Raw genomic sequence first — 72,089 nt, 5'->3', positions numbered from 1 at the left:
CTTCAAACTTATCTAATGGTAATGTCTAATGTTACTTAGCTGGATCACTGATGGCTGTAATGGTTGGGTCTTGAGCTATCACCTAGCAATTTAGACAAGTTAAAAAAAAAATTCCAAGCCTGAAGATGGCACATCAGGTTGGGAGAATTGTATTTGTTTGCTTTTCATGACTTTGTCTTTTATGATTATTGGTGAGTTCTAAAATAATGCCTGAGGGAGAACAGCATGTGGAAACAATGGAAATCATTTTGATAGCACTGAAAGATGTGCTGCAGAGGCAGAGGTTCAACAGAACTTACAGGAGGGGTATAAAACTCCTAATAGTATATTGCATACATGCCCTAGGCCCTCTCGCTAGCCATCTCTCGCCCACTGTAAGAAACCTCGGAGTGTTCCTGGATGGCTCTTTTAAACTTGAGAAACAGGTCTCCACTGTGGTAAAAAACACCTTTTACCAGTTCCGTCAGATTTCCAAAGCAAAGCCGTTCCTTCCTTTAAAGGACCTTGAAAAGCTTATCCACGCATTTATTACATCCAGATTGGTCTACTGTAACTGCCTCTACTCGGGCCTCCAACACTCCTCTCTTTGCCAGCTCCAGTTAATTCAAAATGCAGCTGCGCGTCTTTTAACAGGTACGAGAATCCATGAACGCATAACTCCAATTTTAGCCAAACTACATTGGCTCCCTGTTAAATATCGTATAGATTTTAAAATTCTTTTGTTCACTTTTAATATTCTGAATAATTTAGCGCCCAGCTATCTTTCTGAACTACTCCACTCATACAATCACAACAGAGCACTTAGATCGTCCAATCACAGGCTCCTAGCACAACCTAGGACTCGAATGAAGTCGAGAGGTGACCGGGCCTTTGCATCCGTGGCACCCAGACTCTGGAATAACCTCCCTGTTCATATTCGTACTGCCGAGTCGATCCAGTCTTTTAAATCACGTCTTAAAACTTATTTTTTTACTTTGGCTTTTGATTTTGTCTAGTTGGCTGGTCTAGCTTGTTGTGTTGTTACCTATTGTTTGTTGTCCTCTTTTATTGTTTGTTTTAACTGTCTCATGCTTTTACTGACTGTGAAGCACTATGGTCAACACTGTTGTTTTAATATGTGCTATATAAATAAATTTTGATTTGATTTATGGTTTTAGAAACACAAAGAAAGAAAGATGGTTGAATAAGTAAGAGTGTCCAAACGTTCCACTCGTAGTATGTGTCACAGTCATCCTCAAAACATCCCAAGAGGTCACTGCAGCTTATAATTAGAAACGCTGAGTAGTCAGTGCTTTCCAGTGCAGTTATCTTGCCTTTTCTTCAGGCTCATCCTGTGTCTCCACACAGCATATTAGCTCCTTGTCAATCAGCCCAGCCAGCATCAGTTATTTAATTATCATCCTCAGCCTGACATCACTGGTCAGGCCAGCTGTGTTTTTCTGGGCGGAGGATGACACCAACAGATGCCTCTGACCTCATGTTGAACTACACTCTCAGCCAATCAGGCAGCAGCAGGGATCCACTCTCGCAGTTAGCCATCATTGGAACAAATTCATGACCTAAATACAGATGGAGCATCTTTTTCAGAAGAATTGGAACATTTGACGACACAGCCTGTTAGAGCTTATAGGATACAAGAGACACAAGAGTGCTCACCTGCTCCATGTCAAGGTCACTGTCTGAACCTGCCTACTAGTCCTGAGTAATATTTTGTATCAGTGTCAGACTGCCTGAGTCTGCGCAAAAGCTACTCCTGCTTACGGTCAGTCTGAAAGCCTTAACATAAATATGAACTTTCCCTTCTTGAGGAGGCCTCAAGCTGTCTAAACAATGACAGAAGGGGGACAGCAACAAGCAACATGAGGCAGCCATGGGAAAGCAGAATGCACATCTCAGGAAGCAGGAGGAAGAAATAGCCTTTATTTTTTTTATTCTGAGAAATATGTACTTAGATCCCACATGTGTTTGTTTGAACTTTTAGAGCCACCAGGTGCAGAGCTTCACTGATTCCAGACGTGATGTTATTTACATATACACAGTCATAAACCACATGAGAATTTAGACACTGAGATGCTGACAGCTGCCAGGGTAAAAGCAAGAATCTGTGCATTTGAAGTGTCATGATTCTGTCAGCACTGCAGGTAAGTCAGCAGCTAACATTAATTAAAACCTTATGAGAGTTATTGTTTTTAAAAAGCACGAGTGTTGGTTGCCCGAGTGCCACATTTATATGTCACCTTAAATTATAAGATAAATGTGACCTTCTCTTTTTAAAATACACAACTTCATGACCAGGCAAGAACTTGGAAACAATTCTGCAAAACCCCATATCATGTTCATTGTTCAATTTTCTTAGGTGCAATACCAATGTTTGTGAGAAGATTCTGGGTACAACAAATAAACTATGGTTAACTTCTTAACCATGACCAGGTCACCAGCAACACATTCATGGTTAGGGATTAGTTGTTTTTTTAAAATTCCAAATGGAAACGTAAGTCATAAAAATAGTAATTCCACAGTGAATATATGAGTCTTCATTTGAAAAGTAACATATTTTAGTTTCTTGGTGTAACATACATCTAAAACAAAACCCAACCCTAATACTAACCCTAGAGAGGGTACCGGTGACCTGCTTCATCTGGTCAGCTACAACAGATCCATCTGCTGCAGCAACACAGTGTGATTAAGGGAGCAATGGAAACACGCCTCCAGCTACCCCCAACTGCTTAGCCCTGAGCCTGGTTCCACCAAAGGTTTCTTCCTGTTAAAAGGAATTTTTTCTTTTCTACTTTCACCAGATGCTTGCTCAAAGGGAGTTGTTTCCCATCACATCTGGTTTGCTTTCGTAGTAGTTTTGGGTCACAGTCCAATCAGTGTTGTTATATTTGGCAGTTTTTTCTTAACCACTAAAAAGATCATGTGATCATTCACCGCTGCTGTCTTCTCCAGATGTCTTTTTTTAATGTTACCAAGGTAACCAATGTGTTCTTTGTTCCCCGAGACTGTATCAAACTGTTGATTTGGCTTCTCCTTGTGTTCCTGTCATCACTCTTATAGATTTGTTTTGATTTTGCTGCCTACTGCTTTGAGCTCAGAGAACATAATTTTAAGTGATGCCTGTTGGTCCTGATTTTGACAGAGGCTAAACTGAGTGCATGATGCCTAAAGAAAAATAATTAGGTTTTTACCTCAGAATAAAAATATACACCTGGAACTTTAAGCCATCTCTGTCAAAGCTAAGTAGCTGCAAACACATTTGAGCTGCACTGATCTGTCATCTAACACTGCTAAAATAACAGAAGGATATTTTTGGAATAATCAGAATATCTGCCCTAGAGTTGAAACCCCCCCCCCAGAATATTTCCTATAAATTTTGGATCAAATGTGCATGAATGTCAAATATGACCAACCTCACGTTCCCACAGTGGTACTCATTATGTTCTTGCACTGACACTTCAGCTTTCTGTCAAGTGCAGAATAAAAATTCACCCCTTAAAGAAACCTTCCTGTTGGGCTGAATAGGGAGAGTGCCTCAGGTTCCTACTCTTCTTAAAAGATTTATGTAATTGCTCTTTAAACAATAACTCGCTGTGGACCCATCCCACCAGTGCGGCAGGTGCCAAGGACACAGGCCTGTAGAAACTATGACGGAATCTCTTTCAACTTGGAAAAAAAGTGTATAGAGAGTATAATTGCATTATAGATCTTCAGATGTTTTTGATCTCTGTCTCCCTTTTTATCTGTGCCAGCTTTGTCTGAACATCAGAGGTTGCAGCGAGATGAAAGGTCACCGAACTCACAGGTACAGTAATGTTGCAGATATTGTTTTCTCCACAGTATCATTACCCTGACAGCTGACATTTAATCTGGCTTTTTATATGTTACCCAGATGCACAATGAAACTGCATAATGTGCACAGACAACTAGTAGTCAAGACTGTCTTGGCTTCCCAAACATGACGTTTGGCTCAAACGAGAGCCGAGGGTTTTTTTTCCCTTTGTAGAACCCATGTCTTGTCACTTGTTGAAACTTGTTGTTTTAAAGCAACACAGTCGAGAGCTCAATGATCCAATCCAGGGCTAATGTTGCCAGCACAAATGACTAAGCTTTGCAGTCATCATTATTATACTAATCTCCTAGTTTCCACAGCCTATACGCCTGTGCCATCATAATGACCTTACTGTGAACCTGACAACTGACAAATCAAAAGACTTTTTTAATGGAGTTTCTGTTCTGCATGTGAAAAAGATTCCTGTGATTAAGAACTGTATCTCTGAGGCAGCTGAAGCATGAAGGTTTGGTGCAAACCCCAGAGTCTTGCACATTTACAATATGAGCATGTCTTATCTCAGTAATTCCTCATGAAGCTCATAAAGATATGTGCTTGATGAATGTGAGCAGAATAGTTTCCTAACTGAAGCAATGCACAGACGAAAACAGACAGGTGATTGGACATAAAGATAACATGTGGCGAGGTCCTGCACAGGTAGTGTAAGCACACTCAGCACTCAGAGGAAAACAAAGCTCAGATTTCTTAACTGTTCCTGATTTTTGAGAGGCCTTCTAGGTCTGAAGAATTTGATCTGTCATAGCGGAGTCCGGTCTAGTGTTTGTGCTCGGAAAGTGTTAGTAGCGAATCTTACGGATGATATGGATGACTGTCAGTAAAGCGTGATTTAGCTGTAGTCTGTCTAAAAAAATGAGTTGGTTTTTTTTTTTTTTTTTTTTTAGAACAATTGCATATTTCAAGGCTTCAAGGCAGCGGAAGAGGAAGAGGGAATGACTAAAAGAATTATTATGACTAAAAGTAAATTTAGTTTTAGTTAAAAGACTGACTAAAGTTAATTCAACATTTGCTGTCAAAATAAACAAAAGACCTAGTTATGCATAATTCAGCTTTTGTGGATATGAATGAGATGTTGTTCTCATGACATTAAATTAAAATGACAGGATGCTTTTTTTTAAGGTGTAATAGAGTGCAAAAAGGCTGCAAAATATAAAGGCTAAAAAACTGTTGCCAAGCAACCTGATGGTGCCATATCACATGTAACTAACGTCTTGGAGATGTTAATGCGGAAAAATTAAGTGTGACAATGGATCATTTTAGCCTATTGCTAGATGGTTGCTAGGCAATATAATGATGTCTGATACAGGAGCCTAAGATGCACCTGTGTGTCAGGTACAGCTGCTCATCTCCTGATAATGTGAGAGGTGGTGACCACAGACAGCTGTCTACTATGGTGAGATGAGTACGCCTTTTTACTTCACAGTTGTTATTATATATATATATATATATATATATATATATATATATATATATATATATATATATATATACATACATTAGATACATACATAAATTCTACTTCTGGGCAGATATTTGGAGTTTAAATGTGAGTGTAAATGGGTACAAACAGCTGCTTCTTTAAAAATCTATTACACTCTGATTTGCTTTCTCATTAATGGTGCTAAATGCAAAAGTTCCAATTGATATGGAACAAAACAAGCGTTTTATGTGTCTGTCGACACAATAAGTCTGGTATTTTATCGTTAAAGCACTGTTTTGGTCTCCACCAGCTCGTGACAAAAAACACATACTGTTATACTCTATTTACAATACATTGCAGTTTAGATCTAAAAATGTACATAGATGTATCAAAGCTATATAGAATAAAAAGCTATGAGGTGTAAATCATAACAGGTTTTAGATTAAATGTCAACTCAAACTGCTCACATAACTTAAAATACTGAAGGTGAAACTGATAACTGCCAAGTTTATTGAAGTCACTGACCTCAGAATAGGGTAAGATTAATCCTACTAGAATATGTAACTACTAGAGTGCTTAAACATCAACAAACTTACAAGTATGATCAAATCTACCAGTCAGCGGTCAAGAACAGTAACTTGGACGTGTACAGAGAACACACCACTGGTTTTAGCTTCACTACCAGCTCTGTTATTGTGGTATAAATGTTTCCAGAAATCCCTCTCATTCATCTCTCAAGTCATTTAACGAGGACTCAGTTGTTTTGCGTATACTGATACAGTGTTAGTCTGTCATCAGGTTGTTCATTACTCAAACTTATTTTAGCATGACTGTCACAACTGTTTTCAGCTTTCCCCAGCCGCCCTCTCAGTGCAGGATCACCACCACATTCCTTAGTCCAAATCACCTGTGAATTGCACGAGGTGATGAAACCATCGCAAACGAGCAGATTCTACACAGGAATTTATGTGCCACCTAAAGCATACCCACTGCCTCTGCAAAGAATGATTTTCCTTTGCTTAATCAGAAGTGCTTTTGGAGTAAACTAAAGCTGCAGCATTTGCCTTAGTTCTCAGTTCAACCTCCACCTCCTTCAGGCTTTAAACATCAGAGTTGTCTCATAATTTCATGCCTCAGTATGCTCTGAGAAGTTTTTACATCCTCTTATTTGGGAAAAATTATAGCCCGATGGGTGTGAAGCAGGAAGTCGTTTGTGTAGCTGAGGCTTGCTTATTTGGTTTTCATGTAAGCATGGCCACAGGGACATACAGTACCTCCCGTGTACTGTCAGTGCATAAGGTGCTCACCATGTATTATTACTACATTCCTCGCACATTTTTACAGTCAAAGGAGCCCAGGGTGCAGCGTCTGATGTAAACCTTTGTATGGACAACTCATAATTTAGTCCCCCCCACCCCTTCATGCTGAAAGCTCTAATAACAGCACGATACTCTTCTATACACTGCACAAATTGGTATGAACTGCAAGCTAACACAAGCATGACAATCATTTATAATCCTCTTCATACATGGAGTGTAATTTTAGGTATACGCCACACATGGGGTAGAAAGGCCTGCAGGAGAGAGAAAAATGCAATTAACTGCATCTTGATGTTATTTCCTTTGGCTGTGGGATAAAGCTGCCTGTCAATAACTGAAGGAGACAAAGGGAGGCCTGGGACCTCCAGCATGGCTTCATGTGCAAAACCATAGTATAATAGCATGAGGTCTCAGTGCTAATGGCAGGAGATCTTTACCTCTGCCACACTCTGATTTCTGTTTGGACTGGAAAAAGCTGAAAATGTTGGCATAACTTTGTTCCAAGTATGTACACACACACACACACACACACACACACACACACACACACACACACACACACACACACACACACACACACACACACAATCCAAGATGGTGGCAGTCAATATAAACACAAGTAAACCTGTCAAACTTTTAATCTGTACTGCCACTGTTGTTTGCCAGGCTCCATCCATTAATATGCTGCAGTTGGTGTTTTTAGACACAGAACAAGTTATTGTGCTGTATATGTACGGTATATCTGAGAGGCACTAGAAAGACGTTCTCTTCTCTCAGTTCTCTTCTTTGTCTCTCTATCAAACCCTGGATCAAAGTTGAAAATGCTTTCAACACATACAAGGTCTTGAATAATCTTCTCTTACAGGCCTCATAGTACCACATCACCCCAATACAGCACGTTGCTCTCAGACTGTGGCTTATTCTAAATTCCAGTGGTATTTAAAAGTAGAATGGGAGGCAGAGCCTTCAGCTTTTAGGCCCCTCTTCTCTGGAACCAGTTCCCAATTTGGATTGAGAAGACAGACACCTTCTAGTTTCAAAATCAGGCTTAACCCTTTCCCTTTTGATAAAACATATAGTTAGGGCTGGATCAGGTGACCCTGAATTCTCCCTTAGTTACACTGCAACAGGGCCTAGGCTACTTGGAGCGTCCACTATGTGTGTTTATACACCTCTCTGCATTTCATCATTCATTATTATGAATCTCTGGCTCTCTCCCACAGCGTGGGACCTCAACCGGTCACAGCAGATGGCCCCGCCCCTCCCTGAGGCTGGTTCTCTTGGAGGTTTCTTTCTGTTAAAAGGGAAGTTTTTCCTTCCCACTGTCGCCAAGATTCTAAATCTTTATAAAGTGCCTTCAGTGATTTGGTGCTACATAAGTGAAAAACTGAACTGAAGTATTAATAGTAGAATCCCCACAGTTCTATTATTGAATCTTGCTAAGGAGCAAAACCAATCCTGTTTTTCCAACTTTGGTATTGAAACATGCTCAACTCAGCAGTGACACTCACTCCCAGTTCCAACTTTTGACATAAATCAAAATCATGCTTTTTGGATTTCCTCCCTTATCTTTGCTCTTTGTGGCGCATTTTTTGCAACATTGTTCTCCATGTTTCCTTGTCCCTCTTGGCGTTTCACTGTGAGTTCTCGCCTCTCTGTTTACAAGCGTCTTTCGGTTATTTTCAACTTTACTTTGAAGCCTTGTTTCCTGTAATTTCACTTGTGTGCCTCAGTTTTACCCTGATTGAGCTCACCTGTGTAATCCCTTTCACTTAATCCTCATCACCCCCTTGTGTGTAATTCCCTGATTACCTTCTGTCAGCCTCTGTCCTTTGTCACGTCATACGCCGGCCCGTCTCTGCTTTGTTGTTGTTCCTGGTTAAACTCCACAGTTTTTATCACTTTTGTGTTTCGATGGTGTGTGTTCTGTCTCTTTGTTGGAGTTTGATTTGTGGACTTTAAAACTGCTCACTTTTTATTAGTTGAAGTCTGCCTCTGCATGACTGCATTTGGGATCTCACCTACACACTCCAACATGACAGTCGTGGTCTTATCACAGCCTGCATCAGATAAAAATAGACAAAGTTGAGTTTGATTTTATATTCAAATGACCAAGAATGAAACGTGATATGTTTTCGAAGCCGTTTTGTTGAGTTTTCTTGAACGATGAACACATTTTAACAATAAAAACATTTTACAGCCACACCATAAAGTTTTAGCTCAGGGCTATACAGTTATCATTAAACGGCATGATTCAACTGTGGACCGCTTTAACCAACAAATAACACATCATTCATTATTTGATCTCTTCTAAGGCAGGTTCTGATTTATTATAGATGCAGCGTTTAAAGTGAAATGTTTGATTTATGCATCCTAAAATTAAAAATTTCCTAACACCCTTTGATTTTCCAAAGTATGTGCACCTTGTTTCTTCATTCCTCAACGTCAACGTCATTGTTGGCAGAAGAGCTTGCTGTTTGGACCCTGATTGGCCCTCGCTCTCAAGGCATTGCTGTAATGATAGTTATTAAGCAGCCCCTGTCTTAAATAATCAACATTCTGACAAAGACTCCTGCACAAGTCAGGCATAACCACCTGCTATTAAGTGCGAGCTTGTCATGCTGAAAGACCTTTATTGAAAATATAAATATAAATTCTGGGTTACAGCTCTGAGAATCTCTGAGGAACCTAAGACGAGGAGCTCCAGGAACAGCTACCGAATGGAGGCAGGGGCAGAATGACAACCAGTTTAGAAAGGCAGTCATAAATCTCGGACGATCATAGTGCAGGTGTTCACAGGTGCACTGCACACAGCAAGACTGGCACCGGCAGACACAGACCCCTTTAACAAGCACAGGCATTAAATACCTGGAACCGTGGCAGTGACGTAACACTGTTTATAGGAACAACACCATGAAACAGTTCGTTAATGCTCCAGTGATCTGTGAGCTGCTCTTGGCTTGTAAAGGTTGAAACGGGCCGTCGTGCATTTTCTCTTTGAATATGCATCGTTTGATTTAAGGTTAGTTTCGAGATTATGTCACGTAAAGTGAAAACTGAAGCCAATAAACAGCATGAAATCATTTTTTATTGTGCATTTTGCTAATACACGCCATCTGCTATAGGTAAAAATCCCAAAATCCCATTATCCTGGCTGCAAAAAAGTTTGAAGCAAAAATAATAGAAAGGCAACACCTAACAGTTTGTAAATACTGCCATATGTAAGTATGGGCATATTTACAAGAGACAGTAGCATGCTATGCTATCAGCTGAGGCTAACAAGCTCAGTTAAAAAGTACATCCATAAACAGTAAGGCTACAGTGCACAGAGTTAATTAGAGCTAGCTGATAGAATGGACTAATAGAAAACTAGGAGAGATGACGGCTGCTAGACAGCTGCCAGTGTCAGCATCGTTGTCAATCAACACACTGCTAACTTTCAGCCTGCAGATGAAATTAATATGAGACTGTAGTCGGAACTGACTCACTCTTCAGGTGGGCACTTGAGGAACTTGGCTTCATGTTTGAACCCCAGAGATGCTACTTGGTTAAAATGTTTCCCAAAAATGTGAAAAACGGAGCTCAATGATGTGGACGTATTCTGCTTTTGTTTGATCATTTTTCACAAGCAAATCAGTTTAGAAAGGATGTTAGTAATGACTAATAAGCAGTGTTTGTCAATAAACTTGAAAATAGTAATTAATTACTAATTACTGATTACTTCCTTAAGACAGTAATCATGTTACTTTACTGATTACATATTTTCAAAGGTAATTAGTTACTTAGTTACTTAGTTACTTTCTAAAAACTTGATACACAAACTGAATAAGTAATAAAGCAGCAGATCTTTCAGCCCAATTCTATTTTTTCTGCATAATCCATCATATAAAACTGAATCAAATGAAAAAGTCTGTTTTTAAAACTTGTTTTATTAGTTTTAATCTTTTAACTTCATGCACATTGCATCAAGCAAAAATTAAATTATATGCAGCAGTCTCTGACTGGAAGAAATGTGTTTAACATTTAAACCTATTTCCTGCAGATTCCAGCTTATAAAATAAAATAAAGTTCTGTGTTTACACTCTTTCAAATAGATGCAAGTAAAACAGCAAAAAATAAATAAAAGATTCAGCAGCACTGAGTCCTGTCGCTCTTAAATCTGTTGTCACCTGTTTAGCAGGAGTGGGGCGGGTGGAGGTTTGCCCGGTGCCACAGTGGTCATGTCAGTGGGAGGATCCGGGGGTTTCTCAGTGAATGTCACATTCCCGTGGCAGCGTGCTCGGTGCTCGCTCAGATTTGAAGTTTAAGTTTTCACGGTAGAAAGATATTTTCTTCCCACACAGAGTGAACAGCAGACGCTAATGTTTTTGTAATTTTTTACAAAATCAAACTCAAAGTAATGTGAGTACTTCCAAGCTTTAAACGCTGCACGGTCGTACTCTCTCCCGCTCTCCATATTATTCATCGTTAATCTGCACACGTCTGTTGCTGCCACGGACGTCACACGCTCGTACGTCATTGTCATGAGACACTCTTGCAAACAAAATCACGGTTTAGTAACGTAGCGTGCTTATGGGAAAGTAACAGTAATCGAATTACTTTTTTGCAATAGACATTACTCGTTGCTTGAAAAAAGTAATGTGATCACAGCCCATCTCTGCTAATGAGTAATAACAAGTAGCTTTCAATAGTCTGTTGAGGAGGTGATTGTAAAATGCTTTGTGGGAATCTTCAATTCAAGCACGATACGGCTCAAAACTTCCAGTAGTAGCTCTTTATCTTCCATTTAGAGCTGAATTTGTTCATTTGCCACATAGTAAAGAGTAAAATCATCTCAACACCCAAAAGCTGTGCTGTGCTAGAAAAGCTGGCATTGCAACAGCTGACCTTAAAAACAAGTTCATGTTTTTGAAGTTGTAGATTTTTCTGTGATTTTTTTTCACAGAAAACTTACCTAACATACCATACAGCCACACGCAAACAATGCAGTCTGCTGAGCCTTTAAGCAAATTTTCTAGTTATAGAAGTTAATAAGTCCTCATATTTAACATTTTTCTCATTAGTTGACACCTCAAACCAGTAAAAATTTTATGCAGCACATTCAGCATGGGCATCTAGATGAGAGAAATGATGAGAAATTGTCATGTTGACGTGGATATTACAGAATGTGTGGTATTGGAAACTCTAAATGGTCCATATTCCCTGTGATTTGAAGATCAAACCTTTTATAGTTTGCCCGTTTTGGCTTGGTGCTATTTATAGTAGAGTGACAATAAAAGTGTAGTTACTGGCTTCTTGCTAGTTGGTCAGGATACTACACGTTACCACAATAGTTAGCACAGTTCCTCATTTAAGACGTACCATGTCCTGAGACAAAGTATAAGTGGCATTAACAGAAGTGGAAACAAATATTTAAGGGATACACATAAAATCTGAAGGAAAGGGAGGAATAGTCAAACTCCTTCACAGATGAAGGATGTTTGACTATTGTTTTTTGTCTTCCAAAAAGACAAAAAACAAACTAAAAACCAGCAACAAACAACTTAAACATAAACAATTACAAAGAAAGAACAATACAGTATCCACATCTGAACCAAAGAGTAAAACAGTGAAATGTGGATTATTAAATATTAGGTCTCTCTCCTCCAAGTCTCTGTTAGTACATGACTTAATAATTGATCAACAAATTGATTTACTCTGCCTTACAGAAACCTGGTTGCAGCAGGATGATTATGTTAGTTTAAATGAATCAACACCCCCGAGCCATTCTAACTACCAGAAATCTCGAAGCACAGGCCGAGGGGGAGGTGTGGCAGCAATTTTTCACACCAGCCTATTAATTAATGAAAGACCAAGACAGACTTTTAATTCATTTGAAAGCCTGATGCTTAACATTGTCCACCCCAGCTGTGAAACTCAGAAACCAGTCTTACTTGTTATCATCTATCGTCCACCTGGGCCTTACACAGAGTTTCTGTCTGATTTCTCAGACTTTATATCTAATTTAGTTCTGAGCTCAGATAAAATAATTATTGTGGGTGATTTTAACATCCATGTAGATGCTAAAAATGACAGCCTCAACATGGCATTTAATCTGTTATTAGACTCAATTGGTTTCTCTCAAAATGTAAAAGAACCCACCCACCACTTTAATCACACTCTAGATCTTGTTTTAACATATGGCATCGAACCTGAACATTTAACAGTGTTTCCTGAAAACCCTCTCCTGTCTGATCATTTCCTGATAACATTTACATTTACAATAATTGATTACACAGCGGTGAAGAGTAGACTTTATCAAAGTAGATGTCTTTCTGAAAGCACTGTAACTAAGTTTAAGAATATAATCCACCCACTGTTATCATCTTCAATGCCCTGTACCAACACAGAGCAGAGCAGCTATCTGAACGCTACCCCAACAGAGGTCGATTATCTTGTTAATAATTTCACCTCCTCACTACGTACGACTCTGGATACTGTAGCTCCTGTGAAAACTAAGGCCTCAAATCAGAAGTACCTGACTCCGTGGTATAATTCTGAAACACGTACCCTAAAGCAGATGACTCATAATCTGGAGAGGAAATGGCGTGTCACAAATCTAGAGGATCATCATTTAGCCTGGAGAAATAGTTTGCTGCTTTATAAGAAAGCCCTCCGCAAAGCCAGAACATCTTACTATTCATCACTGATTGAAGAAAATAAGAACAACCCTAGGTTTCTCTTCAGCTCTGTAGCCAGGCTGACAAAAAGTCAGAGCTCTTTTGAGCCAACCATCCCTTTAACGTTAACTAGTAATGACTTCATGAACTTCTTCACAAATAAAATTTTTATTATTAGAGAAAAAATTACCAATAATCATCCCACAGATGTAATATTATCTACAGTTACTCTTAGTACCATTGATATTAAGTTAGACTCTTTTTCTCCAATTGATCTTTCTGAGTTAACTTCAATAATTACTTCCTCCAAACCATCAACGTGTCTTTTAGACCCCATTCCTACAAAACTGCTCAAAGAAGTCCTGCCATTAATTAATTCTTCGATCTTAAATATGATCAACCTATCTCTAATAATCGGCTATGTACCACAGGCCTTCAAGCTGGCTGTAGTTAAACCTTTACTCAAAAAGCCATCTCTAGACCCAGCAGTCTTAGCTAATTATAGGCCAATCTCCAACCTTCCTTTCATATCAAACTTCCTTGAAAGAGTAGTTGTCAAACAGCTAACAGATCATCTGCAGAGGAATGGTTTATTTGAAGAGTTTCAGTCAGGTTTCAGAGCTCAGCACAGCACAGAAACAGCTTTAGTGAAGGTTACAAATGATCTTCTTATGGCCTCTGACAGTGGACTCATCTCTGTGCTTGTCCTGCTAGACCTCAGTGCAGCGTTCGATACTGTTGATCATAATATCCTATTAGAGCGATTAGAACATGCTGTAGGTATTACAAGTACTGCGCTGCAGTGGTTTGTATCATATCTATCTAATAGACTCCAATTCGTGCATGTAAATGGAGAGTCCTCTTCACACACTGAGGTTAATTATGGAGTTCCACAGGGTTCAGTGCTAGGACCAATTCTGTTTACATTATACATGCTTCCCTTAGGCAGTATCATTAGAAGACATAGCATACATTTTCACTGCTATGCAGATGACACCCAGCTCTATCTGTCCATGAAGCCAGATAACACACACCAATTAGTTAAACTGCAGGAATGTCTTAAAGACATAAAGACCTGGATGGCCGCTAACTTTCTGCTTCTTAATTCAGATAAAACTGAGGTTATTGTACTCGGCCCTGAAAATCTTAGAAATATGGTATCTAATCAGATTCTTACTCTGGATGGCATTACCTTGGCCTCCAGTAACGCGGTGAGGAACCTTGGAGTCATTTTTGACCAGGACATGTCCTTCAACGCACATATTAAACAAATATGTAAGACTGCTTTCTTCCATTTGCGCAACATCTCTAAAATTAGAAATATCCTGTCTCAGAGTGACGCTGAAAAACTAGTTCATGCATTTATTACTTCCAGGCTGGACTACTGTAACTCATTATTATCAGGATGTCCAAAAACCTCACTGAAAAGCCTTCAGCTAATCCAAAATGCTGCAGCAAGAGTCCTGACAGGGACTAGAAAGAGAGAGCATATTTCTCCTGTTTTGGCTTCCCTTCATTGGCTTCCTGTTAAATCCAGAATTGAATTCAAAATCCTGCTCCTCACATACAAGGTCTTAAATAATCAGGCCCCATCTTATCTTAATGACCTTGTAGTACCATATCACCCTATTAGAGCGCTCCGCTCTCGCTCTGCAGGCCTACTTGTTGTTCCTAGAGTATTTAAAAGTAGAATGGGAGGGAGAGCCTTCAGTTTTCAGGCCCCTCTTCTGTGGAACCAGCTTCCAGTTTGGATTCGGGAGACAGACACTATCTCTACTTTTAAGATTAGGCTTAAAACTTTCCTTTTTTCTAAAGCATATAGTTAGGGCTGGACCAGGTGACCCTGAATCCTCCCTTTGTTATGCTGCAATAGATGTAGGCTGCCGGGGGATTCCCATGATGCATTGAGTTTTTCCTTTCCAGTCACCTTTCTCACTCACTATGTATTAATAGACCTCTCTGCATTGAATCATATCTGTTATTAACCTCTGTCTCTCTTCCACAGCATGTCTTTATCCTGTCTTCCTTCTCTCACCCCAACCGGTCGCAGCAGATGGCCCCGCCCCTCCCTGAGCCTGGTTCTGCCGGAGGTTTCTTCCTGTTAAAAGGGAGTTTTTTCTTCCCACTGTCGCCAAAGTGCTTGCTCATAGGGGGTCATATGATTGTTGGGTTTTTCTCTGTATCTATGAAGCGCCTTGAGGTGACTTTTGTTGTGATTTGGCGCTATATAAATAAAATTGAATTGAATTGAATAGATGCAAACACAATAACTATACTTAGGTTTCAGTTCCTCAACTCCTCTTTTGTGTCTGCTGTATGTTCACAGAATTAGATGGAAGTCATATTATTATCAAAACTGAAATTTGAACAAGGCTGTGCTGTGTGAGACACTTGGACAGTGTTGTTGAGCTCTTAGTGACAGAGCCTCTGTGTTACTCTAACCAAGGCTGTTTGGCCAGCTGCCTTTTGAAAGCGTCACACTATTGAGGCAATGTTTAGCTGAGGAATGTTTTGTGCCAATTATTCACGGAGTTAAGATCTTTTCTGTTGCTCAGATTGAAATCCTTCTTGACATCATCCTCTTGCCAATTGTAAAGCCCCCTCCCCACTTTCTTCCCCTTTTGCCATTTCCAGAAAATAAACAGCATGCAGATTTTATCTGGGATTTTCATGGTTACCATTTTGTTAATGGCAGCCTGGCCTCTCGATGAGAGGAGGAACATTTTTGTGGGGCACGGTTTGGTTGTTGTAGCAACGTTGTTGAGGGCTGAATGAAGCAGATGTCAGAGTGATCTATCAGCCAGCAGCTCCACACTCCCACTGCTCACTGAGGAACAACGCTGCTGTGACACCCTCTGCACGGCACCACGGCTGTCAGTAACACCCACTTTGCTCCAAACTATCCTCACAGTAACCGCAAAGCTTGAAATATGTGCATTAAACATAAAATGAATTCCTGCTGATAATTCTGAGACATTAATTTACCCAAATAAACCATGACAAGAGCTGAGAAGCACGGTTTTACATGAAGTCACCCATGAACTCTGATACAGATCATTTTAATAACATGCGATTTTTGTAACTGAATCAAATCTCATGTGATGAAACTTGAACAAATCTAATTACACAATTTCCAGAAGCCAAATTTTATTTTAAATTGTTTTGCAAGTGAAATGTAGTTTCTCATAAAAAGATGGGAGTATGACATATTGAGCTCAAGAGTGATTTTCCTCAAGTAAAAATTGATTATGGTTGCGTGTTGTAATTATGTTGTTACCATCCAAAGTAAACTTAATACAAGCTGTGACATTGTGAAACAATCGTATACGCAGAAGCCTTGTTTTAACAAAGACTTGTTTTATTGGCGATGCTTTGGAAAAGAACCATTTTATCTATAATCGTATATTCTAAACTCAATGTCTCTGATTGGTGGAGTTACTATTACCATAGATGTTTAAACTTGTCGCAATCTGGTTCAGAAACCGTGTACAGCCATGAGTGTAGCACTGCACTATACCAGTACATAGACTGCACTTCACTCTACACACATCACAAACTATAAATATTTAAAACTTATTAGTATAAAATATTGTTCTGCAACACTATAGTAGCTAAAAAAATTAAATTCAAGAAGGCTGATTTAGGAAGGCTGGAAGCTGTGGAATTTGGGACTGGCAGTAGTTGTAATTTCTTTACTTTGAAAAGGTTTTTTACCTTTGACCTTTTTGTTTTTCTTTTTCTTTTTGATGCAGATCAAAATTCTTTTTATGGTCATGATTCACCTGATAGTTGGCTGGATACGTTCAAAACGGATTTTACACGGAGTTTCTGAAACTTCAATGGAGAAAATGAATAGGAATTTATAATATAACTTATAATGAAGCTGAACGATAACACAAAACTAGAATCTGTGCCACAGGCATTTCATAGTTGATTGATGTTGCATGCTAACAAAATCTGTGTTTGATTTATTTAGCTAAAGGGTTAGCTAAACAAGCTACCTAGCTAGGTAACTAAGGCATCAGTCACACAGGTCTTGGGGCCAGTAACCCCCTGACAACTTCTAGCTGCAAGTGGAAAAAGTCTAAGTAACCAACTGAGTGGTGAATGGTTGCCCGAGGTTGCTTGATATCACCATGTGAAATTGGTTGCAAAGAAAGTGCTGCACCAAAAACTTCCTTGTGATTGCTTTGGTCACTAGTAGACTGCCATGGTCTCCCATAGTTTGCATGATTTGTCTGCAAGCACTTACAAAACTTTAAACAATTGAGAAGGTATAGCTAAAACTAGAAGTGGAAAAGGTTATGCTAATACAAAAACGTCGAGAGCTTTTACTTTTAAGGTGAATAGTCTCCATTGGAGGTCTGTGTCACACTTTTTCTAGAGTAAATGATGAGTGTTTGAAGACAACTTAGTCTTCCATGTGACTACTAGTGACCATAGCAACCTGCTAGCGACCAAAGCAATGGTGAGGAGGCTTTCAGTGCAACACTGTATACGTCTTTTTGATCACGTTCGCCTTAGTGACTGCCAGCAACCTCTAGCATCCATTCACAACTGGTTGCAGTGTACGCATTTTCCCCTAACGACCAGCCAGGGAATCAGCGACCCTTATCTAGGCCTGCTTAATCAAGGAATAAAGAAGCTTGTAAAGTTCAGATAAGATGAAACTGTAATGGTATTTTTTTTAATAATACAGACAAAAGAAACATTCATGGAACACCTATCCTGAAGGTAATATTAGCATTTTCCTGAACACACATTTCAGTGTAAAAGAATTATATTGTGCTAACAAGGATAAAGGCACATCTTTAAAACAGTGTTTCAGTGAATGATTTCATAGTTCAAAAAACCTCTGTACATTTGAATGGTTAACAGGTGCATCGAGGGAAAATTGCCACAACAATTTAAAGATAACTCATTCAACAACGATTAGCCATTGTACCATTTCCATCTGTGCGGATGTTTCTGTAGAGGAGAGTAGTTGTATATGTGTTATGATTAGCTTTGAAACATGTCAGACTAATGGTTTTTTATCTGAATAATGGCATATACACATGGGAAGTGTCATCCATTAAGTGATTATTATATGCAGTGGGGTGAAAAAAGTATTTGCCTCTTTCTTGACTTCTTAGTTTTCTGCATATTTGTCACATTTAAATGTTTCATACATTAAACAATATTAGACAAACAATTTTTAAGTTGTGTTTTAATTTATTGAGGGAAAGAAAAGGTTATCTAAACCTACCTTGCCTTGTGTGACAAGGTAATTGCCCCCTAAACCTAATAACTGGTTGTGCCACCCTTGGCTGTAAGAACTGCAATCAAGCATTTGCGATAACTGCCAATGAGTCTTTCGCATTACTGGGGAGGAATTTTGGCCCACTCTTTGTCATTGTCCTGCTTCATAACTCAAATGTGCTTGCAGTTCAGGGCATGAACTGATGGCCGGACATTATCCTTCAGGATTTTCTGGTAGAGAGCAGAATTCACACTGTTCCAGACCATCACACTACCACCACCCTGTCTGTCTGCTGGTATGATGCTACATTTATTTTTACACAAAAAGTAACAGAGCTCAAACAGAGTAATATTCCACAGGATATTTTCCCTACCCTAACCCAAGTCTTGGAGATCATCAGGGCATTTTTGGCAAATCTGAGACGTGCCTTGCCCAGTCTCTTTCTTATTGTTAAATCATTAACACTGACTTTTCACACAGAGTCAGATTTTTTTTTACCTATAATAAATCAAATCATAATTTTTCTTTGTCTAAGATTACAATTTGTTAGCTGACCCGAAACAAAATCTGAAAGTGGACAAATACTTTTTCACAGCAGTGTGTGTGTGTACCTGTTTAGATGTCTTTGTGGGGACCAAAAGTCGGAAGTTTACTTTACTTGTATACTTGGGGACCAAAATGCCCATCCCCAGAGGATTGAAGACTCAAAATGTGGTTTTAGTGTCAGGGTTACAGTATGGTTAGGTTTAGGGTAAAGGTTAGGGTTAGGCATTCATTTTTCATGGTTAGGGTAAGTGGTCAGGGAAAGCATTACGTCAATGAGATGTCCCCGCAAGGATATGAATACACACACACGTGTGTGTGTGTGTGTGTGTGTGTGTGTGTGTGTGTGTGTGTGTGTGTGTGTGTGTGTGTGTGTGCGCGCGCGTGTGTGTGTGTGAATATACAGACATACAATGTACCTCCTGAAGGTCAGTCAGACCAAAATGTTGTGACTAAATAAACGTGTTAGCAAGTGTGCAGGACTTATATTTAAATTGTAGTGGGTCATTTCCTGAAATCAGTAACACACACAGTTACTAACATAAAGGGAAAACACATCTTAAACAAAGATGGGAAATAAATAAAGAAATATTTATATAAAAATAAACTCTTACAAAATATTTTCTATTAACCAGCAACATGGGGATTTAGATCTGGAAGCTTGCATTTGCTCCTGGGGTTAACTACAAATGTGGCTGCTCGACCACACCTTTCCAGACAACTAGCAGCAAAGTGAAGAGGAAATGGGACAGAGAACAAGTAGAAAACAATACTATCATACTTGACCCATAATCAGTAGTTTAATGTTCTGCTGTAGTTTCCCAAATATTCACTATTGGTTAGTTCAGACTGTTTGAGTTTTTATATCCAGTGTTTAAGTCTTCAAAAAAAAGTAACAAAGAAAAACCTTAAGTGCCCGTTTCTTTTTTCTTTTCTAAAAACCGGAATCTACACCACCAAACCTTTACTAGATTTAGTTGCAGTGAATCTTCGAAATGATCAGTAGTTTTCTCATCAAATAAATTATTAGTCGATTAACAAAAGAAAAATAAAATAAAATAAAAACCTGTTAGGCCTACTGTTTAAGGTGAGTCATGCCAGTAGACCAGTACGGCCTGTGAAAACGTTAAGCATGCAGCACAAAATGTCAATCAATTTAAAACACAAAAAGAACATTTGTGAAGCTGATAGCTCAAGTCCAGTGTCGTGGCAGATGTCCATTGGCATCATTATAATCGACAAAGTTGAATGAAAAAGCTGTGATTGCTGTAACACAAGGGCAGCAAGGCAGTCTCTCCACAGATACTGAAACCCACAAACAACACAAAGGAATGTCCAGTAAACATATCTATTTACAGGTATACACTTCTGTCCTCTCACTGCACGTGTTGCACTTGACATAGCAGCACCACAGGAACTTGCAGTTGCACTGCCAAACACGCGAGTACTGATGTGTGTTGTATCCCCGACCACAGCACATCAGGTCACAGCTGTTGGGCTGCTGAGCTGTTTTGTTACACAGACGGCCCTGCGTCCCCATGCTTCCGGTCAGAGGGTCAGCCTCGCAGTAGTTGGGAGACCTCTCGATGTAGACTAGCTCCATGTCCTTGGGCTTGCGGTAGGAGTGTGGTTTCTTGATCTTCAGGAAGGCGGGGCGCTTGTTCCGCCTGGCGCGCACAGGCTCCACGTGAACAGCGTGGTTGTACTTGTCTTTGAGCATGTATCCCAGCTGACGGAATTTGGGGAGTGTCGTCCAACATGTCTTCGTGGTGCAGGATCCAGAAACCCCATGACACTTGCACTCTAGGTGCATGCTCTTCTCCAGGACCTATAGAGGAAAAGCTCAGATGAAGCAATCTTTTCAAACTTAAGCCATTGAAAAATTGTTATTTTATAACTAATGCATGCCTCCTGATAAAAGAAGTGTGCATAATTTTTGTCATCTTATACAATTTCGGTAGACTGTTTGTTGCTGTATTTCCATAATGAGTCGGTGGGGCGGGGGAGTCTAACGCTTCAACAGGTTGAGACAAACATTTTCTAGCATTCCAAATGAATACAAGCATTCCAGGGATCTCAGAGCTGCTACAGTATGTCAGTCTATAGCTACCAGCAATACATGTGCCATTTTTACGAGTCAGGATGAGCTTCAAAAGACAATCTTGAGTATCCGTAGTCGTTGAAATGAATTGAATTACAGTTTAGGAGTGGAACCTTTCAGTGTATTTGTTACTACAGCCAGGGGACTCTGTCTGTGCTTCTGGCTGAATGACATCAACTTACCCTTCTTCCTCCTCACTGAGTGGGAACCCTTGCATGCATTAGAGAAGCCTCACCCTGCTTTTTAATTATTCTACTCTGATGTGGCCTCAGACTTTCTGGAGTCTCGTGGGGTAATTGTCAAAAGCCTTGGATGCATACAGCTTAGTGTGGTCATGCCCCCGAGACCCGGCAAACATTTAATTCATGGAGTTCAGTGAAGTGAAATCCCAGTGAAGATGCCATTGTTTGTCTAACAGAAGCCCCGTAAGCCTCCTGTGGCACCTTTTACACTCTTGTTTATTCTTCTCAAGAAATTGGAAGGTTGGCACTCAAGTCACACAGACTGACATTATCTCCAATTAAACATGAAAGCTTTCCTACAATAATTACAGAGGTATCAGTTTAGTAAGTGTATATTAAGAGATCCACGCACTGTATCACATTGTGACTGATGTCAGGCCTAAAATATGAAGCCTCATCCCGAGAGACTTCGCACAGCCTTCTGCAAACAACATTTTAGATGCATTCCTCTAAAGTAAAGCTGTGCACACAGAGAAATTTTGACAAAGATTTGCTTAGATTTTTCATTTGATGCATGTAAGGTAAGGGTCTGCAGGAACTGCTATTTCTGTCTTTAATACATAGAAATTAGGTTTTCATCAACTCTATACACATCCTAAAATAATCTCATCTCATGGTCAGTTACATGATCTGATGCATGTCATTGAACAGAAACGAATATTTGATTCAGTTGAACTGCATAAAAGACTGAGCAGGATTTCCTTTTTATTTTTGTTTGACTACAATTAACTTTCTTCATATCTCTTCATCTATTAGCTTTTAATACTATTCTAGTACCAAAATGCCATTAAACTGCAAGAAAAAAAAAAGTTTGAAGCTAAATAGGTCCTGATACATTTTTAATTTGCCTGTGTGTCCAACCACAGGTCTAAAATCAACTACACTAGAGAAATCTCAAGAGCATCCTCCATAATGATGCATTTGCACAATGTTGTGGTCATTATAAAACCTTAGCTTGTTGAAAATGCAAATATTTCCTAAACATCTTGGAGTTCGTATTACCGGTTTCAGAAAAGTTAGAGATTAAATAAAGGAGCATATATTTTATCTTGACAAAATTTCAATGACCATCCATGTGTGGACATAGTCAGGGCATAACAAAATTCAGTAGGATTTATTCTGGCTGAACCATCAGCATTTATATAAAAAATTAATGCAGGCTATTCAACAGTTGAGATACCAGAGCAAGCAGCAACCTCTCAGGCTGAATAGTAAGGCCAGCGTTGAACTAATGTTCCTTGAAATTCTTCAAAGGTCAATCAGTCTCCAAAGACTTGAAATGCCCAAATTTTCAACAGAATAATTACATCCGCCAAACCATCAACCTGTCTATTAGATCCCATTACTACTGTTCAAAGAAGCTCTACCATTTATTAATGCTTCAGTCTTTATCTGTCTTAATGGACTATGTAGTGCAGGCTTTAATTAAACCACTACGTAAAAAGTCATCACTTTAAACAGCTGTCTTAGTTAATAGTATACTAATATCCACTCATTTCTATGGTTGACGTGTCAGCCTTCAATAACACTGACCACAATATTGTATTAGAGAGATTAGAGCATAAACATAGGTATCAAAAGTACTGTGATGCAGTGGTTTGAATAATGTCTAATAGACTACAATTTCTTCATATAAATGTGGAGTCTTCTTCATACATTAACTTAATTATGGAGTTCCACAGGGTTCTGTGCTAGGACTCATTCAGTTTACATTATACATGCTTCCCTTAGGCAGTGTTATTAGAACAGCATAGCTACTTTTTCATTGTTATGCAGATGATGCCCAGCTTTATCTACCCATCTAGTTAAACTACAGACATGTCTTAAAAACATAAAGACCTGGATGACCTCTGATTTCTTGCATCTAAATATAAACGGAAGTTATTGTGCTTTGCATTAAAAATCTCAGAAACATATTGTCTAAACAGAGACATATTCTGATGGCATTACCCTGGGCTCCAGTAACACTGTGAGGAATCTCTGAGTCATTTTTGACCAGACTATGTCCTCCATTGTGCAACAAACAAATATTTAGGACTGCTTACAGCATGCTGTAGTGAGAATACTGACACTGATATTTCTCCAAGGATCTGTTCACTAGCAAAACTGAATTTAAAATCGCCTTCCTCAAAAGAAAGGTCTTGAATAATCTGGCACTACCTATTCTATCAATAGAGCTCCTTGCTTCAGATCGCTGGTTTAATTGTGGTTTCTAGAGTTTTCCTAAATAGAGTGGGAGGCAGAGCCTCCAGCTTTCAGGCCCTTCTGTGAAACCAGCTCCCAATTTGCATTTTGGAGACAGGCACCCCCTCTACTTTTAAGATTAGGCTAAAACGTTCCTTTTGAATAAAGCTTATAGTTAGGGCTAGACCCTGAATCACCCCTTAGTTGCTGTTGCTTAGCTGTATAAACACTCTCAATGTGCTTCTACGCAACTATTGTGTTTAATCATTAGTTATCTGGCTCTCTTCCACAGTGTGTCTTTTGTCCTATCTTCTCCCCCAACACACCAGAAGGCTCGCCTCCCTTAGCCTGGTTCTACAGGAGGTTTCTTTGTGTTGAAAGGAGTTTTTCTTTCCCGCTGTCTCCAAGTGCAGTGTCATAGGAGGTCATCTGAATGTGTAATCAATACAGTAAAATTGAATTAAATTGAAATAAGCATGCTCACAGCCTTAAACAAAAACATTTATCTTACTCTATAACTATTATTTACTAATTTACTTCATAAGCGCTGTACTGGAGACAATTTTAAGTATAAGTTTAATTTAAACAGGCACTCAGCAGGCACTGCCCTAATTTGTTCATCATTTATGGTGCTATAGAACAGTGCTTTTGATGCAGATGAACACAATTCATGGTATAGCGTCTAGCAAGTGCTACTGAATAGGTGTGAGCATAAAAGGAGAAACATTAACATCAAATACAATGTTTCCATCACCTCAACGAACACACAAAATGTTGTGTGCAGGTTGTCCCACAGTGCATCTGCTAGCTAAAAGTATGGCTGCTTTATTTCCAAGGAAAAGAATACAGTGCAAGATAACTTCACTCAGAGATGGAGGAAGAAACTAAGCTTATGTTTAAAGGTAAGGATTCTTCAGTGGCATTTGATAAAAATGGAAATATTAAGCTTACAAGTTCTCTTTTTTAAAATCAGATTTCAGGTCTGACATGATGTAATGGTTTTCTATATTTGTCTGGCCCAACAAGAAATAATCAAAGACCCTGATCTATAAAGTGTTCAACAAAGCCCAGCAGGATTCTCCCATTTCAGTGCAGCTAGCCAACAGTGAAGAAGCTTACTTACTTACTTTCCAATTAATAATTGTTTCTGTCACTAGTTAGCTAACATAAACTGGTGTAGCAGTATTAGTAGTAACCAACCAACCTACTGACAGCAATACTTGTTGTTAAACTCTGTCTCTCTTCCACAGCATGTCTTTTATCCTGTCTTCCTTCTCTCTCCCTAACCGGTCGCAGCAGATGACCCCGCCCCTCCCTGAGCCTGGTTCTGCTGGAGGTTTCTTCCTGTTAAAGGGGGTTTTTCCTTCCCACTGTCGCCAAAGTGCTTGCTCATAGGGGGTCATATGATTGTTGGGTTTTCTCTGTATGGATTATTGTAGGGTCTACCTTACAATATAAAGCACCTTGAAGTGACTGTCGTTGTTATTTGCACTGTATAAATATTGAAAATTGAATTGAATTGTCCGTACTTGACAAGATGGCACTACACATGCTCTAAACACCATAAAAATTTTTAAATCTAGCTTCATGGACAGTGTTAAATCTGTGACATTGTTTTTAGAGTTGGACTCCGTGGTGTAAATTAAGGTTAAAGCATGCAGACTTTCATGTCCACTTTAATAGTAGGAGCAGGATGTGCCTTTGATGCCTTCCAGTGCTTTTTCAATGGACTGTTTTCTTGTGGTTCAGTTTTGAGGACAGTCTTTTCTATTGATCAGTCGGTCGTCTGGCTCCTTACTGCTGTCTGCTGCTAATGATATCAGCATCGGGGTAATGCTCTTCCATATCAAAAAAGCAGTTCGAATCATCCACAGAGCAGGTTATAGGAACATACAAACTCACAATTTTGCAGTCTGAAATATTGAAAATTGCCGAACTAGTGAAATTCCAAACAGCACAAATTCTATTCAAAGCAAAAACTAAAGAACTGCCAGGTAATATTCAGAGTATGTTTTTTTTGAAAGAAGGAAGTTACAATTTAAGGGGTTTTTGTAACTTCAAAACAGGGAAGGTACGTACTACAAGAAAAAGCTTTTGTGTTTCTGTGCATGGAGTGAAACTGTGGAACAGTTTGAATACGGAATTAAAGCAACGTCCAAACATAAAACAGTTCAAAAAGAGTTAAAAAATATGATCTTCTCGAACTATAAAGAAAGGGAAAATATTGAAGTTAAGTGAATGTCTCTATTTAAAAAATTTCATGATGTGATTTTATATCAGAAATCTGTTCACTGTTTTATTACAGATTATATCAGTAAGAAAGATGACAAAATATTAACTGCTAACTTCTGGCAAAGGGGTGGGATTAAATAAGTGTATAATTCTTCCCACTCCCTTTCAACATGTAAATGAATCAGGACGGTAGCTATGTTGAAATGTATTGACTTTTGTATAGTATTTTTCTCTCTCTCTCTTATTTTCTTTACTAAATGTACCTGTATATTGTTTACATGTTTGAAATAAATTAACAATAATAATAATAATAATAATAATATGGTCGTCTTGGGTTTACCCTAATTTGTTTCTTTGAAAACACTATTACTTCATGAGTTCGTGTTCTCAAAATGATATTTGCACTAGTTTTGCAATGACCACACGATGCCCTCAGTGGCTCCTGATAATGAAATTTCTATGTAAAAAAAACAACCGTTTTTTACCTTCATGTTGATATGAGCCATTAAGATTTTAACAAAGACTAAACAGTAGGAACCAGTACTATATTTTACAGTGGGGCAGGTTGTCCATTCATTGAAATGTTGTGTTGTTATCCTCCACTTTGCATGTTAAAGTGTCCAAGATAGAAATAACCCTCGATGCAGATGTGTGTGACAGATAAATTTGTGTATGCATGGAAGGAAAGTACTGTATGGGTAAATAAGGGGATGAGGTTCACCATTTTTAATGCCAAACCGTTAATTCTATTTCTAAGATGAATGTGTTTGTAGAGCTCACTGAAGCTTACGACAGAAAACCAATAAAGATTAAAGAAATAATCATTAAAACCCTTGTTTCCATGAGAACATTCTGGTGTTTTGGACACAGTGTTAAAAACACAATAGATAACAACAGATTTCAGTTTTAAGCAGATGTCAAACTGCTTTCACAGTTTTGGGAGACCTCTGTGCGCCGCTTGCAGGTAACACAAATGAAGGTAATAGAACTCAAAATGTGGGCAAAACAGCATTTTCTCCATAGACATTATATTGGAAAAGACACATGAAGAATGTAGAACATGCAAAAAGAAGACAGGTATGTGCCTTGTTGAGCAATCATTATTAAACTGAGTGGGTGCTATCTTTGACTCAAGTATACTCAAACAACTAAAACTTGCTGCTCTCGCTGCTGTGGGTATAACAAATTCTAACATTTACCTCATCCACCACTCTGTGTGCAACTGTTGTTTGAGTTTCATAACTTTCAGATACTTTCTCTGATTTTTTTTCTCCAGTTTAATCAGAGAAAAAAGTCAAAAAAGTCTCATTTACAGTTTCCCTAATAAAGCCCACATTGTTGTTTCTTCTTGCTATTCTTCTTGTTTAATTGGCAAAGTTACATTTTCTCTGTACACACTACAACACCATGTTAGCATTTTCAGATTTTTGTCTTTTTAACAAAGAACTACAAACTCTGAACTGCCTGTAGGTGCGGATATGGAAGCGTTTGCCTAATTACATGTGTTGGTTGTAAAGAGTGCTGGATCTGATATCAGTTATAGTGTGAGCAATCCACATTACAACTGTTAGTAGTTACATTACAATCAAGCCATGCTGCTGAATCAGGTTTCAGTGCTGCTGTCAACACTGATCTCAGGTTGCTTCGCTTAAAAGCTGAACCCCATGAGATCCATGCAGGGAGTGACACAAACTTTAAACTTAACATCAGTTGGCCTGAGGTATTAGGGGAGCAAATGTGGGCTGTTTGAAATCGGATTGCCTGCAGACTGCTGTCATGTCCAGGCTGTACCCCATTAACAGCATGTGAGACGGTGTGTATGTCATTTCTGATTTGCCTACATTGTCTTGCACATTGTGATATACCGTTTGCATGGCTTTATTACAACCGTGCATGAAGCTCTGTCAGAACGCTTGCCGTCAGGTGGTGACGATGTATAAACCTACCTTGCGTCCCACTTCATTGTTGTGTAAATTCATGAGTGTCCTGGCGCTCTGCTTGATCTCCCGCGCATCCACAAACACCTTGGAGAAACTCAGTCCATAGTGGATGTCCGCAGAACAGCCACCCCACTTCCAGCCCTCCTGCTGGTTGTAGAAACCCTGTTTCTCCTTGTCACAACCGCAGCCACTCAGGCTCCCCTGGGTGCAGGCCGCTGTGACTGCATGGGCGACCCCTGCGGCTATGATAGCGTAGGTGAAAGCAGCCTCCTTACTGCCTGCGATAAAGAGGAAAGACATTTCTAATCACTATCACAGACAACAGGATTCACTATTTCAGGCACTGTCAAACCTCCTTACATACCTTTCATAGTTGCCTCAAACCAAATCATGAAATACACAAGCCGAGCCAAGTCCCCTTCATTAATCAAGCTCTCTTTAAGCAGATAAACTTCAGCAGGAAGCGTACCTCTAACAGCTCTAATAGTGAACACCTTTAATAAAGGAAGGTATTTTCAAGCAACTTGTATTGAATGTGTAATGAAGTATGGTTAGGTGGGATACTACTGTAAGTGCAGGAGTAATTACACTAATTCACTGATCAGATGAGCATAATGAAACAGTAGAGGCAGATCAGAGATTAAAAGCTCGGGCATCGGCTTTGGCCCTTGTCCCAGCCGCCATCTCTCCAGGATCCACCCTGCGGAGGGGAATCTGAGAGGCATGCACAACCTCCCTACGTGGATGGATTTCCACTCCATAAATCCAAGTTCTTCAGCTGTAGTTTTTTAATTAAAGGCGGAGATCATTTCTGAGCACATGGGAAAGCATCCAGAAATGGCCAATAAAGTCATCATATTCAACTACTAACTTCTTAACCTCTGCCAGGTGACCCGTCCCAGGTTAGGGGTATTATTTAGAGGCATTTTGACCTATATGGGACAAGCAGATGAGATACCTTTAAAAGAAAATCACTATATGTAGTGATGTAATGTATGAGACTTTATTTGAAAGGTAACATTTTGTCCCAGAACAACCCAACAACCCAACTCTCATCAGGAGCTGGGTTTTGCTTCTGTCATATTGTAACACTTGTCTAACTGTAACCACTTCTCCTTCTGCGATACCTTTCTGCAGTTCTAATGCTTAATTCTAGCTCTAACAAGTCAGTTTCAGTGCCTCACCCTAACATGTAGTTTAACTTAAAGCTGATCCTCGTCGCCCTAACCCTAGTCACTTGTTTTATGTAAATAAAACTGTGTAGTAGATCTTGTCTGCCTCGTTCTGATGTTCATTTCAGGGTTCCTGTTTTGTTTTCTTTCCACTGAAGCCCTGAGTGACATTTGCCAGCACATTCGTTGTCATTGACTCTACTCCAGGTTTAACTTGGTTGATTTTCCTAACCACATACTTGTCCCCCTGGACCTGTCCCAAATGAGCTAGTGGATGTTAAGAGATTGAACTGCCACAGAGACTTTTCCGACATTGCACAGCTTGTCTTTATATGCACACACACACACACACACTTCTGTGCAGCTGTTGAAGCTTGCTGGAGCACATGCACAATGAGTCCTGATTCTCACTATCAGTCTAGGACCATCTCAAAGTAGATGGGACATCACAGAAAGCAACATCCTGGCTTTACATTTGTGATCTAGAGATATTTTCTTCTGTCCAATCGCTTGCCCGTGCAGCCAAGAAAGGAGAAGCCCGTACTCACTCTCTACATCAAGCAGCCAACTTGGTGGGTGGGGAGGATGCTTGAATCTAATGCCAAACTACTGTACCCTCCTGCATTGCTGCCAACAATGATCCCAAATTGGTGTATTCTGTCAGTTATCAGCATTCCAGCTCACTGAAACAAAACAATAGATTCACATAGACAAGGTGTTGGGGAGCCGGACCCAAGCAGCATTTTGCAGTTGTGCTTTTCTGAAAAGATCTGCACTCATCTGATGATAAAGAGTGCTGCTCTGCCCTGAAGCACTGAACTAAAAATCATTCTACATACAGCGTCTTTTGCCAAAGCTGCAGAACCGGGAGGTAAATTTGTAAACCTAGGAGTAAGTACTTGTCTGAACTTGAAGCTTTGGGAGGTGTGGGTGGGGGAGAGGGGTGTATTTTATGAACATACATGAAGGCAGTCGCACTGACAGTGGATAAAAAAAGAAGAAGAGAGCATGTAGGTATGTGTATCTTGCAGCCGTCAAATGCATCACATTAAATAAGTGGTCAAAGAAAATGGGTTGGTGCACTCATTCAAACCAGTATGTCATGCACAACGCAGCAACCACAGCTCAGCGTGAGCTATAATTCACACAACATGAAAAACGACACCCTCAGCTCTCCGTCTGAGATGACAGGCTGAACTTAAAGGACAGGACAGCAGAATACCGGCCTTTAAAAACTCATTTATCCACAGTGCTGTCTCTGGAGCGAGCATCGCCTCCAGCTTTGTTCCACACACAGGATCAAATCAGGGGCTTATTTTCCCACTGAGAGCAGACGCAGTGCGCCTGGGCTTCAAACTTACAGACATCTGTCCAAGTGTCAGAGTTCGAGTACCTCGGAGAAATGTCTCCTCCAAATGTTTTTGGAGAATTAAAAGCAATTTTGAACAATCAGTATCCAGCTTACTTCCCCTGTATCTGCTAGAATGATACTGGAAATGTACTAAAGATAACACACAAGCTAAAGAAAATATTGTGTAATAATTATTTTATTAGTTGACATTTATTCACATATCTGTTTTAAAGGGTTCTCACTATGTAAATGGACTGGTTCTTATATTGTGCCTTTCTACTTGAGCACTCTATAAATGACATTCGCACTCAGATGGAGACATCAGGAGCAACTTGTGGATACTTTAACACACAGACAGGAGGAGCCAGGGATCGAACCACCAACCTTCCAAACAGCAGATGACCTGCTCTACCTCCGGCGCTAAAGCCGACCACAAAAGAACAAAGCTTACAGACATGTAAACTTGCTGTTTAATTATCATGCTAAAATCTCTGGTGCAAGTTCACAACAGCAACAGCCTCCAGGCACTTTAAATGTTCAGGTAAGTCTCTACAATAATAGAGAGAGAACCTCAACATTCAAGCAATTCCCTGTGAGGAAGAACTCCAGTAGAACCAGGCTCACAATAGAACCAGACTCACAGAGGGGGAGTCATCTGCCACCAGCATTTTTTTTTTGGGGGGGGGGGGGGGGGGGGGGGGGGATGAATAGAAAGAGAGAAAACCCCAACTTGATCGCCCTGTGAGAAGCACTTGGTGACAGGTGGGAGGAAGAACTCCCTTTTGACAGAAAGACACTTCTGGGCGAGAGGCAGCCACCTGTCTTGATCGACAGAGGGGAAAGAGAAGACAAAAGTGGGGCTCAGAGACACAAACATTTATTTCAATATCTGCAGAAAATCTTAACATTAATGTGATGTTAATAATAATAATAGTGACAAACTATTTCTACTAAAAGTCCACCTGAACCAGGTGACAAGAGAGATGGAACCCTTTAAAGCAGGCAAAGATCAATTATTTTTACAGAAGTGCTTTAGGAAATTAGAATATGAGTATTACTCAGATATAGATACAACATTCAGTAGTGTTATGATGGCATTATAATTATATTTAGTATTATTCTATTTATATGCCACTGAAAGACAAAAGCCAACCGCCCCCCTGAATCAGCCTCTACTCCTAAACTGAGCGCGTCACTGAGGTACAGCGTGTACAACTACATACCCACTCTGAGTTCTTTCCCGAACACGGTCCTCTCCCCCAGGGCTGAGCAGTTCCAGCGGCCGTGCCTGAACTGAAACTGACACTCATTGATTCCCATCTGAACTCCTTCCCCGATCACTATGATCGCGTCGGGTCGACTCTGACAGATAGTCCTCTGACGCGGGGCCAAGCCGGGGATCTTGTTACAGATGATGCTCGCTCCCAGCGCCACCACCGACGACAGCCCCCTGCGATGAAGGTGACAGGTTAGAAATGTGGCGTTTCCCTTCTGCGGCTCTTTCTGAGAACACCACGTGTGAGTGGATGCAGGGGGGGCAGGTGCGTGGGATTCTGTAACAACACATGTACAAACTGAAACCATAAAAGACCCCAGCACCCAGCAGACCCCGGTGTGTGTGTGTGTGTGTCTGGAGAATCTCCCTTTTGATCTGAGACACGAACAACAGAACAAATACACCTGAGCACTCACCCGATTTTCAGATACACTATCCCGAGGCACAGGAAAAAATGGAAAATCCAGCGCCGCGTATTCCTGTTCATGGTACTCAGCCCTGCCGGTGGATGAACGCTCCGCTGTTGCAACAACACCCAGCTTTACTCCTCCTGCTGAGTCCCGCAGGCTCTCCAGGTGTTCAGAGCCCCGCGCGTAAATATACGATAAGTCCAGAGTGTGTGGAAGTAAACGCGCCCTGCTCTCATCTGGTGACAGTGCGCTGGAGGTGGCAGCCTGCAGGGGAGCATTGGGGCTGTTGTGTACAGGTAAGGCAGCTCGGCTCCTCGGTGATCAGGCTCAGTGTGAGTGTGTTTGTGTGCGTCTCTCTCTCGCCGTGGGTGTGTGTGTCTACCTTTTCTACTAGGGCGTGTTCTGTGGAAGATCTGCCTCCGAGCCGCTCACACACGCTCTCACACAGCCTGCAGGTACACGCTGCGGCTCCCGCAGACCCGTGTGGTAAACACGCGGAGCCGTCACGTCCTTACACTCACACGCGGCGGCTCATCCTAAACCACAGGTCACCCGCGACACCGCAGACTGGCAGCCGGCCGGGCACCGTTACTTTTTATTTAGCAGTAAAATAAAAGCCCCTCCCACCGACACACACACACACACACACACACGCACACACACCAGCCCAAATGAACGGATTACGGGGCTCACTCTGTCAGACTTATATATATATATATATATATAGTATTTATATTCCTTTGTCATCTTTAGCTGTGCGTAATATGTGTGCGTGTCTTTGCGGTCATTTTGTGTTTTTGTAGTTGATTGTGTGTCTTGGTAGTCATTTTTTTGCACCTGCAGTTATTTAGTGTCACTGTGGACATTTTGAGTCTCTTTAAAGGTTTTTGTCTCTTGGCAGTAGTGTTTTTATTATTATTATTATTATTACGTTAGGGTTTTTGTTTGTTTGTTTGTTTGTCTTGTTTTGGAGCTATTTGTAGTCATGTTGTGTGTTTTCCAAGATGCTGTATCTAGTTGTAGTTGTTTTATGTGTACAGTCATTTTAGACTTGTGATGTCATTTGTGTCTTTGTGCTCATTTTGAGTCATTTTGTAGGGTTTTTTGCGTCTTTATCTGAAGTCAAACGGCATCATCTTACAATCATAATATGAATATGAATGATTGAAAACGATATGAAATTATGTTTGTATTTTGTAGCCGTTTTGCATGTTTGAATTTCTTTTCATCTGTTGTGTTTTCGTTGTGTCTTTTTTTGCAGTTTCTCACTTTGTTCTTTGTCGTTGCTCACATTTTGTTGAGCTGGTTTTGCGTTTTTTAGACCCCAATTCTCAGTCAGTCAGCTGTCAGTGTCTTTATTACATTATGAACAGTTTTGCGGCAAATGTATTTACATGAGTATTTCAGGTCCGTGTGCAACTTTTAATTCATTAAAGCTGAAAGGTAAATATTTTGACTGAACATTATTTTAACATTGGTCATTAATAGAGACTGCTAAAGAGCAGTCAGTCCCCCTTGAGTCAGTGCTACACAGCCAAGGACCCCCGAATGAATTTCATTACTTTAGTTATTTACTTGAATTAAGTGCTTAGGCTCAGTATAACAGTGGTTTTAGGATGTTATTTTCCCCCCAGTTTTAAAATTTGTGGTACTATAAGTACTGGATTTCTTTGGGGGAAAAAAATCCATACAAAGCCAGAAATTCATTAGATGGCACACATATCTGTTCATCAGTTAAACCTTCAATTATTTTCATTGCACAAGCGGATAAATAGTGGATACAATGTAAATATGAGTCTGAGGTGTTAAAGTGAGATTGTTAAACTGTGAGCATGTAACGTTCTGCACAGTAAGGTTCAAACATCAAGAACACTTTTCTGAGTACCGAGGAACTTTATATTTGAACGTTTGTCATTTTGGATGCTTGTAACAGCGCATTTATATTATGTGTTTTCGAGGCTGCTTTTACTTAGTAAATAAGCAGAGAATTTTACCCACCAGAGAATAATGGAGCATTTGAGTTGAAGTCTGATCGTCAAACTAAATATTTTGAAACAGTTAAAAAGCAAATTCAGTTGGAAATTCAAACTTCAAAACTGGAAAAAAAAAAAGATTTAAATAAAAAGTCTTTGGCTTGTCGTGCAGTTTCTGTGTCATGGGGGAAAAACAAGCCTAGAAACATAACTTAAGCCATAAAATGTTTTATTTGTTTAAAAACTGTCATTACAAGCACATCTGGTGTGGAGCCGTCAAAGCGCTCTAGCGCCATCTGCTGGCACACATGTGAACCTAACATTGAACAAAAAGCTGTTTTCGCACTTCTACCTCCAAGTAAACAACAGCACACACAATGGTGGGAAATGCTGCCTTCATCGTTAGTGTGCAGAGATTTCCTAACTACAAACACGTAACAAAGAAAAAACCCAAAACACTACCCTACACCCTCAAGAAACTTGAAGAGAAAACTTTGAGTAAAATTCAACTGAAATGTGCAAAATGATAAAATCAAATATTTATTTATTCAGATAATTAATCATTAAGGAAATGTGTTTGCTATAAACTGAATGTGCATCAACCAACTAAGTCTCATCTGACCAGATGAGATTTTTTATTGACTGTACAGTAAACAGAACCAGTGGCTGTGTTATGCTGTGTGTGTGATTATATTTTTAGGGCAGTAGTGCTCAGTAAATGGTTTGAACAGCACAACAGTCATTCTAATCAGATTGTTTGGGCTTCCAAGTCACCAGAGCTTAACCCAGCTGAAGAATTATGGACATTTTGCACAGAATTCTCCATCATCACAACTCCAAATAGCAGAAATATTTTGGAATAATGATGCCAAGATGCACCCTATCCCCAAATCTAAAAGGGATCCTTGGATTTCCATTAAAAGAAGCTGGAGTCAGCACATCACTGCAAAACTGGGGAAAAGATAGGACGGGGGAAACGCTTCAGCAGGAATTTGCACAAAGTGTAAAAGAAGCGTAGGTTAACTGGCGAATCTAAATTGCTCTTAGGTGTCAATGTGAGTGTGAATGGCTGCCTGCCTGTGTTAGCCCTGCGACAGACTGGCGACCTGTCCAAGGTGTAGGGCCTCTCGCCCTGTGGTAGGTGGGAGAGGCTCTAGGCCCTCCCTGTCACTGAAACTGCAGGTGAAGTGTTTTTTCCCCTTTTGTCTTTTAAATATTACCTTAAGGACCTTTAGATTAGTTCCTTCATGTACATTCATAGCACAGCACTCCACTTTGTTTTAATTACTGGGTCAGATTTTATTGGGAAGCTCAAGAAACACAAACAAAACAAAGTTACGAATTTATACATCAATCCACAGTCCAGCGTCCAACATATCAGAGCGTATTAAAAAGAAGCAACAGGAAAAAAAACGTATCCGGAAAACAGATCCCTTTTATAGGTGTGGAAATACAGTCCTAGTTCATCATTCTGCTGCTCAGGTCACAAACAATACAGATACACAACACTGTTCGACATTATTATCATTTTTTAAAGTCAGTTTTGTCAGCTCTGTAATACATTAAGGACATACACAGGACAGAACCCAAACTGCAGTCTGCAACAAGAAATGAACCAAGAATAAAAACAGAGTTATAAGAACATAAGGAATACGAGGTGTTAACATATAAATATGAGTATATATGTTAACACCTCATAAATACGATAACACAAAAACTCTTACATTATGAAAATTATTCCACAGATGAAGGAGAGCTTGAGAGAGTCCACTCTTCAGGGAAGGCAATAGATTGTATAGTTATCTCCTAAAGAGGGCAAAATCACTATCCTAAAACTACACAATCTACTACCTCACACTGGACGAGCAGCAGAATACAGAGCAACATCTGAATCCACGAACACACCGCTGAGGGAGAAGACCTCCGGAATCCACACAGGGACCATTGAGATGTCTGCTTGGCACTTTGGGAAAGACAGTAGGTTGAATAGTTATCTCCCAGTGTGGGTATGACCCTAAAACTATACAACCTACTACCTCATCCCACTGTGCACATGCTGTTGGCTTTAACAAGGACCCGACTGATCCCAGAGATGTGAAGCAGTGAAGCCTGTGGAGACAGAGAGCACGGTGAGGAGACAAACACCAGAGGCTGCAGTGAAAGAAAGCCGAGTATACCATCTGCCCACTGAACTGCAAGTGTCCTGCGCAGCTGGACGGTGGCTCTACATCTGCCTGCCTGTTCATGGTGCCACATGTGACCACATCACAACGTTCAGATTGGATTCAAATGCACAGCTTAGTAACCTTTAACAGAAGGTAATGTTTCAGTACCTTCCCTCGAGCTGAGTGCTGAATTGGCATCAATGTGAACACTTGCAGGACATCCACCTGCAGACCAAGTCCACTGAGCCAACAAACAGACTCCAAAATGCAGAGTTTTGTGAACAATGACAGTCACCAACAGACTGATAAAGATAACAAAACACACAGAGTGAACCATTCCATCATTATACTGGACCAAAAACTGAGGTCACACTGTAGCCCAGGGGGGCCAATCTCAGTCCATGAGGGCCAGTGTCCTGCAGGCTTTAGATGTGTCCTTGATCCGACACAGCTGATTTAAATGGCTAAATGACCTCCTCCACATCTCTTGAAGTTCTCCAGAGGCCTGTTAATGAACTAATCACTGACCCAGGGTGAGATCTAAAACCTGCAGGACACCAGCCCTCGTGGACTGAGATTGCCCACCCCTGCTGTAGCCTATCCAGAACACTTCATGTAGATCAGGGGTGGGCAACTGCAGGCCTCAAGGGCCGGTGTCCTGCAGGTTTTAGATCTCACCCGGGGTCAGCACACCTGAATCACATGATTAGTTCATTAACAGGCCTCTGAAGAACTTCAAGAGATGTGGAGGAAGTCATTTAGCCATTTAAATCAGCTGTGTCAGATCAAGGACATCTAAAGCCTGCAGGACACCGGCCCTCGAGGCCTGGAGTTCCCCACCTCTGATGTAGATGGAGACTGCAAACTAACATGGTGGAGGTCAAGCTGTGCCAACACACCATTTGGTTAATTTCAGTCCCTGCTTGTTTATAATAACAATCAACTGTTCATTATGGGATGTTGCCACAACATTCCAGGGGGAGCCTGTACTCTGTGAGTAAACGGACAGGAGTTCTGAACTTGCTCGCACTGTACATTTCAACTGACCAGCCACCACACAGAGCTCACACTGAATGCAGGGCTGAGGATACACGAGTTAAAAATTTGAAAGAGAGACAAAAAGTTGATGAGGTATCTACGCCGACAGGCTGATCTGTTTAATTCATTTCTGTTTTTCTTCAGCAGCAGCAGACCAGTTGTTAGTGGAAGAGCTAACACAGAAAGCTAACAGCAAACGTTCATGTTACACCTGTGACAATAACCTTTCTGTGGACCTCTGCAAATAACATTCTGAGTCTCTGCTGCAGAGCGAGGACTGCAGCTTCACCAACACTGGTACTGGGTTAGAACTGGGTAATCAGTAGATACAAATGCCAGTGTGTTATCCCAATGCAAGACCCCAGTCAGCTTCTTTGATGACAATTCCAATAAAGTTAAACAGCGAGGTGAGTGTTGACAAAAAAGGAGACGAGCAGTTTTCCTCTGAGGAAATTTTTAATGCTGAAAATGCACTGCTGTCTTTAACTGTTTTTCCTAGTTTATTACACTTCTGGGATTTATTTAGTTTATACTGCCTCACAGTGAAACACTGCTGGTATTATACATTATTGCAGGTTCAGATTAACTAACAACTGTAAGAAAAATTAGTCACAATCTAATTACATTTTTCAAAGAGAGATTACAAATGTTCTTTACCGCGCTTTGTTTTCTCTTTCACCCTGAGCCACATGTCCTGTGCCAGCCTATCAAACTGTGTGTGCACAGCTGATTAAAGTGAAGGTTGTGGATATTATGACAGTGTTTTGGGGACATTGTATCTTAAACTGCAAAAACAACAACAAACCTTCAGCATTCTTTAGGGTCGAGTCTAACACGCGCATGATAAAATACTTAGAAACTGCTTGGGATTACAAACATCTTTACCAATGACTTGCATTGCTTTACTGTGCGTGTTGATCAACCTCATCACAAACAGGCAGCGCCTGTAAGGTGGAAGGCATTTTACAGCCCAAAGACACGTCGACAGTACACGAAAGTTGGATACCGGTACCATGACATCACCCAAGGAGAATGGGAGGGGACAGGATGATGGATATGACTAAGAAACTGAGGGACACTGTGTGTCCCTACAGTACAACGACTCTAACAGCAGAGTTCCCCAGAGGTTACAGTTTCTGTGTTCACAACTATCTGAGTGACATGCATGACGCACTGCATTTCAACACACTGACTAATCATGTGTCCTTTAGGCTACTCCAAACAGACTTGAACAAAGAGAAATGGGAAGGACTAATTCCAGGTATGCACAACTGAATGCATGCGTCTAAGCAAGCCATTATAGCTCCAGCCTTATAGTTTCCACGTCGACAAGTAGGCGAGAGTTTGCTCACAAGTCTTTAGCCAATGAATGAGCAGAGTCTGTGAGTTTCTCAATATTCTCAACCTCACAGTAGGACAAGATCGACACCCATCAGCAAAGTCAATGTCCTCTTCATGCCGGAGGTTTCTTCCTGTTGAAAAGGAGTTTTTCCTTACCACTGTCACCAAGTGCTTGCTCTTATAGGGGTCTTGTGATTGTCGGGATTTCTTTCTGATATTGTTACTTTCCAATATAAAGAATGTTGAGGTGACTGTTGTTATGAAGTGGTGGTATATAATTAAAACTGGACTGAAGTGAATGTTTGCAACCAAACAAGTCAGGACTCCTGTTGGTCATGTAAGACATTCCAGGTTTAAGGCACCTCCGTATCGGTTTTGCTTTTCAGGGCCCTGTTTCAGGAAGCCGGTTTAGAAAACTCAGAGTGAAAAACGATACTCAGGGTTGAGTAACCCCGAACTGTCCAACTCGGAATATTCGGTTTCAGAAAGGCTGATAACAATTAGTTCAATCAACGCGGAGTTGCTTTAACCCCAAGTTAAGCGCGCGCACGAGGATACATCAAGCCCTGATTAGTGGAGCACAGATTAAGCGAGTCACCATGGAGACGGAGGGAAAGAAGGCGCAGTCAATGTATTTTACAGCGCTTGAGGCCGAAATTCTGATGGCAGCATATGCCGATAACATGCAAATTTTGCGGAAAAAAAGTAACAGCCTCAGCTGCAAAAGAAAGGGAGCATGCATGGCAAAACAAAGCCGACAGAGTCAATGCGTGAGTGTTAATTTAAACATTGATCGAGGGATTTCCACCCATTTAACACGTTATTTTATTATATTTTATTTTTTATTTCATACATTTTATTTTGTGATGTGATGTGAGCGCAGGTGCAACCCAACAGGCCCCAAACGTTCCTGGCAGCAAGTAAAAATGAAATATAAAAATATAGTCCAAACAGGTAAGGTGTAATTGTATTATGAGCCATAGTGCTTGGTCTGTTTGTCCGATGTAAATCAATTGCAGTTAGAGGCTACATTAATTTCCCCTCTGTAAGCACTTATTGAAATTATCTGAGCACATTACAAGTACATATTTGCTTACTCTGTATGCTCAAATGTGACCCGTTATAGCCAACAGAAAAAAAAAGCGGAGGCCCGAAAAACAGGTGGGGGTCCTCCACCACCACCACTCACAGAGGCTGAGCAGTTGGCTTCCACATTTGTGATAATGTTGGCAGCATCACATATGATCCTCACAGTGCAGAGAACACAAATTAGCATCCATTACTATAATGAAATAATTTGTTAGTTTGAAATGCTACAGGGAACTATGTACCTGTACATTAATGCTGTGGAAAGACTTCCTGTTCACATAGTCTCCTTCATTTACTGAAGGAGCAATGATTGGAATGTGAGTGCCATCTGTACAGCCAATCACGCCTGGGAACCGTGAGAATAAATGTAAAATTTAAGTAGTAGTTCAAATATCACCACATCATGAATTAAGTTTTGTTCATCCTGATACCTGCAATTTTGTGGCATCCCTCTTTGATAAATCTTGTGCGTCTGTGACCGGGGAACACCACAGACGAGTACAGGAGACGTTTCAGTGCAACTGTAACAACCTGACTGCCCGACAGACGGTAGCCTTGGAAACGTGCTCAGCGTCACCAATATTATACAGAAAGCTCCCGTTTGCAAAAAACTGAAGTGCAATACAAATAAAACGTACAGAACTGAGAGGATGTCCGCGATGTGTCACATGAGCAATATTAGGCCTGAGGATGTTATCCAAATAAATTATAGATTGTGCTGAAAAACGGTAACGTTCACACAGAAAATCATCAGGAAATGATAAAATGTCCAAACGCGCTCTAATCACTCTCTCCCGGCGGAGAGCTCTGCGGAGAATTTGGGCTTCAACATCTACTGGCTCTTCAAGGAAGGGGCACGCCATGTCTGACACTTCCTACAGTCAGGTTTCTGACAAAGAGGCGGAGAACGTCAGGGTTAGTTGAAGTAAACCTGCTAGGGGGCAGGTTAGCTTCACGGAGTGTGTCGTCATAGTAACTCACTCAGAATTAATCTAAACTCGCTTTGTGAAACCGAAAACCCAGAGTTTTCGTTAACTCAGGGTATACTTACTCAGAGTTTGCACTAAACCGGCTTCCTGAAACAGGGCCCAGAACAGGAATTTGTGTTTGTTTTATGACAAATTCTGACAGTTCTGTTAATATCGCTGAATCCAACAGCAGAGTAGTTGTAATGTGACCAACTCATCCACTGTCATTCATGGTATGCTGAAGTCAATCCAATCATATAATGTAAAGTAATGCAAACCCAAAACAATAGATTTACCACTTTTTAAACTCAGGAAGCTAAATGAAGTTTGTCTAAGAATAATATCAGTTAATAATAATCAGCTTCAATTCAAACTATTTAAATCCTGACAGACAGTTAGCATTTTAATAGGTGATTAGCAGCTATAAAGAGAAATCTCATCTTTCCCCAAACCTCACACCCAGTCAGAGCAGAGGGCTTCCCCTCTGAGACTGGTTCTGTCAGAGGTCTCTTCCTGTTCAAAGGGCGTTTTTCTTTCCTCTGTCATCAAGTTCTTGTTCATAGGGGATCTCCTGATCGATGAGGCTCTCCCCCATATTGTAGGCTAGATCTTAAAATATAAAGCAATTTGAGATGGCTATTGTGAACGCGTGCTCCATAAATATGATGAATGAGGTTCTGGCCTTCAGAAATGAATACTTAAAATTGCTTCATCATCACAGACTCATTGCATTAACTACATTTAGGCCAACCCTGCTTACATCTGCCTCCCAAAGACTTGAGCCAGGGGAAAAGAAAAAAAAATTAGAAGTCAGATAAACAGCACTCATAATTTTCCAGACAGCAGGCAGACCAGACAGCTGTGTCTGTCCCACACACTGTTCAGGCCTTGGTGCAGCACCTCACCTCATCTGCAGCAGGTGGGTGGGGCAAGCACGTGCCTGAGATGACCATATTAGAGAGCTCCAAGCTCAGCGACATCATAAAGATCCAACGAGAAAACTGTGAACCTGAGCAGTTAGATCAGTCCAAAGCCCTAGCTTTTGTTTAGAGGGCTTACATGCACATATTACACTATGATGTAAACTGAAATACCCATATTAAATATGATTAAAGACAGCTAGGAAAACACAATAAGGGTCTTTTTTAAACTCTTGTTTGCTTGAAGAATGAATAGCCTCATAAATGAGGGCATTGACTACTACAGTCAAATGATTTTACACGCAAAGACCCTTTAACCCTGAAGAGCTTAACGTGTCCATTAGAAAGGAAGTACCTCTTCCCAACATGAAACTGCTCCCTGCCCAGTGTTTGCTCTTAAAATACAGTCAAAGCTGCCCAGTGTAGAGGCTTAATGTTTAGCAGAAACAGAAGAAGCACAAGATCCCATATGCCCATTTCCCTCGCTGGTAAAGTCCCGCTCAGTGCTTAATAAGAAGAGACGCGTGAAGCGCTCCAGTCGCCCCCGTACTCTTCATTCTGCGCCCGATAATAACCACTCCTTACTAATGGCTAGCTAACCCTGTCGGGCTAGCAGCTAGCAGCACGTTCCAGCATGGAAGTCCCAAAAGGCAAACGCCAGGCTAAAGTGCGGCAGCGGCCTCTGCAGCACTACCGAGTCTTTACATGTATGCTTGAAAGAATACTACCCCAACTACTAAGAAATGTGTATCCAAAATGTATAATTAACAAATTATACCCACCTACCTGCCATGTCGAAAGAATCCGCCACCCTCTGACTGCTTCTTCTTCGTGGTTCGTGAAGCTGCTACGTCTTCTTCGAGGGTTTAACAGTAGAATCCTTAATGTTACATTACTGCCATCTTTAGGAGTTACTTAACTCCTACAACGTCTCACCATCCCAGATGCTCCGACACTTGCTTTAAGTCAAGGCTGACTGATCTTCTGCTTGCCACTAACAAATTTAATTTTGAGGTTTTTTTTCTGATTTATAGTATAGTTTTTTAAAATGTTGTACATGTTTAGCCTCAACATTAAACTATTTATTGGTGTAGCGAAAAACAGTGAAACTTCTTGCTAGAAAACCAAGCTCACTTGCCATTGTAAAAGTACTCCCCACAGGCAGCAGCCTCTTCCAGTAAGTCAAAAACCAGCCCAGGAGCAATTTGGGGAACACAACACCCACCCCCAGTAAAAAACAAACAAACACTCAAACAAGACTCAGTCAGTTATCTTTATTTCTCCAAGTAACCCGTTGGAACAATGAAAAAATAGTGCTTGTTGAAAATCCTCCACAGCCCAACGTGTCATGTTCTTCGTATTACTACAGTACCATTAGTATATCACCCTCAGCTTGCATCTACACTGAATTTTGTCCGTATATAAGCGATGAGGTGGAAGATTTTTGTCAATAGCCACACACACACACACGCGCGCGAGTCAAAATTACACAAAATGAGTCCAAACAGAGGCCATGTGAGTCGAGGCAGAGTGATAAATGCAGGAGTTGAGGCAGATTGATGTTTTACAAATGAATGAATGACACAACAATACACGGAGGATTTTTTTGGTAAACAGTATTAAGTACATAAAATTGATTGAAAAAGAAAACGCACTGTGGCCTGGTGAGTTTGCACTGCTGTAACAGCCACAGTTTAACACTAAGAGAACGCCTTACATTCTACAGCAACAAAGCAACTTATCAGGTTATAGCAATTCTATCGACTTTTGCATTTCAAAAAAGAACATCTGAATAAATAAGACACATTGCAGCATGTGCACAGTGTAAAACATATTTTGGTTTAAATAACCCCTCCCCACCAAGAACCCAGAGAGCTGAGTCACACATTTAAATAACATTACATTCATGTAATGAAATGTTTCTTCATCATGTCCCTAACAGCTATGAGTTAGATAATAAAGCAAGATCTAGTCTCAGACAAAGAACAGGTAACCAACAAAACGTTCAGAGTGAGCACAGTGGCACATTAACACAGAGTAGCAGTACTCAGAGTCAATTACAAGCTTCAAAGGAAACAGAACGAAAAAACACTTAGCTTCAAACACTACATGACTGGCAGATCTCAGCAGCGTCGGGTGCAAGAGGTGGCTTCTAATGCAGTAATGCCCACAAATAAAAGTGGAACCTCGTTTGGGAGTCTTCTTCTCGGCAGGCTGATTGGGGCAATGCCAATCAGGAGGCTTCATTCTCCTGAACAGCTTTGTCATGCAGCTCGTGAAGAATGAGAGTCAGGATTGCTTTCAGTGTTGCATACAGAGACTTGTTCTCCTCTGAGCCAGGGTCCATCTGCAAAGCAAACTGCACTGCATCATGCCCAGTAAACACTTAAGTAAACATGTTCAATACATGCTGTTTGTTAAAGCTCACCTTAGTAAACACTTTAATGGTTTGGTTAAGAAAACTGGTCTCCAATTCTTTAGGCACTGGCAGGAGATGAGCAGCACAGTCGAGGATGCACAGCAAAGTGAGCCGGTGACCCTATCAAAAGGAAGGAGACCATACTGTGTCACATTACAGGATCACATAGTGCTGGGTGAGACACTGGGTGTGTCAGGATAGCAGTTAAATTGTCACTAATCTGCGAGGGATGAATCTGAATCTTAGCAAGATTGGTTAGCAAGCTACATCCAAAAACCAAGTGCAATGTACAGACACACATATCTGCTAATACCCAATTATTCCCTGCAATGACCTTACCAGTCCGTTTATTCCATTAGAGACTATAATATAGTGGAGCGGCCCTGTTCAGTAACTGAACTAGCTGAGATGAAGCATCCTATGAATGGTGAGTTATAAAAAACCCACCATCTTGTTACTAAGGTGGAAACTATCCATAGATGTCAACCCTGGTTTTTTAAAACGGCCTCTAAATTTGCTATTTAATGGCATTTTAACATCCTTTTTATTTGGCCTCTTTCTGGCTTTATTAGACAGATAAAGTGAAGACTGACAGGAAAGAGATAGTGGAAGACATGCGGCAAAGGGCCATGGGTCAGACTCAAACCCAGATCGGCCGCTCTCATCCATGCGGCATATGGTCACCTGCTCATCCAACTGAGCTAAACCGGCGCCAGTCTACATGTATTTTGTGGACTTCGAGGTGTTCAACTATGTCCCTCAGAGTATTCTGTGGAGTATTCTTCTTCAGGAGTATGGGGTGTCTGGCCCGTTGTCACAGGCCTTCGGTCGTTAAACAACCATGGCAAGATCTTGGTTCACACAGCCGGTGTTCTGGAAATCCATCAACCTGGCAAACCATCCTACCCGTTGTTTCAGCGCATGCGCACAACATGAAATTAAGTGGCGAACCGTCCTACCTTTGTGAATATCAGCTAGAAAAATACTCTGACGGGTAAAATTAAGTGCCAAACCATGCTACCTTTGTGAATGTCACCTACAAGCATACTTTAACGGGTAAAATGAAGTGGCAAACCATCCTGGCTGTATGAAAATGAGCTACAAGCATAATCTGATGAGCAAAGTTAAGTGGCAAACCGTCATACCTACTTAAACTGGTGCTGGAATTACTCTGTGACAGCACAAATGTGCATAAACTACTTACGGTAGGACATTTTGCCAAAGTAGGATGGTTTGTCAGAACACTGGTAATAAGTTGGACTGGCTGGGGGTTAGACTCTGCCAGGGCTGCCCTTTGTCACTGATTCCGTTACTAATTTTTATGGACAGAATTTCTATGCATAGCCTCGTGGCAGAATGTTTCCACTTAGGTGGTCTCAGAAATTTGTCTCTGCTTTTCGCAGACGATGTGGTTCTTGAAGGATGACCTCCTACTCACACTGGAGTGGTTCACAGCCGGGTGTGAAGTGGCAGGAATGAGAATCAGCACCTCCAAGCTTGAGGCAATGGTCCTCAGATGGAAAAGTGGGGAGTGCTCACTCTGGGTCAGGGACAAGTTAATGCCCCAAGTCGAGGAGTTTAAGTTTCCTCAGGGTCTTGTTCACGAGTGAGAGGGAAGGGAAGAGGAGATCGATAGAAGAACTGGTGCTGCGGCTGCAGTGGTGCGGACGCTGCACCGGTCTGTCGTGGTGAAAAGAGAGTCTAAAAGTGAAGCTCTCGATTTACTTGATGATCTGCGCCCCATCCTTCACCTATGGTCACGACTCGGGGAAGTGACCGAAAGTTCAAGACTCAGCAAACAGGGAGACACAACTTTGTTTGTGTTGTTGGTGCCTCGTGGAGCACGTCCAATGCAGTTATCTGAAAAATACTATGATCAGATTAGTTTGTGCTTCACTTTTGTGAGTGAAATTCCAGTAGCTTCAACCGTGTTTGTAGTTAAGTAGTTTTATGAATGCAAGTTAAGATGAACTAATTTGGCACTGTTTTTGTAGGTGTCGCCATTTGAGAGCAACAACTTAACGATTGCTTACATGTGATGGGTTTAGGGGACATCTGTAAATTGTAGCTATAATTGTAGCTATAACAAAATAACTTGAGTTACACTTGTTCCAAACAGCCTCACAATTTAAACAAGTTAGACAAACAATACATTTTCATTGTCCTCCTCACTTACTGACTTATTGACATACACCACCCAGTGGAAGTCAAATACTACTCCTGAGCCTTACTGCAGACTTTTTTGAATATCTAGTATTGATGTTAAGCAAAATTACATTATCAGCTTAATTAAAGGCATCATGGGACTAATTCTTCAAGCCCATTACTGAGTCAAAGGGTCTTGAACAGAAGGACAATAGTTCCATTAACAGACTGGGCCATTTTTTTTACAAACTTTTTTAAAACCAATTCAGAACTTTCTTTGTTGGGATTTCAAGACATTAAAAAAACTAATTAAGCCAATTTCATGCTCCATGTTTTCTTGTGTACATTTCACTACAGTAGCTTTGATTTTTCAAAGTTAAAAGAAATATTTTCTTTTAATATGCAGTGCAACCTTTCACGTCATTCAGCTGTTTAACAAAGTCTGCTATCCCTGTTTGGTTTAGACAGCAATGCTTGGAAGATATTTCACACAGTCTACCTTTTCCAGTGAATCGAGGGCGTTCTGTGGGTTTACATTCCTTTCAGTGAGGGCTTTTATATCCTCACTGCTGATGACTGGATCCTTAAGCTGCTCCACCCATGACCACATCAGACTAGATAGGACCAGAGGGTCTCTCTCCTTGCACAGCCTCTCCCATGTTCCCTCTCTGGAGTTCAGCTCCATCTGCACAACACAAAACAGACTGACAATGAAATGACTGAAATGAAGTGCCAGTAAGAACACAGTTCCAGGTTCAAGTTAAACTATGTACAACAGTTTTTTTATAAAAAAAAAAGAGAACTAGATTAACTCAACACGCATCTCCTATGGTAACGACAGTGTGATTCTAAATACACTGCAAGACAATCTATGATACATGAGACCCAGAGCTGTCTTTTTTTGGCAAATGTAAGCTAAAACTGGTAGGTCTGCTAACACACTAAAACTACACATGGAGCAAATACCACTGTGATCTTAATCTGATTATTTAACTGAGCTGCCCATTTTTAATTTAGTTTATTAGCTAGATTCTGGGAGCACAGCTAAGCTATACCTAGCTAGCTACCTTTATCTTGCTTGCTAACATTATTACTGACAAAAATCACATGAATGGAAGTTCCTGTTTGCTAGCATGACAAAATTAGAGCAGCACAGTACAATGGTTAGCACTGGTGCCTCGAGGTCCTGGAATCTAGTCGGTCACATGTATGTATTATCACTGTTTTGGCTAATCCTAGCATGACCTCTGTTCAAACACAAAGCAACAAGCTGTGGATGTCATTAAAAACAATTATGGTTTGAGGTCACACAGTAGACCTAGCAGTCAACACAAAGATGGGTAAGCCCAAAGCTGTAAAGACAGAGCACTCTTTTCAAAACCCTATTGGTCAAAGGTACTCTCTTCCTCCCGCTGCTAAAAATAACAGGCTAATCCTGGAAGGTTGCTAATCTATCATCCTTCCCTTATGAAGAGTCATAGATAGCTTTTCTAGCAATTGCATGAAAAGTAAGAATTTAGCCGGAGAGCGTATCGACTATGAGACAGTCCAAAGTTGCACTTAAGGTGGTGCAATTTACAATTTGAGATTGTAATGTTTAGAAAATCTGGTTAAGCAGGTTGGAAATCTGGCTGGAAAGTAAGTGTAATAGTCCCTGCACAAGTTAGGTGGGGCTCACCTGCCACACTGACACCTTGGAGGTGAGATCCTTGTCTGTCAGTTCCAGGGCCAGAGCTTTTGCCACCACGAGGCACCTGCTCTCTGGTGAGAACTCAGACTGGAGGGTGATGAAAGGAACCTCTGAGAAGTCATCTGCACTTCCACCCATTGACACATTCTCCTTACCAGCTACCAGTTTGCTCTTGACTGCTAAGGCAGGCAGTGTGGCATTGCAGTGGGATCTTCTACTGTCCTCAGAGAAATCTAAAGGCAAACTCTGATGGCCTTCACGGAGCGGTCTTTTTAAAATGGGAGATCCAAGGTCTTCCTTTGTTTCTATACTGGAGTTCTGATTGTTCTTAAAAATGTTCTGAGTAGAGAGGTTGCAAAATCTGGAAGGGTTACAGGCAGTAAGGCTGCTGTGAGACAAGGAATGTTTGATCAGGCAGTTGATTGGTTGGTTGTTCTTCAGATTTCCTAAAGGATGCTGGCATTGCCCCAGCTTGTGAAGAACAGAATCGCTGTAGCTCCTGTTTTCGCACAGAGAAGATCGCTGGGGGCTCTCTCCATTCTGCTGCCTCCACAAGGGGTCAAGCTCATTGTCACTAATTAGAGGCTGATCGTTAGCAAGTCTAGGCTGTATCAGTGCTGGACTAAGAGGATGGGATGAACTACATAGAAGGGGAATCCCTTTCCCTTTCATTTCCTTCCCAAGCTGTTGAAGGGCCTGCTGGGACACCGTCTTCTCTACCTCAGCCGTGAGGTCGGGAATCTCCAACCATTCCTCCTCAATCACCACCTGTCTGTTGGCTGCGATGTCAATTAGCAGCCTGCACACCAGCTGGACAATCTTTGGCACGTTCTTCATCTGCCGAGCCTCGTAGCCATGTAGCAGGTGTCGTTGACGGGTGAGATACTGGGACAAAGTAACAGCACCTGCTTTGGGTTCAGCGCAGGAGAAGACACTTCGAAGAGGAACAAGGAACTGGGCAAACTCCCTGACACAGAGAAGCTGGCCTCTGGTTTGGATGGAGTTGGGTCTTTTGGCTCGCACAAACAGGATGGCTTGGTCAGCGTTCATACGAGTTGTAAAGACCAAATAACAAGCCAACAACACACCTGAATGATGCAAAATACAAATTAAAAAACTGATATATTTATAGAGTACAAATGCAGATTTGAGCGATTCCAGACTGCTCGTGTTGCAAACCTGTTCTTCCAAGGCCAGCATGGCAGTGGACAGCCATCTTCCCTTCTTGGACAGCAAATGACATGACTTTTACCATGTCAAGGATTGTAGTCAGAGATGCCACACCATAATCTTTCCATCCAAAATTGTAATAATATACTGAAAGATAAAAAGCCAGAGATTAGAATCAAAAGGAGTTTTTAATTGTTTGTGCAGTACATGGTCACAAACATCCATCCATCTTCTTCTGCTTATCCGGAGCCAGGTCACGGGGGCACCAGCCTAAGCAGAGAAGCCCAGACCTCCCTCTCCCCACTCACCTCCTCTAGCTTGTCCAGAGCAACACCAAGGTGTTCCCAGACCAGCCGAGAGATGCAAACATTGCACCCTAAATCAGTTAAGATAATCTAATAAACAAGAGCAGCAATGACAAGTTGGTGGTAGTTTTACTTGTTTTTTCTTTCCCTCCAAAACTAGCTTGCTAATTAAACAAGGTCTCAGTCCCACAGGCCTAGAGATTAGCCAGCAATCCCCTGGCAATTTCTGGTCTCCAGGAAGAAATAAGCTGTAGTGCCTCTTCACCTCACTGTGCAATACCTTTTGTGCAATACTTTTGTAAATAGTCAACGGTGCAATAGACTCAATACTTGAAATGTGCAATTCACTTGTATTTTTATTTTTATTCCTATTTATTCTATTTATCCCCTTCGTATATTTAATTTATATTGTCTCTGTGTGTGTGTGTGTGTGTGTGTGTGTGTGTGTGTGTGTGTGTGTGTGTGTGTGTGTGTGTGTGTGTATATATATATATATATATATATATATATATATATAATATTCTGTAACTCTGTAACTTCTGTCGGTGCTGTGCTTTTTTGGAAATCGAATTTCCCAGAGGAACCCACCCGAGGGATTAATAAAGTTCTATCTAATCTAATCTAATCTAAATGTGAATTCTCTGACTGGTTCTTAAGTGGTTGCTGGAGGTTTCCTGGACTTCCTAGTAGGTACTGCACCAAAAACCTTGTGATTGCTTTGGTTGCTAGCAGACTACTGTCGTCACCATGAGTCGCAACAAAGCCACTGACTTGTCTGCAAACGCAATTTTCTCTCCGAGCAGTAGTGAAACAGTATGACAAACAAAAAACAGAGAATGTTCACCTTCAAAGTAAAGTATTGCACCACTGCAACAAATACATTTTAAAAGGTGCATATTTTACTTTGAAGTTGAATGGTCGCCATTTCCAGTTTGTGCTACACTCACACTACCACTTGGTAGTTTGTGAGTGTTTGCAAGGTAGTAGGCATCTTCCATTCAAATTATCGGAAAACAAGATCCAGCACTGTAAACCTCTTCCAGCAACCTCCAGGCACCATTCACAGAATACACACCCTAGCAACTGTTGGTTATCAGAGGGGTCACTGCCTGGTCTTCAGGTTTGTGTGAATGGGACTTCAACAATCCATTTCCCAGCAACTGCCAGCAACTGTCAACTGCTCGAGAAACAGAAATTTTTCTCTTACAACTAGTGGTTCCCAAGTATTTACCAACTGGTCTCCAGTCTAGTGTGACTGGCGCAGTCAGCCAGGTTCAATAATAGAGTTGTAAAACATACAACTTGAAGTAACTTGGAATAAATTAATCTTGTGCATGAATAAGATTGTAAGTGTTATAAACACTTATATTATAGAAATTATTTTTTAGATGAATAAATTCTTTTGTTACTTGTGTTTAGGATGAATATAATTAGTTCTGAATAACTTCCTCAGTCATTGTTGCATTTTCTGCACCAAAGCAGAGCGTGATTTTCCCCTAACATTCCTCCAGAGCTACCTGGGTTGAAGCGTAAACTCTAAAAGCGGAATGCTGTAATAGTTTTGACACCTTTTTCAGGAAATGTCTTGAGTGGACATGTTTGACCATAAACATGTTTGGCACAAACTTCAATCACTTGAGCTGATTTTGCAACCACAAGACATGGGCATCTTGAAGGCATTGAACCAATTATGAACTGCTCTGTATATCAGCGTTTTAGACTGTGTCCCGAGAATTCAAGTGTCGCAATGGCCCAGTCAAAGTCCACACCAGAACCCAATTGAGACGCTGCAATAAGACATGAAGAAAGCCACATATAAAGCAATGCCTGCAAACCACAATGAACTGAAGCAATGTTGTAAAGAAAAGTGAGCTAAAAAAAAAAAAAAAAGACATGAAAGACTAATGAAGCCCTACACGAAACTATTACTGTTGGTAAAGGTGTTTCTAAGCTACTGATTCATGGTGTACTCAAGTTTGTCAACCACTGCTTCAGCTTTTGTGCTTGGGTTTTGTTAGATAAATATTGACAGTGTAATACAGTTTTGTAATACATTAAGCACATTTTATTACCCCAAGATAAAACTGTGTTTCCTCGAAAATATACTTACTGCTACCATTTAAATTCAACTCCCAGAATAATGTGTTGTTAGAGGATCAATCCATTCTATGGAAAGGCTCTCCTTCCATTATTATTTGGTTAAATATAAACCACTGATTAAAGCTTGGTGGATTTTTAATAACTTGTTGAACTTGAACTAGTTGTTGCTGAAAAGCGATTCAAAACACATAAAGGAGCCTTAGTCTTACACTGAATGATGCATATTTTCTATACAAAATACAGGAACTATCAATCATTTTAGAAACACACCTCAAAGACTAGTTTACAGCCGCCACTTCCAACATCTCTGTAAAGATCTTTGACACAAAGGGAAAATGTTAACATGATACGTGATCAGGTGATTAACAGACTCACACGATTGTTGCTTTGGCACTTTTCATAAGATTTGCTTCTCAAGGAGTGAAAAACGTTGCACGACAAAGACCAATATTAAGATTAAAGCCAAGTGTTTAGACTTGAGACTTTTTACAGACTGTCAAATAAAACATTGGGGTACGCAAAATGCACGTTTTGATGAGGTGACATTGTCAGAATCCCAGGAGAGCCTATTAGGAAGAAGGAGGAATGAAATCAATCCCCTTGCAATTACTTGGTTACTAGGGACTGCATGTAGGCAAAACACAACACAGATGGTACTGAGGGAAATGTTAAATCTACCTTAGCCTGTCACCTGCTCCACTAACTGCATACCTTGTACCATAACTCAGGCTCAAGAAAACTAAATGTATACTTTTTCCATTATTACTATCTGGTCACATGATCTTCTATGTTAAGAATGGTCTCCCCTCTTAAGAATCTACAAATCTACCTAATCAGGGCCGAACCATTGATTCATTAAGAAAAACCCCACATCTGTCACTTTTCATTCTACATCCTCACAACGTTTTCAATAGCTGTTGGTGCCAAGTAAATCTGCTGTTGGGGCCACTTCCAGAAGGATCCAATCAAAAAGCTACTGATACACACGTCAGTGGTGTATGAGAAACAGCTCTTTAAAAGACGGACAGTTTAAACAGAACCAGGAGTATATTAAGCTGTCAGTGACACAATAACAGTGTAATGTTGCAATAGTCTATCTGAACACTGCAGCTCAGGAGGCAGGACAGGTCACCTACTAATCAGAAGGTTGGTGGTTCAATTCCTTTCTGCTCCAGTCTGCATGCCAAATATCCTTGGGCTAGACACTAACGCCAAGCACTTATACAGAAAAAAGTGCAAATGGGCGATAAAAGCTCTAATTAAGAACCAGTCCATTTACCACGTCTTGAGCCACCCCTTGAAGGTGCAGCAACTTATTAAAATGAGAACAAACAGTATTAGTATCATATTGAAATACAGTATATATTTATTTATTAGGGCTGCAGCTAACAATAATTTTAGTTATCGAGTAATCTATCAATTAATCAGATAAGAAATACTTTTGTCTTATTAATAAAAAGGTCTTCCAGAATTAACTTCTCTTTGGCTTCCATTCTAGAAATTGTTTGACTGCGTACAACATCATAAAAAAAACAAACCGTCTCAGTAACCGCTCCGCCTCTTCACTCTTGTGTAAACTGTGCCAGCGTCATCGTCACTGCTGCCTTTGTGTCTTTGTTTCAAACTGGGCCCTGAGTGGGCTTAACGTGGGGGGGGGGGATATGGCCTAAAATCCATATCGCAGTATAATCTGAAACATGTGCGGTAACAATATATATCTCGATATATTCTTTTCTTGTGTATACCATATTTTCCGCACTATAAGGCGCAGTTAAAATCCTTTAATTTTCTCAAAAATCGACAGTGCGCCTTATTTATGAATTCTGGTTGTGCTTACTGACCTTCAAACTCATTTTATGTGGTACACGACGCTCAAAATACGGTTTTGGTAAGCTACAAAGCCACACCGCTTGATGGATTGTCGGAGCATTATGGCTACCATAGTCAGGAGCCTTGCGGAGGAATCTGGGTCCAAAACTCCGTACGCTTCAGGTCCCAAAGTCAAACGAACACTGTGGCATCACTGAGATTTAAAAACTGTCTAAATTCACTAGCTACACAGCTATGTTAGCATAATATAACCACAGTGAAGCTGGAGGATGAACACTAACTTTTTTCCACTCGATGAAAGTTAACGTGAGGGTTCCCGATGGGACAAATGCAATCGCATGGCAGGATGCTGTAAATGGATCAAACTTCAGTCAAGAGAACAACTGAGAAATCCAGTTAGTCATTAATATACTGCAACAACGTGGGAATAGAGAAGCTGCGAGAGAAGAGGAAGTGCAGTTTTTGGCTTTTCTCATATTCCAAAACGTGTTTCGTCTCATCGCTATTACTGTCGCACGGCATAATTTGCAGATGATATTGTTTGCAGCTGCTGCTGCGATGCTTTTGACCGAAAAAGGCGAAGCTTGATGTCACCATCAACATGCGCTATCGTGATAGTGTCAAAATCTCTACCATTGGCCAAATTCATATCGTTTCTACCGTATACCGTTTATACCGCCCACCCCTAACTTCATGTCAGACTTCTTGCCCACACGCTGCTCCTAAATACGTTTGTATTGCAGGTCTGTTTTTAGCTAATAAAACACTGGCGTTTACACCGTCTAACACATCAACACGCTACAGAGCCGTGCACTAAACAACACATGAAAGCACAGACCTTGTGTCGAGGTTTTTTTATAATGGAATCATTCAAATTACTCGAAGAATCGTTGCAGCCCAAAGGCAAAAACAAAGTCTGAACAATTCTGAGCTTGAAAGGCCTTTAACACATCGGGCCAATCCACCACTGATAGTAATCCGCTGTGTGTTTTTCTATCCAGTTACGCTTTTACTGCATTGGCAGGTCTTTGGAATCACTGTCATGTTGAAAAATAAAGCTGTTGCCAATCAGACACTTTTGCATGGTGGATCAAAATATGACTGTAGTCTTCTACATTCATTTTGATCCCCAACACCACAGGCTAAATTGCAGCCCCAAAACCATGACTGAGCCTCCACCGTGCTTTAGATGGCTGTAGATAATCATTGTTATACCTTCGTCCTGACCTCCTCTGTCTGGTGACAATCATTTCAAACAAAGATTTCCATTTTTGGCATGTTTTAACCTCAACTTGTGCCATTCCATAAAATTACTTCTTGAAAAAAAAAAAACATGGCTACCATTCCACTGAGGTCAGTTCTTTTGGGTCTTTTGCGAACAGACCAATCTCTCAGGTTTCTAGATTTTTTCCTATTGTTTAAAGGCATGACTCTCACACACTGTTCATCTGCTGTATACATATTTCTTTTAGGCCTGACATGTTCTCTTTTGTCCTCCACTTATCCAGTTTCTTAAATAAAATGTAAGGACACACTGCACACTATGCTGAGATATGCCAAGTTTTCAGCCAGTCACTCTTTGGGAAGCAATTTGTTGGTTGTAAAATCCTATCTGATGACGTCAAACATAATACCTTTGAAATTTTTCAGACTAGTAACAATGTACCTAAACATTAAAGTTTAAAAAAATATTATTTCTTTGCCAAGTTGTCTTATATGTGTAGACACAACACACATCCCTTGAGTTTGGGGGCTTTTTATGCTTGAAAAATTGATTCAACTCAATTCAATTTTATTTATATAATGTAGCACCAAATCACAACAACAGTTGCCTTAAGGTGCTTTATATTGTAAGGTAAAGCCCGTACAATAATACAAAGTTAACGTTCATAAGTCAGTGTTGAGTGGCTTAACAAATAAATGATGAAGTACAAGTAGAGCAGGGCGATATGGCCAAAAATATTTATCACGATATATATTTGAAAATTTGTGATAACGATATAACTGACGATATAATTGATGCGAGACAAAATACAACTCCACAACATTACTAGCGCAAAAAGACAACCTTCCATTTATTTTCACTTAAGAAGCTGGTTTTTATGTACATTAAAGCTTTATAAAAATGTAACAGGGCAAATGCTAATTCCTTGCTAAAAGTTTAACCAAAAGGCATTTCCAGTAGAAATGGGCTGACATATCCTGAGCATAACCATGTATAATATCCACTGAAGTTAAAAAGAGGTGCTTTGCAACATTAAACTGCAGTGTGCAGCACGTATTTTTTGGACCATAAGGTGCATGGGATTATAAGGCACATTAAGCGAAACAAAGCAGTCAGATAAATCAAACTTTATTAAACTCATTCTTCTTGCTTCCTCCACTTCTGTACCATTGATTCATTAATGTTGAATTCTCTGGCAGCTGCTCTATTCCCATGTTGTTGCAGTATATTAATGACTAACCTCGTATTGTGGATGGATTATCTCAGTTGTTCTCCTGACTGAAGTTTGGTCCGTTTACAGCATCCTGCCATGCGATTGCATTTGTCTCTAACCATGAAGAACCTTCACGTTAACTTTTATAAGTGGAAAAGTGTTAGTGTTCGTCCTCCAGCTTCACTGTTTATGTTATGCTAACATAGCTGTGTCGCTAGCGATCACGTAGCACATCATTATATACCAACTAGCCCAACTTCAGTAACCCTACAAACGTCACTGCTGTTTAGTTTCCTGTCTTCATTTATGTTGGAAGTGATAGCAGAGCTGTACGTTTGATTTTTTTCAGAAATCTCTCAGTCAGAACATGCTATATCATGTTTAGGTAACTAGCGAAACTAGCGAGCTAACTTCCGCTAGCTTCCTGCTAACTTCTAACTCCGTTAAATGTAATAAATTATGTTTTCATGGATGCCTGGAAGTTAAACTTCATAGTTACCCCTGGTAAAGCAGCAATGCTGATCGTTTTATTAAAGATGAAAGAATTTAGACAGTTTTTAACTCTAAGTGATGCTGCAGTGTTGCATACGGAGTTTAGGACCCAGATTACTCCCAGATTTAAGAGCATCTTAGTCCAACAAATACGACAATAACGACGGCCGCTTGCATGTTCTGCAAAAAAATGTGCTTTGTTGTGTATCTGACGGACAAACACCAAACCAGTTCCACATCACTGAAGTTGCACCATTTTTACAAACCAATTCTGGTTCATCAGTTTCACTCAACAATCGGCCATGTGCGTATGAAAACAAAGGCACTGCGCATGCGCGTTTTACTCCCATTCTATCGCGATATTTCATTTTCCTATCGTTGCCTAACATTATCAGAATCAGAAACTTTATTGTCATTGTCATGAGAACAACGAAATTAAGAATGGTCCCCGATCATTGCATCATCCCTAGCAATATCAAAATATAAATAAAACAATAAAATTCAATAAATAAAATAGATAGAATACTTAAAATACTAATAAGATATAACAGTAAAACATTCACATACATTCCCACACACATGCTTCAGACTGTGCATAGATTAACACAAGAGTGGCGTGATGGACATTTTTTTTGTAGTATTCAGATGTGTTATTGCAGTTGGATAACAGCTGTGTTTGAGTCTATTAGTCCTTGCTCTGATTGCCCTGTACCGTCTGCCTGAGGGCAACAGTTCGAACAGGGAGTGGCCAGGATGTGAGGTGTCTTTTATGATGTTTTGGGCCTTTTTAAAACAGTGGGCATTGTGTAGAACTTCCAGTGTGGGGAGAGGGCAGCCAGTGATCTTTTAGGCGGTGTTAATGATCCCTTGGAGTGCTTTCCTCTGAGCCCCTGTGCAGCTAGTGTACCAGATGCATATGCAGTAAGTTAGAACACTCTCAATGGTGGCTCTGTAGAAGGACACCAGCAGTCTCTGTGTGATGTTATTCCTCCTGAGAATTCTCAGGAAGTACAGTCTCTGTTGGGCCTTTTTCAGCAGCTCGGAGGTGTTCACACTCCAGGAAAGGTTCTCCTCTATATTGACTCCCAGGAAGCGGAAGCTTGCCACCCTTTCTACACAGTCCCCATTTATGAATAGTGGTTGGATCTCTGCCTTTTTCCTTCTGAAGTCTATTATGAGTTCTTTGGTTTTTGAAGTGTTGAGGAGGTTGTTATTGGCCTTACACCATGACGTCAGCTGCTCCACCTCGTCTCTGTACGTAGACTCGTCTCCCTTGGAAATGAGCCCCACCACTGTGGTGTCATCTGCAAATTTCACAAAGATGTTGCTGTGGTGGCGAGGAGTGCAGTCGTGTGTGTAGAGAGAGTAGAGCAGTGGACTGAGCACACAGCCCTGGGGTGAGCCAGTGCTGAGACTCAGGGCTGAGGATGTGTGATGGCCAACTCTGACTCTCTGTCTACGGCCCGAGAGGAAGCTATTGATCCACATGCAGGTGCTGTATGGAAGCCCCAGGTCTTGTAGCTTGGCCACCAGTTTGTGTGGAAGGATGGTGTTAAAAGCTGAGCAGTAATCCACGAAGAGCATCCGCACATAGCTACCATGCTCTTCCAGGTGAGTTAATGCAGCATGGAGTGCTGTGGCTACAGCGTCTTCCGTGGACCGGTTTGCTCTGTAGGCAAACTGGTGTGGATCCAGGCTGCGGGGCAGGGCTGCTGTGATGTGTCTGCGGACCAGCTTCTCAAAGCATTTCATTACCACTGGGGTGAGTGCCACCGGTCTGTAGTCATTCAGGCCGGTGATGTGGGGCTTCTTAGGCAAGGGGACTATGGTGGAGGACTTCAGGCAGAGTGGGACAGTCGCCTGAAACTTTATTGTCATTGTCATGAGAACAACGAAATTAAGAATGGTCCCCGATCATTTTTTTTTTTTTTCCAGAATCAGAAACTTTATTGTCATTTATTGTGAACGGTATAATATGGCCCAGCCCTAGGTACAAGCACTGGACGGAAATTGAAAAGTCTTTAAAAGACCTTCAGTAGGTCTGGTCGACTACTGAATTGAATTGAACTGAACTGAAAGCCTTCATTGTCATTATACACAGTATAACAAGATTACAACAGCTCTATAAAGGTGCACATGTGCTTAGCACATTAAAAAAAAAAAAAAACTATACAATAATTGCTCAAGACTGCTTAAAAAACTTGACAAAGAATGTCTGGTTACGTGGAAGCAGAGCACAGAGGAATGAGGGGTGGCATAAGAATTTTTCACAGTGTTGTATGATAACAGTGAATAACTGTAATTGTTCTTTTTTTGTGCTTTTGTACAGTTTTTTTGCACATGTTTTAACTGAACTATACATTATCTGCTGAAGGAATGGAATTTATATTTGCAACTTGTTTAGCCAAACCTTGCTAACCTCATGAATGAAGCCCAGCTGCAAAGTTAAGTGTGGTGGACATTAAGAGTTTTAGAAATGAGGCCGTCAAACAAGCTATTCCACCATGATTATAAAAGGGTATTACCTAGTCACACAACTACTCGTGCACACCGTTTTTGGCCATGTTTGGGGCAGTTCAGTGTATAAGCAATAAGTAGATATGAGAACTTACTGCCTGCCTCCATGAAAGTTTCAGGTCGGTAAGTGAAGCCGCTCTCTTGCTCCAGTGGGTTTCCACAGCTGGCATGTTCTCCAGGTCGCTGCAGGTTAATAACGGTTTTCAAACCACACCTGAGCACAGCAGTCCACAAAACAAGTCAACACAGACACACAGAGCTGTTCTATGTCTCACAGTTCTTCTGTTTATAACGATGTTCATTTTAAATGAGATGTGAAAGAAATAGAATGGACCTTTGAAATTGTTCAATTATGTTATATTTCTCTATGATCTCAGTGGAAGGCCTTGCCATAGCTAGCAAGTTGTCAGTAATCCTGTAATAAGAGAAGATGAAAGGTTGAACAAGTAAAAACAGCAAGATGGTCAATATCAATACTAAAAACTATTCAGTATCTAATACTGAACGTTTGGTGCAGTCCCTCACTTTATTCTATGCCTGACACAAGTTGTTTTAGCTTCTTCTCCCTTTAACTCTACTTCCTTTTGATTGGTTGCCCTGCTAAGAGTCAGAGCTGTGTGGCTGAGATGACAACCCTCACAGGGTTTACTTAAACATACACTGCCCTCATTATTTGAAATTGTGGCCATGTTAATGGCCATTTAATATGGCTATTAAATGCAGTACAGTACATCTGTACATCTGCCCACTTTAAACTACATGGACACTCTAAGATATCGACATACCAGGATGAGTAGAGTCCCTTGATGGCTTGCTCCTCATCACTCCAGCGAGAGGGGTTCTCATATTTGCAGGCTTTCCCTCCACAGGCCATGGAGCACTGCATGTGACCGGGGATGACATGCCTCAGGGTCTCACCCATCTTGGTGTACTTTGCAGTAGGGACCCTTGTATTGGCTAATGGTACAAAAAGAAACATAAGGAAATTCTTCATTTGCAGAAGAAGATATCATAGAAATTGCAACATTTCTCATTTTCTTCAGTGTGGTTACATCTGCTGGTCTTGCACTGGGTGACGGACTGAGGCTGGTTCATGCTGACAGCCACCATGACCGTGTGGGAGGAGGAGGAGGAGAGGAACTCCAGGGCAGATCTGCACTGCCGCTGCAGAACCCTCAGCAGGATGTCCGAGGCAGAGCGCCTGCGGTCATGCCACTTCACTCTGGCCAACATCTCACCGGCGAAGGAGCGGCGTGCTTGATGCTGCTGCATCCTATAGTGCTGCTGCCTGCACACCACAGCCAGCGCCTCTGTGCTAACAAAGGCTCCTGGCTCAGCACTTCTGTGCCCATGATGAATCATGGCTCAACAATCGCCCATTGCTGATCAGTTCATCAGTAGCATTTGAAGTGTCACCATGACAACCATCTCCAAAGTCGTCAGTGGGAGGTGGGACAGGGGCTTATGTTGTTCTCACACAGTGCGCACACACACCATGTCACAGATCTGAGGCAGGCAGGCTGCTTGTAAAATGTCACACTTGTTTGGTTTTTAAAGCTGTACATCTACAGTAGCCACGAACACACGGCACTGGTCAGCAGGTACAATGGCACACCTTTTTCTGCTTTTGATTGGATCATTATTAACCAAGTGCACTGGATCCAAATATATTCAGCAGAAAACTGTACTGGAGAGCCAGGTGAGTTCCTATTCATATTAACGTAATGTAATCGTCAATTATACACAGGATAGCTTAAATGAAATCCTTGTTATTGGCCCGAATCATATTTCCCACATTATATTAATCTAAAGCAATGCAAGAGACATATACATGCATGTCTCTTGTATATATATATAACACACATGTAACACACATACAAGAGCAATTATGTCTTTGCATCAACAAATCAAACACAAACTCAACTGCTGTAACAACGTGAATGCACTGGTTAAAATGAAGACAACAAGCTGTGGTTGAAGGCTGCGCTACAGTTCATCAGCTAGTCTACCACTAAACTGCATCCAAAAGGTGAAGTGATACTGTGGGCTCTGTGAGTGTATGGGAGCAGCAGGACGGCTGGCTGACAAAAAAGTGAGAGCTGCTTTCACTAGCTGCAAGGGACAGAGCCTCAACAACACCGGCTGAAAATCTGCCACCTTCATACTTCCTACTGTAATATTTCACAGATCAGTCTGTCTTACAGTCTTTCAGTCAGTGCAACCAGGCAGACATCTGACAGTACTAAAACTATCACAGAAAGCCAAAAACATTCAGACAAACATTCATATTAATCAATATATAAATTGCATTTATATTTCTTGGTACTATCATATGGATACTGGAGAATTAGACTTTAACTTGAGTGATTGAGTTAGTGATTCACTATTAGGAACCTCTGTTTTTTCAGCCTGCGCATCACTTTTTAGATATTTATTAAACGGTTGTCACAGCAGTGGAATCGCTTTGGAAAGCTGTCTGTCTTGTGCCTTCTCACTCGGACCCTATATAACTTTCTTCTTCTTTCTTGGCTCAGTGAAAACGTACCTCTCCAGGTAACACGTGTTATAAATCTGATGATGATTTGGGGTCTGCACATCTGCAGCCCTGACATTACTAACACTGCCTCCTTACTCACTGAGTTTAGAAATCACACACCACAAACTTACATGACATGGACAAGAGTTTGGCCCACAGTCCCAGTACCACAGGTGTGTGAAATCAAACACCTAGGCATGCAGTCTGTCTTTACAAACATCTGTGGAAGAATAGTGAGCTCTTTAGAATAAACCAAATTCAAGCACAGTAGCATAAAAAGGATGTCACAGTTGGAACAAGTCAGTCTGTGAAATGTCTTCTCTTCTAGGGGTTCCAAGTGGTTTTATTGCAGGATTTAATTGTTTACGACCCACAGCTGCTCAACTTTGCAGGGAAAAATCCCGTAAAGTTTAAAGAGTAGTCTCACCAAGTGCTGAGGTGCATAGTGCATGAAAGTTGCCAACACTCAGTAAATGCAAAGTTCCAAACCTCCTCTGGCATTAACATCAGCATGTTGGGAGCTTCATGGCGTGGGTTTCCACGGCAGAGCAGCTCCTGTAGATGTAACCTGTTGCTTGTCCAGTACTTTACTTCACATAGTGTATATTGGTACACACTGTGAAAATCCCCAGGCTTGTAAACTCACAATTTGACACACAATGAGACAGGAATGTAACTTCACTTCCCAATATATTTGCCTCTACATACTCCCAACCCATTATCAACAGTGACAGTATTAAAAAGATGGAACCAGCCACCATTACATCAGCCTCTGATTTTGGACTCCAACATAGGTTTTCGACCACCATATTTGTTTTTTGAAACTCAAAGTGACCTTTGAATCGACAATTATGAATTGAGTGGCTCTCTAATCATTCAACAAGTTTTGGAATAGTCAGACAACACACTCTCATTTCATCCACCTGTTACATACAGTACACCACACACATTTTCATTCATCTGTTTTGCGTATAAGAGCTGAGAATAAAATAAGGATTATCTTGATGCTCCGTAAACCTACATTAAAGAAAACCCAACCAGACGTGAAATTCACTCCTAACTCAGTCCTGTGCCATCTCCTTGCCAAATAAAAAGCAGGTGTTGTTCCTGTGTTGTTTGTGTGGTGCAGAGCTCTCCTACCTGCCTCCATCTCTGTGCTGGTCTCTCCACTGCGGGCTCCACCGATGGAGTTAGGCAGGTCACTCAGTATGCTGACACCTGCTGCCATGGCACGGGCTGAAAGGTGGGAATAAACATTGTGTCAAACGCAGGTGGGAGGAGAAAAAAAACATAGCAGGAGCTTTTCTCGTGCCGATAACACAAACAGTGACAAGGTGTGCACACGGATGAGATATAAGAGCGTTGCCTGGCAGGAGAGCCCAGGGGAGAGAGGGAAATGTGCAAACTGAGCCACCGTGTCAGCAGATTGTGTGTTGGTCTGACCACTGCACCTCTGGGAGCAGGTGCATACAGCCTGGGGACAACAGCAGCAGCTGCTGCATTACAAAGTATGAGAATCACAAAGACTACAAGATGAGCACGCAGTAAAATCGCTGCATGATAATTTGTTCCAAATCCACTTCAATAAGTTCCGATTTCTCCTGTTTTACAAGACTGATGACACATTTATCAATTATTCAGGTGACCACATCCTCTTTCAGAGCACCAATACCTTACTTGAACATGTAGCCTGATATAACAGTTGTGCCACACCAATCTTCCAGAGTGTCGATTTAACTTTGGGGACCAACCATCTCTCACGTTACACCCAGAGCTCTAATAGGCCTTCAACATCGTGTGCTAACTACTGCTGGAGGAGTGAAACTCTGCACCTTTCAGGCTGTCTGCCTCAGTGAGACCCATCAAAAATTGAGCAGGGTCACTGTATCGCACATGCTGACTTTTTGATGGGCAAATGATTCCCTGACCTTTGACTTTTCCTTCCTCCCTGAAGTTAATGCAGAGAGCTTAATCAAAGAGCAACGAGGCTGCAGGCCAGATTTACTAATGGCCTTAATGGCCTGCTTTTTTGCCACACAAACACACACATCTATCTATATAAAAGAAGAGTGAATAGCTCAACAAGTGTGTACTAATGATGGCTGCACGATAACAACCAAGTCTGTGCTAAGCTGTAAAACACAAGCTCAGCTTTGAACACATAATAAAAAATAGCAAGCAATCTCGTGAACATAATGTGCACCAACAAAATGTTCAAATCATTCTAACCTGTCTGTTTTTTCAGAATGCTGAAAATTTTGCTCTTATTTTTCCAGCAAAATAAATCACAAGGTACTGAGGAGTGATCTAACCAGTCTTACAGTTCTATCAGTCACTGAGCGCAAGACTCATGCATCCACCAATTCTTTGTGAACACGTCGACTCATGTCTAGTACCAAATACACATGCACCCTACAGGCAGACTGAAAGTGTAAAAACTCTGGTGCATCCAGCAGTCTGTGTTTGTGAGGCCTAAAAATAAGTATTTGACTAGTACTGCAAACAGGAAGAGTAAACATTCAGGCAGCCGCTTCTGTCATTTAAGAGATTTCAATCCCTTCAGGGTTTTTTTTTTTTTTTTTTTTTTAAACACATTTGAAAGCATTCCACGTTTAGGACACTATTGTTGAGACTCCTAACGTCTCTGAATAATTGACAGTGTAAAGTTATAGCCTGTCTTTTCAGTATGACACAGGCTGAAGTGCTTCCACCTTCAGCCTGTGTTTTGGATAGGTAGCCTATCCAATCAGTTCAAGACTCTGCTGGGCTGGAGCCTGACACTGCTTGGCTTTGTTTATAGGAAGCTCTCGATAACAAGCTGGTGAGTGAGAAGCTGTTCTTCATGACCAACGTGACGCATGTGTATCAAATATTAACAGTTATGTGAAACTGATCTAACGAAGCCACTGTGAATAAATCTCTTCACTCAACAGAGTATTAGACACAAATCAGCCAAAACGCCTCACGCATTTGTGCCGTATCCATAAGCTCCTCTGGGAAGCTGGTGTGTTGGTGGACATGACCCAGTGTGTGAAAGCTGAGCGTTACCAGCTAATGAGTGTGGGATGTGACAGTCGCTTCCACTGAGTGCTAATAAAGAAATATGGCCCATTAAATGGTTTTCCTCACACCATGTTTCAGTTACGGTAATGTGACTAATCTGGAAACAAGTCAGCCAGCAGAGTAAACAGCCTCCATAAGAATATAGCACAACTCTGTGTCTCCGTTCATATATTCGTCTTTTCTAGTGCGCTGGCTAACAACTGGTGATTAACAAATTCGGTTGCATAGCCTGGCCCCCTCTCTCTCGTCGCTGTGCTGAGATCCTAGTTTAAATGTGAAGTTTGAGTGTGCTCTCCATGCATGTTGGGTTGTCTCCTGCTTCCTCTCACAGTCCAAGGACAAGCATGCTACACTATATTGTGAAATGTATTCACTCAACCTAAATCACCTAAATTTAGGTGTTCCAATCACTTCCATGTCCACAGGCGCATAAAACCAAGCATCTATGCATGCAGGCTGCTTCTACAAACATCTGTGAAAGAATATGTCACTCTCATGAGCTCAGTGAACTTCAGCACGGTACTGTGACAGGATGAACCAGCTTTGAAATTTCCTCACTACTAAATGGTCTACAGTCAGCTGTTATTGGCATTATGGAAGTGACTGGGAATGACAACAACTCAGCCACAAAGTAGTAGGCCATGTAAAATCACAGCGTGGGGTTAGCAGATGCTGAGTCACATAGTGTGCACAGGTCCACAGCCTTCTGCTGAGTCAATACACCTAAGACCTCCAAACTTTATGTGGCCTTCAGATTAGCTCGAGAACAGTGCTTAGAGCGCTTCATGGAATAGGCTTCCATGGCTGAGCAGCTGCATCCATGCTTTACATCACCAACCAATGCAAAGCATCAGATGCTGTGGTGTACACCAAGCCACCACTGGACTCTAGAAGAGTGGAGATGCTTTCTCTGGAGTAACAAATTCAATGGATGAATCTGGATTTGATGGTTGCCAGGAGAACAGTACTTGTCTGACAGCATTGTGCCAAGTGTTAAGTTAGGAAGGGGGATTACGGTGTGGGGTTGTTTTTCAGAAGTTGAGCTCAGCTTCGTTCTAGTGAAAATAATCTATTAATGCTATAGCAAGAAATTTTGGATGATATTTGTGAGAACAGTTTGGGAATGGCTCCTTCTTGTTCCAACATTACTGTGCACCAGTGAACAAAACAAGGGCCATAAAGACATGATAAGTTAGTTTGGTGTGGAACAACTGAACTGGCCTGCACAGAGCCCTACTTCAACCCGACAGGACACCTTTGGCATGAACTACAGAGGTGACTTTCTCATCCAAAATCACTGTCAGACCTCACAAATGTGCTTCGGGAAGAATGGTTACAAATTCCCACACGTAAACACAGCTTCAACTCTTCTGGTAAGGATTGCCTTACCAGCTGTTATAGCTGCAATGGGCGGACCAACATCATATTAAACCCTATGGATTAAGAGTGGGATGGCAGTCAAGCTCATATCTGTGTGAAGGCAGACAAGCGAATACTTTTGGCATTATAATGTAGGCTAACTGGTGATTTGAAACTGTCTGTAGGTGTGAGTGTGAATGGCTGCCCATCTGTTAGCCACGCGACTGACTGGCAAGGGTGTAACCTGCATTTTACCCTGTCAGCTGTGATAGGATGGACCATATCATGCATGAAATTACAGCTCAATACCACGCTGCTGAAATACAATGTGCTTGTTATAAAGTTGTTCACAGGAATGAACCATTATGTGGCACAGATTTAGAAAAAGATCTTCAATAAAGTATATGAGCAGAGCAAATCGATGGTTTGCTATTATCCAGTTTGCAATTTTTGTAGCCTCAACTTAAGTGCTGCTGTACTATTGGTTTTAAGGATTATTATGAATCATTATTATTATCATTTATTAATTTTAGTCACAGACGTTACTTTAGAGCACAGGCCAACTCTAGAGTAGGCAGACATTGTTCCAGATCTGGACCAGATGTCATTCTTTAGCGACCCAGACCTATCGCTAGATTTTGAATGACCATTTATATTTTAACATGTGAAACTTTTCCTTTTCCTCCTGCTGAGATGGTTTATATGTAAAATGTAGGTAAGGAAAAAGAAGAAACCGGGAAACCTTTTCAAAAGCTCAATTTTTTTTATTATTATTTATGAATGCAAACACTCCTAAAGTAACAGTTAACTTAAAACAACTTAAGTGCTTTCTAGCTAACATTCACATACATTCATACTCCAATAGATGCATCACAGAGCAACTTGGGGTTAGTATCTTGCCCAAGGATATTTGGCATGCAGACTGGGGGAGCCAAGGACTGAACCACCACCTACTCCACCTCCTGAGCTACAGCCACCCAATTATTAGAGTTCCTCCAGTTCATTTAAAAAAGATAATAATTATAAGCATTGTTGAAATACTGTTAAATTGTACTTTCTGTTATTTGACAGCCATTATTTACAGACGATGATATTTCAGACCTTTGTTTAATGAAATCATCTCTCATCTCTCTCCAACAGGAAGAGAACATACGAGTAAACAGAGTGCACAACTAACCTCAGGATGACAAACATCTCAATTCACTTTGTATACATTCCTTTAAGAAAATACAACCTGATAAGTGAGATTTTTCTTTAAATAGGCTGCATGAAAAACACACTAAGAACATAGCATGACACTTAAGTACCTAAGTTAAGCTTTTCGTAATCCACCTTCAGGACATTAGTTTCAACAGAGCAGATCTATGTCAACAACATCCACTGTCACATTATTAGGTAGACTAGTTATAATCTTTTCCTTCACCTCATAAAATTTTCCATCAAAGTAAAGAAAAGTGATTAGGGAAAAACAAGAGACCAATGTTTTTGGACTGTCTGATCACAAACCTGGATGATGTGCCAAAGAGCACAATGCTCAATTTACTGTATGAAAGCTGGTGTTCATCCTTTTTCACCTGTCACTCATTAACGAGCTAAACCAGAGAGCAACAAAACCCCAGTGGGACATTTTACTAATCACTTCACACACTCAGTCTCTTCTGTCTGGCAGAATCACACAACACAGGGAAAAGTCTGACAGGAGAATTATGAATGACCCCTAACCACCGACAACCCTTATGAGTGAGAGTCATAAATAACACAATTAGAGGCATGGAATGATCTTTCATGGGGAACGATGCGATTGGCTTAAACATCACAAGCACTATCTTACATGTATCAGAATTTGTGTGAGACACACTGTTGTTTTGGCCAGGACGGACTCCGGAGAGTTGGGTAACGCTGGCCCGGTGGTGCTGATGCTGCAAGATGAGGACTTACCGCTAGCTGATTAGCTTACTCTGCTGTATTAGCTGAAGCCAGCACAGTGACTAGAAAAGGCCCAGCTTACCGTTGTTTGCCTGTCGTCCGAGTACGTAGCTGTCGTTACAATTTTTGACATAGTCGATTCATCTCTTCCAGCTAACAGTCTTATCGCTGGCACGTCGCAAAGCGGCATCTTCTTCTTCGAGCCACATCATTTGGTCAGCTAAGTGCAGCTAGCTTACTAGCTAACTTAGCAACCTGACACGTTGGTCATGGGGAACGGTCCAATTGCGTCACGTGACCACGAGCACCCCTCAATTTGCATTTTGTAGTCTGGTAGTTTGTTTATCCAGAAGCTACAGAGCCACTGTCCCCAAAGTAAAAACAAAGGCATTTGGGCTCTATTGCGATAGAATTTAAAAAACAAAACAAAACAATGGAACTGTACAACCGATGTAAAGCTGTAAAGAATTTCACCTGTGATGTAATTTCACAATTATTCATCTAAATTTAAGATATCATTTTCAGTATATAAAGCAAGGGCGTAGATTTGGCATGGACGGAAGGGACATGTCCCCACCAATAATTTGATCGATAAAAAGAAAAAGAAAAAACCGATCTGTCAGCGTCTCATTCACCCAGCGGTGCAGAAAGCGTTAAATTACTGGAGTCCTACCTCATGTGACAAATATGGGCAATGTGATTGGCTGTGCCTCTCAGGGAGCTCTGTTTAGTTTTAGCAGCAGCAAGCCTGCGCTGCGAGGACCTGCAAGGAGGAGAGGAGGATGGCAGCAAAAAGGAAGAACCTGGATATAAGAAAGTGTTTTTCAAAGAAACCTGTAAGTCACTTAAAGCCAACTTAACTCATAAAATGTGTCCGTCACAATAACGTTACAGGCTATGCTAGGCTTTGGCCCACATCAGTCTAAAACTGTATGTAACCACGAATAACGTTTTTTGGAAACTAACTGCACAACATGCAGCACTATTAGTTATCTCGGTCTCAGAGCAGCATTTCTATTTTTGATTGAAAGTGTCAGAGAAAACAGCAGCCTCGAGCAAGCCAGGATATTAGTTTACAGAGGCTGTTAGAATTATATGTCTAACGTTAAAATGTTGGAGACACAATAATTTCATCCTAATGGTAATGATAATTTCATAGGGTTAATTTTTGAGACAAAATATCACAAAGTAGTCATGATTTTGCAAATATTCCACCTCGTAGTGCAGTTTGCACAAATTGTTTTTAAAATGCACTCACACTACAAACATTACTGATGAGTCTAGATCTGCACAAACTGACAGAAACACTGAAGCAGCTCCACATTTTAGTCTTATTGTCATGTATGTCCTATTTGTCAGGTGACAGGCGAACCAACACAAAGCTCAGAGATCAATGGTGATACAAGATCACAGGTGAAATTGATAATTTTGTGGTAATCTTAGACGAGTAGTTTTATGGACAAAACCCACCAGGCCATTCAGTGTTCCCTTAGTGCTAATGTATAACGATGTTGGTGTACTATAACGGAACTAATGTTGTGAAGTCCTTAAAGTCATATTCTTTTATTGTCTTAACTGTATTTGAAGCTATTTTTATTTTTGTATGATACTTGATTTATATGGAATATGGCTGTAACATGGTAGACTAATGTGCCTGTGTTAATTCAGCTCCATATTATTGTGTGAAGTTGCACTGGGTTGGGAGTGGTTTTGTGTGTGTGTGTGTCACATTTTTGGTGAGCCAATGGCTGGAATGGGGTTGGACTAATTAGAGGCAGGTGTACTTGATTGCACTGATACACTGGTCTACTTATAGCCCACACTACAAACACTGCTGTGTCGTTTTGTCTCTGTGCAGGTATGTAATGTGATGAAATCAGATGTTTGGGTTTTGTGCTATGAATTCTATAGTGAAAGTGTCGTTTTGTCTCTCTGTGCAGGCCAGGGCCTATTATATGCCACAGCCTAAGGGTAGCAGAGTTGCAGAGGCTGGAGTGACCACTGGCTATTTGCTTGCAGGGTGGTGGGTCTCCAAGGACAACTTCTAACCCTGTTAAAGGCAACACGTGGAGTGCAACTGGCCGTGTGGCATAGCTGGCTCTGGCCTTGGGACTGTGTTTTTATACGATTCATAAATGGGACACTGGACTGTTTTATCTTTTATCTCTTGATATTTTTTTTTGTCAATAAATTATCTTTTAGAATTTTATTGACTGTCATCTTTTTGCTCACGACTGAGACGGTTGGTCAGACCTAGAGTCTTTCTTTTGGTGTGTTACAACTGGCGTTGTCGACAGGGTCTGGCTACCATAATCTGTAGTGGGCAAAAGCAAGATGACTGATCAGAGTGAATCACAGTCTGGCCCAAATAGAGAAGCACCAGTTTCTAGTGCAGGGTTTAGGCCCTTTGGTATGATCCCTATGTTTAATATGGTCACAACTAAATTTAGAGGGAAGGATTCAGATATTAGTCTAGGTGAATGGAAAAGTAATTTGCAGACAACATTTGCTTTGCAAGGAGTTCCTGTAGATTTTAGAGCAGAATTAACACTCTGTTACTTAGAAGGCAAGGCTAAAAGAGAGATTTTAATTCTAGCACCAGAGAAGTGTAATTGACCTGAGCTAATTTTTAATGAGTTAGATAAGTTGTATGGGGATAAAACAACTGCTTCGGTCCTGCGCTCTCAGTTCTTCAACGCTCGCCAAGAAACACATGAAGACATCAGTTCATTTGCACTGAGATTACAAGAACATTTTCTCAGGTTAAAGAGGAAGGACCCTAGAGGTATGAATGACGAAGATATTCTTCTCAGAGATCATCTGGTTGAAGGCTTGAGAGACACTGCCCTTAGAGGTGAATTCAGAACAAAAATTCTAATGAATGATCAGTTGACATTTGCAGAAATTAAAGCAGAACTAATCCTGAGGGAACACGTTTATGGTGAAATGGTTGATCCAGTCCAGTGTTTTGCTGCCAAAGGTGAAAGATACAAGACCTGTAATGCTAAGGATATGGAACAGATCAAATCAGAGTTGTGGGAGGACATGAACAAGCAAATGACTACACAATTCAATGATTTATCACAGACTTTGATCAAAGAAATCCGATCAGAACTTCATCAAGCTACACAAGGGACTTTGGACTGGAAACAGACTGACCAGTCCAGATCAAGAAAGAAAGGAGGGAGCAGACCCAGAGTCTACTCAAACAGCTATGATGAACAAGGTAGCCCCATCTGTAACACTTGTTCCCAGCCAGGCCACATAGCTCGGTTCTGTAAAAGCACGCCTAGATCTGGATCGTTAAACTAGACGACACCACTGTGGCGGCCCAGACAGTGGGTTGTGTCGATGCCAATGGGCCTCAAACTGATGTGAAAAAACTGATTGGAAAAGTTCCTAAAGTCAGCTTGTGTCTTGATGATGTCCCAATACAGTGTATTCTGGATACTGGATCAAATGTGTCACTGATAAAGAACTACTTCTCTAAACACTTCGGCAGTAATGGTATGAAATTGAAGGATGCAAGCAGCTGGCTGGTGCTCGAGGCTGCTAATGGACTAGATATTCCATACCTGGGTTATGTATTGCTACATGTGAAGATTGGACAGGTGGAACTCCCTGAATGTGGTTTTTTGGTGATTAAGGACCAATGTTTAACCGACAGTGAAGGCGTCCTGGCTATGAATGTTATTTCACAGTGTTACGAAAAAATGGATCAGGAGAAGCCCTTAGCCTACCTCTCCTCTAGTGGAGCTGAACAGAGAGCTTGGACTACTGCTTTTCAGATTTGTGCCAGTCAGGCACGGTTTGCAGCTTTAGATGGGTCCATTGGGTATGTACGTACCATAAATCGCCATCCTATACAGATTCCCCCTCGGAGTGAGATGTTGGTTTGGGGTCGTACGAAGACTGGAGTGGATGGCAGGGATTATCAATGCCTGGTGGAACCTGTCGAGGTGGGTGAAGTCTTAATTGCTAGAACATTATCTACAGTCCATGATGGGAGGCTTTTGATTAGGGTCCAAAACCTTAATGACTCACCAATGTACCTTTACAGACATCAGAAGTTGGTAAGACTTTTATTATTGACCCAGCAGATATCATACAAGAGAATAGTGTGAACATGACTCGTGTTGGTGTAAACAGAGTATGGACAAGCCCTGCCCAAGGAGAAATGCATGTTCCCTGATTTAACTGGTCTTCATTTGTCCACAGAGGAATTGGAGAAACTGCAGGCTTTATTGCATAAGCACAGAGCAGTGTTTGCTGTGCATGAGGAAGATTATGGATTGACAAGCACCATGCAGCATTCGATTCCTACAGGCAATGCTGCACCAGTCCGTGAGCGCTATAGACAAATTCCACCAAAGTTATATCAGGAGGTGAAGAGTTTGATTCAAGGTATGTTGGATGCTAACATCATTGTGCCTAGTTGCAGTCCATGGGCTTCTCCGATTGTGTTAGTCCGTAAGAAGGATGGGACACTTAGATTTTGTGTGGATTATCGTAAACTTAATGCTGTGACCCATAAAGATGCTTACCCTCTTCCAAGAATAGAAGAGTCACTTGCCAGTTTGGGTAACGCAAAGTATTTTTCCACACTTGATCTTGCCAGTGGATATTGGCAGGTTGGGGTGTCCCCACCAGACAGAGAAAAAACTGCC

General features: G+C 40.9%; 2 protein-coding genes and 1 long non-coding RNA gene across 9 annotated transcripts; 1 reads left to right on the top strand and 2 right to left on the bottom strand.

Annotated features, from left to right (window-relative positions):
- Positions 1 to 16,468: 16,468 nt before the first annotated feature.
- Positions 16,469 to 42,278, bottom strand: wnt7aa (wingless-type MMTV integration site family, member 7Aa). 4 transcript variants are annotated; one of them, XM_086291205.1, is made up of 6 exons: positions 42,219 to 42,278; positions 35,636 to 36,020; positions 31,945 to 35,509; positions 31,476 to 31,702; positions 27,736 to 28,007; positions 16,471 to 20,858 (listed from the first exon to the last, which is right to left on the bottom strand). In XM_086291205.1, exons 3-6 carry the CDS (start codon positions 32,013 to 32,015, stop codon positions 20,379 to 20,381), a joined length of 1,050 nt encoding a protein of 349 aa, XP_086147331.1. In that variant the 5' UTR covers positions 32,016 to 35,509; positions 35,636 to 36,020; positions 42,219 to 42,278; the 3' UTR covers positions 16,471 to 20,378. The 4 variants fall into 4 exon arrangements, with proteins under 4 accessions (XP_086147328.1, XP_086147331.1, XP_086147329.1 ...); XM_086291203.1 differs by having other exon boundaries at positions 31,945 to 36,020; XM_086291204.1 differs by having other exon boundaries at positions 31,945 to 36,020; positions 42,215 to 42,258.
- A 413-nt stretch (positions 42,279 to 42,691) lies between these two features.
- Positions 42,692 to 68,053, bottom strand: ptpdc1a (protein tyrosine phosphatase domain containing 1a). Of its 4 annotated transcripts, none has more exons than XM_086291198.1 (10): positions 67,505 to 68,052; positions 62,215 to 62,310; positions 59,324 to 59,495; positions 58,873 to 58,953; positions 58,634 to 58,752; positions 48,866 to 49,003; positions 47,675 to 48,774; positions 46,496 to 46,681; positions 43,861 to 43,971; positions 42,692 to 43,779 (listed from the first exon to the last, which is right to left on the bottom strand). In XM_086291198.1, the coding sequence occupies exons 2-10, from the start codon at positions 62,300 to 62,302 to the stop codon at positions 43,666 to 43,668; spliced, it is 2,109 nt and encodes a 702-aa protein (XP_086147324.1). In that variant the 5' UTR covers positions 62,303 to 62,310; positions 67,505 to 68,052; the 3' UTR covers positions 42,692 to 43,665. The 4 variants fall into 4 exon arrangements, with proteins under 4 accessions (XP_086147324.1, XP_086147327.1, XP_086147326.1 ...); XM_086291201.1 differs by having other exon boundaries at positions 62,219 to 62,310; XM_086291200.1 differs by lacking the exon at positions 67,505 to 68,052 and adding an exon at positions 61,206 to 61,294.
- LOC147329839 (uncharacterized) lies at positions 67,342 to 69,631 on the top strand. The gene is made up of 2 exons (XR_015129033.1): positions 67,342 to 68,258; positions 69,363 to 69,631. It is a non-coding gene; the product is annotated as an uncharacterized LOC147329839 (long non-coding RNA).
- Positions 69,632 to 72,089: the final 2,458 nt, after the last annotated feature.

Source organism: Aulonocara sp. 'chitande type north' Nkhata Bay, linkage group LG5, assembly GCF_057382095.1.
Source record: "Aulonocara sp. 'chitande type north' Nkhata Bay isolate Kocher_YH1m ecotype deep benthic linkage group LG5, A_spYH_male_GT1.1, whole genome shotgun sequence".
NCBI lineage: Eukaryota > Metazoa > Chordata > Actinopteri > Cichliformes > Cichlidae > Aulonocara > Aulonocara sp. 'chitande type north' Nkhata Bay.
The sequence above is the reverse complement of the archived record's forward strand: the minus strand, read 5'-3'. Positions and strand labels throughout refer to the sequence as shown.

What these genes read in the sequence shown, in the direction of transcription:
- ptpdc1a (XM_086291198.1), bottom strand. Translation starts at nt 62,302, where the DNA reads ATGGCAGCAGGTGTCAGCATACTGAGTGACCTGCCTAACTCCATCGGT. An exon ending in TGCTGGCCTTGGAAGAACAG is followed by an intron (nt 48,775 to 48,865) that starts GTTTGCAACACG and finishes TGCATCATTCAG; the next exon opens with GTGTGTTGTTGGCTTGTTAT. An exon ending in CCCTCGATTCACTGGAAAAG is followed by an intron (nt 43,972 to 46,495) that starts GTAGACTGTGTG and finishes TCCTTTTGATAG; the next exon opens with GGTCACCGGCTCACTTTGCT.
- wnt7aa (XM_086291202.1), bottom strand. Translation starts at nt 31,836, where the DNA reads ATGGTTTCAGTTTGTACATGTGTTGTTACAGAATCCCACGCACCTGCC. An exon ending in CGGGAAAGAACTCAGAGTGG is followed by an intron (nt 28,008 to 31,475) that starts GTATGTAGTTGT and finishes TCTTTATCGCAG; the next exon opens with GCAGTAAGGAGGCTGCTTTC. An exon ending in ACAATGAAGTGGGACGCAAG is followed by an intron (nt 20,859 to 27,735) that starts GTAGGTTTATAC and finishes TTTCCTCTATAG; the next exon opens with GTCCTGGAGAAGAGCATGCA.